The 62,221-nt window shown below is 41.7% G+C and overlaps 6 protein-coding genes across 6 annotated transcripts in view; 3 read left to right on the top strand and 3 right to left on the bottom strand.

The window, feature by feature from the left end:
• Nucleotides 1-4,012: 4,012 nt before the first annotated feature.
• LOC105560520 (probable phenylalanine--tRNA ligase beta subunit) lies at nt 4,013-8,145 on the top strand. The gene is made up of 13 exons (XM_012009695.1): nt 4,013-4,112; nt 4,462-4,616; nt 4,870-4,925; nt 5,008-5,162; nt 5,270-5,339; nt 5,411-5,677; nt 5,778-5,957; nt 6,111-6,301; nt 6,399-6,603; nt 6,673-6,753; nt 6,839-6,931; nt 7,370-7,649; nt 7,791-8,145. The coding sequence occupies exons 2-13, from the start codon at nt 4,559-4,561 to the stop codon at nt 7,940-7,942; spliced, it is 1,788 nt and encodes a 595-aa protein (XP_011865085.1). The 5' UTR covers nt 4,013-4,112; nt 4,462-4,558; the 3' UTR covers nt 7,943-8,145.
• A 202-nt stretch (nt 8,146-8,347) lies between these two features.
• Nucleotides 8,348-40,263, top strand: LOC105560521 (ankyrin repeat domain-containing protein 17). Its single transcript, XM_012009696.1, has 28 exons — nt 8,348-9,273; nt 18,288-18,728; nt 19,911-20,058; nt 20,361-20,641; nt 21,161-21,446; nt 21,546-21,847; nt 22,048-22,263; nt 22,556-23,215; nt 23,566-23,650; nt 23,753-24,342; nt 24,468-24,626; nt 24,733-24,937; nt 25,021-25,464; nt 25,560-25,895; nt 26,006-26,176; nt 26,350-26,715; nt 26,849-27,003; nt 27,691-27,866; nt 27,951-28,083; nt 28,171-28,904; nt 29,367-29,675; nt 29,816-30,010; nt 30,317-30,464; nt 30,622-30,829; nt 34,725-35,629; nt 35,888-37,210; nt 37,445-37,630; nt 37,751-40,263. The coding sequence occupies exons 1-28, from the start codon at nt 8,950-8,952 to the stop codon at nt 37,775-37,777; spliced, it is 9,513 nt and encodes a 3,170-aa protein (XP_011865086.1). The 5' UTR covers nt 8,348-8,949; the 3' UTR covers nt 37,778-40,263.
• A 5,371-nt stretch (nt 40,264-45,634) lies between these two features.
• On the bottom strand, nt 45,635-53,273 carry LOC105560518 (NAD-dependent protein deacetylase sirtuin-1). The gene is made up of 10 exons (XM_012009693.1): nt 52,706-53,273; nt 51,487-51,619; nt 50,070-50,304; nt 49,754-49,969; nt 49,410-49,617; nt 48,439-48,597; nt 47,635-47,911; nt 46,597-47,414; nt 46,336-46,506; nt 45,635-46,188 (listed from the first exon to the last, which is right to left on the bottom strand). The coding sequence occupies exons 1-10, from the start codon at nt 52,746-52,748 to the stop codon at nt 46,106-46,108; spliced, it is 2,343 nt and encodes a 780-aa protein (XP_011865083.1). The 5' UTR covers nt 52,749-53,273; the 3' UTR covers nt 45,635-46,105.
• LOC105560519 lies at nt 53,251-53,627 on the bottom strand. Its single transcript, XM_012009694.1, has one exon. The coding sequence runs from the start codon at nt 53,604-53,606 to the stop codon at nt 53,253-53,255; it is 354 nt and encodes a 117-aa protein (XP_011865084.1). The 5' UTR covers nt 53,607-53,627; the 3' UTR covers nt 53,251-53,252.
• A 1,001-nt stretch (nt 53,628-54,628) lies between these two features.
• Nucleotides 54,629-58,308, top strand: LOC105560517 (NEDD8-activating enzyme E1 catalytic subunit). Its single transcript, XM_012009691.1, has 5 exons — nt 54,629-54,795; nt 54,954-55,231; nt 56,173-56,533; nt 56,630-56,959; nt 57,185-58,308. Exons 2-5 carry the CDS (start codon nt 54,984-54,986, stop codon nt 57,566-57,568), a joined length of 1,323 nt encoding a protein of 440 aa, XP_011865081.1. The 5' UTR covers nt 54,629-54,795; nt 54,954-54,983; the 3' UTR covers nt 57,569-58,308.
• Nucleotides 58,309-59,288: 980 nt separating this feature from the next.
• LOC105560516 (proliferation-associated protein 2G4) overlaps nt 59,289-62,221 on the bottom strand; it is a 4,511-nt gene continuing 1,578 nt past the window's right edge. The window contains exons 2-7 of the mRNA XM_012009690.1: nt 61,770-62,004; nt 61,331-61,493; nt 61,049-61,228; nt 60,556-60,804; nt 60,329-60,475; nt 59,289-60,229 (exon numbers count right to left, since the gene is read on the bottom strand). Of these exons, the coding sequence (XP_011865080.1) occupies nt 60,125-60,229; nt 60,329-60,475; nt 60,556-60,804; nt 61,049-61,228; nt 61,331-61,493; nt 61,770-62,004 (1,079 nt within the window). The 3' untranslated portion in view covers nt 59,289-60,124. The remainder of the gene's footprint in view (nt 60,230-60,328; nt 60,476-60,555; nt 60,805-61,048; nt 61,229-61,330; nt 61,494-61,769; nt 62,005-62,221) is intronic.

The raw sequence follows: 62,221 nt of genomic DNA, 5'->3' as shown, positions 1-62,221 counted from the left end.
ATCGAAGTTTCGAATATTTGAAGTCAACTAATACATTAAGATATAAGCTTTCAAAGACCAACCTAATTTATCACCTGTATTGGTGACTTTTATTTCCTTCGAATTAATTGTATTTTTATGGACAAAAATGTGTCCGACATAAAGTACGTTTGTTTTTTTATACTTGTAATGATATTAATTAGTTGGCATTTAATTAGTTCACAGTTATAGTAAAAACGATTAATTTTGCAAAATGTGTTATTGTCTTTTATCTTGTTAATACATTAGTTGACTTCGAATATTCGAAACTTCGAATCTTCGAAAAATTCGAAAACTTCAATTCTCGAATAATTTCTACGAAGCTAAGAATCTTCGAAGATTCGAAGCTTCGAAATTGAGAATCTTCGAAGAAAAATTTCAGCTCTAGTTCCTACCTATCCACTTTTCTATCTACCCGCATTTCAACTTAATTAATTTACAAGTCTTTCGTTAAAACGCGATTTATAAAAGGTCCGATTTTGGGTTATAGCGCGCGCGCGATTTAAGATTTAATCTGATCAATCTCGCGACATATGCGAGAATATATGTATAGAGAAGAATAACCCACCCGAGTTTTGACAAATAAAAAGAAATCAAGTTATTTCAAGTGGCCAATATTGACCACTTGTCTCGTCGTATCTAGTCTTCTTTCGTTGGGCCAGATTGGACGTACCTTTCGTTGCTCCTGGCCATACAGTCTGGTCATTTTGACCAGAGATCAGGAAGGGAGAAAACTCCTTCCATAGTCGGTTATCGTCACCGACAGATGTTACGTACGATTTGAATTATATGCGAGCGTCGATCGTATCGAAAAACGCGCGACTAAGTACGAGAAGTTAATTGAAAAAGAATTTTAAGTCGAAAAAATTCACTGCATGAAACTAATTAAATATATTTCTGCTTCCGTTATCTACTCGAGAGTATTGACCGTCTCGATCTTTGAATTCAAAATTCAAGTCTATGCAGAGAAAACATTTTACTTCCCGTTATATCAATTTTAATTATTCCGCGATAAATTAACATTTCTTATGTGGATTAAATTAAAAAGTACTAATATCATGGAAATGTTTTTAAAAACCGGATCGCGAAACTCGAACGCGTAAACCGATCGCGGATGTATGAAGATGCGTATAATCCCAGATAGCACACATAGTTCTATGAATATTCTTCTGGAGTGCAAATATTTTTAATTTCAGAATATTTCAATCGAATATTCTATAAATATATATAGATTATTTATACAATTAGAAATTATATATTCATAACGTACATATTGTATATTCAAATTCAGAATAATTTTTTAATATTAATCGAGTTTATGTATTGCACATTGTTTATTGTGTAATACACTTATCTCATGCAAAAGGCAGTGAAACCTGTGATCATATCGTGTATAACCGACACGCTATATTCGATAGATTATGCTGTTCACATTCGAAAAAGATTTATAGTAGTGCCAGTCGAATATTCTACGAACATGAGATAAATATATAAGAATGGCCTATGGAATGTTCCACATATTCTTGAAAATATTCTTAAAATGTTCATAGAAGTGTCTTGTGCTATCTGGGATAGTGCATGTTGTTCATGCGACACGCAACTTGAAAGTGTCGCGAAATATATCGAATAAATGACGTGAGATCCAGAATTAAAGGACTTTCTCGCATGATAGAGTGTGATATTGTAACTGGATATTTTAGGTAATCAATCGACAAAACATTTAGAATCTCACGTCATATATTATTTCACTTTACATGTCGATAGGTTGATTAAAAATGGATAGGTCACAAATGAGTAGCTCGATAAATTATACATCAATAAATCATTCGCGTAATTTCTGCGATGTGGTACAATGATTCCCGACATGGAAAATGAGCTCAATGTACTCTGATTTGTGGAGCTCCATGAAGTCAAACGAATGTGAAAGAAAGTTCAAAAAAACCTGTTGAACGTCAAAGACCCCGACCACACCTCTCTTCGATAGATTAAATGTATCAAATGGACTATAAAATTACACTGTAACCTGTCCACTTTCAGGTAACGATTCTACAGATTGCACCAATCTAGGATCTACGTTCTAGGATCTACGTTCTACGATCTACGAATGTAGATTCGTTACCTTAGTAAAACAACTTCTAACTCACCGAACCGATGCGCAGCAGCGGAGTTGGCTACGTTGATTCTGTAACGAATATAAAATTCACATTAAAGTAACGATCAAGAAAATGAACACTGCAAGAATGTAATTCTTATGCGAATCCAACTTTTTCGGTTAGACGTTTACATGATTATCACGCGAGAGATTTTCCGCAAAAGATCCTCACCCCAGTGAGAAATGATTCGTCGATCGACGCCGAAATGATGTCGAATCGACGTCGATCGACGAATCCTTTCTCACTGGGACGAGAGTAAAATTTGAGGAAGTTTTCTTTTACTTTTCTTTACTTTTCGTTCTCTATAAATTATTATTTCGAAATTACGAAATTGTGAAACAAACGACTCAATAAACCGGGGAAAAAGATTAATTTTACGCAAAATAAGAAATAACATTTACCTTAAAGTTGCTCCGCCGGCGCCTGATGCCTTTTCCAGGCCTCCTCCTCCTCTCAGGCTGTTCTCCAACGCACTCGCGAAAACACAAAGATCGTTCGCGCGATTTTACACTCCCGTTTGCAAGTGCCCATCTCCAACGGAGATTTAAATCCGAAGCCTTAAGAAATTGACCAATCACGGTCAAGCACGAGTGGAATACGCGACTGCGATTAGTTGTGGATGGGCACTTAAGCTCATGTAAACCGTATTCTGTCAAGCTCGCCTCCGCTTCGAGTGGACTGTGTCCATCGACAGGAACGGACACTTGACGAATACATGTTCAAATGGGCTTGGAAAAGTCTTCAATTCGATTGCTTAAACGGCACTCCCGAACGCGACGCGACACGACGAACCGCCGCGCGCGATTGCGATTCGTTTAAATATGCGACTTGTATTACACTTAAAATCACGCGTGATATTCGTCTCGACAAATCACCGTATCGAGACGATCGCGTTGCTCAGAGGAGATGTTCGAGATTCTCACAGGAAATAATCGCGTTTACGAGGAGCGAAAACACGCGGAACGACCGCCTCGGTTCGAGTCGAACCTTCGACTGAGCCGCGCCGACTGGTAGACTGTTTTTCACCGAGCTGTTTACGGCGCTCGGTCTATAGCACTACGTAATTTCTCGGAATTCGACGCTCGGTCGACGGCGCTCGGCGAAAAAAAGTCACGCCGTACGCGGGATTGTTTACGCGGCGACAGTCGAACGTGTTAGCGGCCCGCGTCGCCCCGCATATCGTATTAATTATTCGACTTTCTTAAACAATGTGGCATCACTGAAACTAAGTTTGTAAATCTAATAAAAATTATTAGGGAGCAACACACATACCACATGTACTGTATGTGTGTGTTGCTCACTATTATTTCTTGCAGATAAACTACCAGATCCATGCACGTGATTGGCTAAAACTTGAAATTAACCTCCGGATAATTTTATCGGGAAGTGAAAAAATCGGCCATAAAACTTGAGATTAACCTCCGGATAATTTTATCGGGAAGTGAAAAAATCGGCCATTAGCCAATCACGTGCATGGATCCGGTAGTTTATCTCCTGGTTAACTTTAACCGCAACATAACTGGATGTGAAGAAATCGGGCATAAAGCCCGCTGCAGACGATGCTATTTTTCCTGCTGGATTGCTTGTGATTTAGTAAATTACTATCATTGCACCACTCAGCATTCAGGATTCCTAGTAATTTACTAAATTGCAAGCAATCCAGCAGGAAAAATAGCATCGTCTGCAGCGGGCTTAAGATAATTTTGAAATAAGAATTGACTATGAATACCGGCCTTTACTCGCTATAGTACTTTGCGATGACAGCGACACGCCGGTGACACGATCGTGCACTAAAAATGGTTTAAATTTTGGCGCCCTCCGCCCCTTCCGAAAATTACCTGAATTCAGACCTGGAGTCTCGAGATAGGTTAGGTTCGTTGAGGTTAGAAGTTCCGAGCTAGAGAGATCGGGGATTCCGTATCCATATGATATTGAAAGCTGGTAAAAGAACATTAAAGTGAAACGTCTAAAAGCTATCTAGACCTTTCTAAGAGAAATTAGCATTGTAATATGATAAAAAATAATATAAAAGACACGGTAACAATCGCGACGAAGGAGTCGCACGGGAGCACACGAGGTCAGCCGTCTGGACCTTCCTGAGAGAAATTAGCATTGTAGTAAAGAGTAATATGAAATACACAGTAACAATTGCGAAAGAGAAGTCGCGCGAGAGCACACGAGGTCATTAGTGTCCAGAGAGAAGCAGAGGACTTGAGGAATTTTAAAAACTCGAGCTACACTCGACGGCGCGTTAAATATATTCGTTACAGAAAGATTAATTTCATTATAGGTAAATTAACGAGAAACCTGACATTTCCGCGAGGAGGATAAAACGCTAAGAATATCGAGGATTTACTTGATCCCGTCGAGACTGTTGTGCTAGAAAGATGCCGACTATTGGAGTAAAACGCGACTTGCTGTTTAAAGCGTTGGGCAAAACATATTGTAAGTTACATATATCTTTCACTTATACTGCCATAGTATCAGTAAAAGTGGCTTATGTATCATAAATGTATAAACTATTATGTGTATGTGTGACGTATGGATTGCATCATCCCATGCGAGGTCTGTAATCGGAGCCCCTGCATTGTATTTATTATCTGTTGACATTACGACTACCAGCTTGCTGCTTTGCGGTGCACGAAGTCTATTGGTTTACTGTTAAGCTTGCCTTTCCGACTTTGCAACTCTGTTCTAGCTGACGACGAGTTCCAAGTGTTGTGCTTCAAGTTTGGTTTGGAGCTGGACGAAGTGGTGAGCATTAAGCTCTTAATCGTCCAATAATTCTTGCATTTGCATTAAACTTTACGATAGTTACTTGATCTTTTGCAAATAGACCACGGAGAAGCAGATGATAGCGAAAGAACAAGGTTCTGACCATGGCGTGGACGCCTCTGAGGAAGTTATATACAAGATCGATGTACCCGCCAACAGATATGATCTCTTGTGTCTGGAGGGCCTGAGCACTGGTCTGCTTATATTCTTGAACAAGTAAATACATTTTAGATTTTTATGGTTTAGGTAACAAGTGGTAGAAGTTGTTAAGTATAATATTCAGATCCAACATATAAAATTTATTAACTGGTTTTTCTAAACAGGATACCTACTCCACGTTACAAGGCAATAAGACCAACGGCGGGAATGGAGAGAATTACAATGAGCCCGGAGGTATGCATAATATTTATGAAAAATATATGTTTCATTTGGCACAAGAAATAATTGATCTTGTTGCGCTTCAGTGCTTAAAAGTAAGGGAACACATAGTCGCTGCGATTTTGAGAAACGTTACCTTGACACAAGAGTCTTACAACAACTTCATCGACCTTCAAGACAAGCTGCATCAGAATATAGGAAGAAAACGCAGTCTAGTCTCTATCGGCACTCACGACCTGGACACAGTTAAAGGCCCGTTCCTGTACGACGCCAGACCACCATCGGAGATACGTTTCAAACCGCTTAATCAAGACAAAGAATATACAGGAGCAGAAATCATGCAGCTGTATGCAGTAAGTATACGTATCTCACCATGTTAGTTCTGTAAGTAATTTTGTGCAAAAGAGGAAATTCTTTGTAATCTCTGTAACCGTATGTCTCTAATGCTTGCAGACGCATGCACAGCTCAAACAATATTTACCCATCATTAAAGACAGTCCCGTTTATCCGGTGATATACGATAGTAATGGAGTTGTTCTATCTCTCCCTCCTATCATCAATGGCGATCATTCCAAGATTACACTCGATACAAAAAATATTTTCATCGAATGTACAGCGACTGATCTTACGAAGGTACACATTGGTATAATTCTGATTTAGTTTTATTTGCAGGCGATCTTGTTAAGAATGATTTGAAAGTGTAAGGCGCAAATAATTAATATCACTAATATATAAGGTAAAATATTTTATCACGAATTATTACAAGTTATCACAAATAACCTGCAGGCGAAGATAGTGGTGGACACCATAGTCTGTGCTTTCAGTCAGTATTGCAAGACGAAGTACACCGCCGAAATTGTGGAAGTAATATATCCCACTCTTCAATCCGATGTATCTCAAACTTTCTATTACCCAGAATTGAAATATCGAACGGAAGAAGTCAATTCTAACAAAGCGATTAGTTATATTGGTATTAAGTGCGTAATCAAATATTTTCTACGATGCGTGCAATAATAATTGCAGATGACAAAGTAGTCGGTTAAAAACATTCTCGCGGTATCCTCGTGTATGCAGGCAAACGCCGGGTCAAGTCGCGGAGCTCTTGTCAAAGATGTCTTTAAAATCCAAGGTGAAAGACAAGGATATGTTAATGGTGGAAATACCACCAACGAGGCACGATGTGATACACACTTGTGATATTTATGAGGACATCGCCATCGCCTACGGATATAACGAAATAGAGAAGATAGTACCAAATATATCGACCATCGCGGCAGAGGTAAATGTTCTGCGGCTGAATACGATTTCGTACATTGCTGTACAACTTATGTGCGTGTGTGCATTGCAGTTCCCACTCAACAAGCTTACCGACCATTTACGATCAGAACTAGCCCAAGCGGGATTCACCGAGGCACTGACCTTCTCTCTGGTGTGTTTCGAGTAACTCTTTTTCATCTTTGAGAGTACACTGTCTTTGAAAATCGCGTTCTAATTTACGTCTAATTACTTTACAGTGTTCGCGTGAGGATGTAGCTGACAAATTGGGACACAAGATAGAGGACGTACCGGCAGTTCACATATCCAATCCAAAAACTTTGGAGTTCCAGGTGAATCGAGTGACACGTTAAGTCTACACTGTCTCATTAACGTCGCCGGAAACGTACAATCAGGACTGTCCAGTTCTACTTTTAACTTCTCCTTCACCTCTGCCCATTCATTCAAACGACATATGTTTCACGTGGCACAAAGAATGTTGTTAGGCGCGTAATTAATTTAGCGTAGAGAACAGAAGATACTAAATATTTTATATGCAATTTATATGCAATAAGTAGTCAATATTCTAACTACTTCATACTTGCTACTTGCGAGAGGACAGTGCGTAAAGAGAAATTAAATTTACAGAATTTAAGTGGTTAAGAATTGGAAGATAAAGATTTTAACAGTACGAAAGTTGAAAGACGGAACGAGAATATTGGAATATTTTAGATTGCAGTCGTTTAAATTGAAACGTGTAAATTATTTTAACAAGTGTAAAATTGCCGCAGGTCGCGCGCACCACGCTTTTATCGGGATTACTCAAGACGATAGCTGCGAATAAGAAAATGCCTTTGCCTCACAAGCTGTTCGAAGTTTCCGACGTTGTGCTGCGAGACGACACGGCGGAGGTCGGTGCGCGCAACAATCGCCGTTTATGCGCGGTATACGGTAATAAGTCTGCTGGTTTCGAGGTAATTCACGGCCTGATAGACCGAGTGTTACTACTGCTGGAGGTACCCTGGAGCGTTAACAAAGACGAGGATGGATATTACCTGCGCGCAGCCGATGGTAAGATGCACGGCTGCCAGAGCATATCGATCGAATAACAACGGGATATAAAATTTGCGCGATAAGATCGAAACGATGGGGTACAAAATTTACGAAATAAGATGTCGAACGACGTAAGAATTAACCGCTCGTACTTTGCAGATCCGATGTTTTTCCCCCAACGATGCGCCGAAATTGTCTGCTACGGCAAGGCGATAGGAAAGACGGGGGTTTTACATCCCGACGTACTCGCCAAGTTCGAATTGAACTTCCCGTGTTCCGCGATGGAGATCGACATCGAACCGTTCTTGTAATAGAAGCGAACGGGGGTGTAAATGACGGAGTCAAGCGATGACACATCTGCCGAAGTCAAGGTGTAGCTTCTGCCACGAGTTGAATTCGTGTCCTTTTAGACGGGATTTCCGGCAAGATTTATTTATTAATACTTTTTCAAGTATGTATGTGTATAAACGGTCTTGCGAATAACGCTTGAAATATATTTGTTACACGATCAGTACATCTGGAACATAATGTTTGCCGTATAATAATTAGATTATATATATATACACACACTCTCACTCGCATACCCATGCGCGCACACACGAGGATAAGTATTTCTGAAGAGATTTAGAAAAATAAATATTTTCAAGGGAAAATACACAAAGATAAAGACCCGGTCCAGAAGAAAATTTCCCAGATGTTGTCTGCCATCGCGCCCTCATATCCCTCGATTCGATATCCTTCGTCAATGCTATCGGCTAACAGATAAGCACTAAAAAAAGAAATGTCCCGACCATCTGCTTCTAATCGTACGGACGGTTATTCTCAAGATTTAAGTGCTCAAAAGATCATTTTTCGCTTCTCTGAGAAGCACGAGGATCGACACTCGAATGCGAATACCGGATGCACGAGTGCGTGAAGAATTTAATCGGTCTTCGGTGACGTTTTCCGACGATTATCGCGGTAGATCCCGGGGTGGAATCCACGTCGCGAGAAGGCGTGGCAGATTGAAATTACGCGCTGCGCGCGTCGGCGGTGGCGACGCGGCGCGTCGAGCGTCGGAATCGCCGGGCGACGGATGTGTGCGATCCGCGGCCGTTCGCGAGAGGTGGCAAGGTATCGAGGACTCTCGCCGTCGTCGGCCATAGTGAGAAAATGGCGGGTATTAGCTTACGTGAATGACGACGACGACCGTGCGCTCCCGAGAGCTTATTGTCGTGCAGTCGCGGAGGGTATCCGAGTGCGCGGTGTGTGCTTCGCCCGCGGTACAATTATACCAGCGGGGTAACTGTGTGTCATATGATTTATCTGGGGGGTAAAGATGCAGAATGTAGCACAAGGATCGACCTCGCATAGCAAGAAAAGCCACGAGAAGCAATCAGCGGTAGCAACGGCAACGGCAGCGGCAGCGGCAGCGGCAGCAGCAGCAGCAACGGCAGCGGCAACGGCAGCAGCAGCAGCAGCAGCATCGCCGCCGCCATCGTCCTCGACGACGAACGTTCACCGGGAAGACACTGGGAAAACGTCGTCGACTCCCCAGTCCTCGAATTCAAGCCCTACGAAATCGGAGACTGAGACCTTCTCCGAGCTGCAGCCGCGCTTTATGACAGACTCGTCGGAGAGCGAGGAGGACAGCGTTTCCGAGGTAAAGCTCGCCAGATGCGAGAGAGAGAAAGAGAGCGCGAGTGGGGCTCGCCTAGGCGCAACGTGATAAGATTGTCCCTGTGCACGCCGTGCTCGGGGGACGGAACGCGAGAGTAGAAGAGAGAACGAGTGAGAGAGGGAGAAGGTAGGGGACGGAAAGATGGAACGGGAGAGGAAGCGAGAAAGAGAGCGAGCGAGCGAGAGACAGAAGGGAGGGGAGAAAGAGAGAGAGAGAGCGCGAGAACGTTCGCTCGCGCGTGTATGCGAGCGGTGCCTGTGCCCGTGTACGCGCATACGTGTACGTGCCTTCTCGGAGGGCGAGAGCATCGTCTTCGCCGTAACAAGCGTGTTCCTACTCGGCGGAAAAGAAAGGGAGAGAGGAAAAAAAAAAAGAAAAACACCGCTCGAGTCTGCTCTACCGTCGTCGTGGCTCTTCCCCTCCTCCCCGTCTTCGAAGAAGACGACGACGACGGCGACGCCGACGCCGTCTCGGCCTCGTCATCGTCGTCGCGAGGCGGATACGCGCTATCTCTCCGTTGGATCGCGCTCGCCAGTTCTAGGAACGCGCTGAATCCCGATCTCGAATTAGTGGCGTCGAGCTCACGTTTCTCTCTCTCTCTCTTTCCTTCGCTCGGCCTCTCCACCTCCTTCCACCCGCTGGCGCTTCCTGTGGCATTTCCTATCTCTATTAGCGCGCACTTTCGCGTGTATCGCGCCGAGGATGTCGGCGACATTACGCGTGCACGCGCTCGTTATACCGGATCGATCGTAACGATCTACGTGAACGTGTATGTGTCTCCGTACGTCTCTAGCTCTAGCTCTCTCTCTCTCTTTTTCTCTCTCTCTCTCTCTCTCTCCCCCCCCCCTGTGTCTGTAAGATATACATATCCGTCTACACACGCCCGTTACCCGCACACAGGTAACTACGTGCGATTCCCGTGTACGTGTGTGCCTGTACTCGCGCGTGTGTCACTGGCATATATCTGGTGTGTACGCGCGAAAGAGGACGTTGAAGTCGTGCGAGAACGCGGCGAGGTTATGACTCGCCGTCGCCATGCCGAGGACGGTTCCCTCCGTCGCGGCGGCGGGCTGGCACTCGCGGGAGGTACGACCGGGGAGGTGCGTTCGGGAACGAATCGAACGGCGTCGATTCCCGGCTAGTTCAGCCCGTCGCCGAGGAACGGGAAACAAAAAGAAAAAAAAAAGAAAGAAAGAGGACACTCCGTTCTCCGCGCGCTTCCGAGCTGCGCGGAACGAACCTCCCTTCCGTCTTCACGACGTTTGATCTTGCCTCGATTCATCCCACGTCCCCGTGCGACCGTCGCCTCCGGAGAGAGACGGGAGACGATTTAAACCAAGATCGAGAAGTCGAGCGACGTCGGCGAACGATCTTTTTCCCTTCCAACCGTTGCCTCTGGAAGCAGACGAAAGGTGATTTAAACCAAGATCGAAGTCGAGGACCGCGGCGAGCGATCCTCTTTTTTTTTTCTTTTTCTCAAGTGTAGTTCTCCGAGTGATCGAAAGCGGACGGTGTAATTCGGGAAAGAAAGCTCTCATCCGTCAATTCGTCGTCGTCGTCGTCGTCGCCTGGCAGCGCTGGTCTCGAACTTGAAATAGACTGTGGAAACGGAGGGTTTACACGGAGGAATGCGAGGCTGCGGCGCCCAGATAGGCACCGAGAGGATCCCTCGGGCGCTCCGTAAAATCGCGTCTCCCCCGACCTTTATCCGCTCCCACCCGGCGAGTGATCTTCTTTAACAATCTCGGAAGTTGACCGCGATCGGCGTGTCGTCGCGCGGGTCGATTCCATTCCGCGAGAGCCTCGCGAGAACGCGCGACGTCTAACGTGCGTACGTAGGCAGGAAGGTGGCGGGGGAAGGGGCGAGGGGTTGGGGGGGCGGGAGGGGGACGGAGGGAGACACGCGTGAAGTGGACTGCGAGGCATTCCTCCGCCTGCGTCACGCGGCGAATCTCGAATCTCGGGTCCGCGGCGAGCTTCAGGCGGAATGCAAGCGCGAGCTTGCGAGGATCGGATTTGAAGCCGCCCGGAGGAGCAGGAGCGGCGTTGTGTCCCTAGACCGGTATTCCGCTCGGTACGCACCGCGTTCGCGGGCCGACGGTAGACGGGGAAGGGCCCTCGCGGCGAGTACAAAGCCCCCGTCGTCGACCTCGGCCCGATTCCGCTCGGCCGTAGCCGGGAGCGGGACCGCCGAAATTTTCAGCCCGTCGTTTCTAATCTAATCCCTCCCCTGCCCTCCGCGTCGTTGAACAACGACGGGTTAATTACCTCAGCGAGATGCGATCGGTCGATTGACGTCGATGCGATGTTGATCTTTTTACGAGGGGGGAAACCGCTGAGGGCATTGTGATGTACAGATTTGCGGCATTACTGGGCATTGCTAGGGCATTTTTTGGGCACTATAAGGATTAACTATAAGGATAAAATAAAACACAGTAACGACATATGATTAAGGCCAAGTCTAACAAGGTATTCAAATTATTTTACTGAAGAGTACATGCTTACATTTGGACTCTAGGATTGCGAGATAAGATAAAATAAGATAAAGTGATGCCCAGTGGGCATTGGTGTACAAGATTTTGATCAGCGGTTTCCCCCTCGCCTCGAACCTTCAAGAAAAGTGTCGGACGAGAGGTAAACCGCTGAGGACATTGTGACGTACAGATTTGCGGCATTACTGGGCATCACTAGGCATTTTTTGGGCATTAGGCCTTGCTGGGGAATTATAAAGATAAAATAAGATAAAACAAGATCAATAAGACAAAGTAATGCCAACTGGGCATTGGTGTGCGAGATTTTGGTCAGCGGTTTCCCCCCCTCGTTTTTTTACTTCGACGTCGATTCGGCATAATTTCTACGTCGAGCTTTCCTCGCCGGGTCGACACGATAGTGGAACAAGTCCCCATTCAATAGGTCAGTCGGAGTTTAGTCAGAGTCATCCTTGGGTCCGTTTTCCACGCGGATTAACTTTGATCTCGGTTTAACTCGCTTCCCCCTTTTGCCCCCGAGAACCGGGCCTACTTTTTTCCACCTCTAAGAATTGGAAAGAGATGGGAAATTATCTTAGGTCTCCTCTCCAGTAGCTAGCCAGAGTTATTTGCTTCTAATCGAAGTTACCCTTGCGTCCGTTTCTGTCGCGTTCCTTCCAATTTGCATCGATGGGAATGGACGTTAGACTCGCAGGCACAGCTCTCGCAGCACAATTTGTCTCCGTCAACTTCACGGCTACCGTATCGGGGAAACCAGCCTAATGTTTTGGGTATCGCCGGGCCGTCGCTCGAGGGAGCGACCCCGGCGATATAAATCCGAGTTCAAGAGGAAACGGATTTGAAAAGAATATTCCACGAGGCTAACAGCGTTTCCGACTGGACCAGGATTAATCGCTCCGGGAGCGATTAATGACGCCACGAGTTTTGTTTTAGGTTACTAGACAAATGACCCAAATGCCACCCGTTCGACCCGTACCAATGCGAATTGATCCATCAGCGCCAAGAAGCTTTGTAAGGTTACAATCAGGTTATACGTGCGCGTTTATTGTAGAACAAAGCTTTCTTTGACGATAATAACGCGTAAGTTTACCAATAGATATTTCGATTTTATCGTGAAATTACAAAGAACATTGTAACTAGAACCTAACCCAGATTAATAACACATTTTCGGTCGAACATGTGTTCCTAGTATCTTCAGGTCGAGGGGGAAACAGCTGACCAAAATTATACCAATGCCCAATAATGTCCAGTGGGCATTACTTTATCTTATTTTATCCTATTTTATCTTTATAATGCCGTAAATTTGTACACCACAATGCCCTCAGCGGTTTTCCCCTCGCTTTAAGTTAAACGCTCCAGGAGCGCTAAAACCCATGTCAGTTCCAGTCAGTCGAAACACTATAAGTTTCACCGATCGCGCCAGTCTGGTTCGCCTAACGCAGTTTCTTTCTGGATTACATTCTTGCCTGTGGCGCGGACGGTTGAGGATAATTTAGAGAAATTAGCGCTAATCAACCGAGGTCGAGTAGCGAATCGTGTCGATACGAGAGTTTCGGTGTTGACTCCGAAAGAAACAAAACAAAGGAGATGGTTTTCCTCCGCTGCGTTAAATTATACACTCCAGAAGCGGATGGGAAATTATTAACCGGAAGTCAATTGACTTGTACTACGCGATTGGAATTAAGATCCGGTTGTGCGAGTGTTAACTCTAGCCTCATTTCCTGTTCTATGCATCGCGAGCAAGATCGCAACCCAGAAAGAAGGGGGGGAAAAAAAGTATCCCAGTCTACTCGTTCCAAGTGCAATCCTGGCGCGTTTCGAGCAACGGACTCTCGATTAACGCTTAACCTCGCTTAACTTCTCGCCACTTGCTACTTATAGGATTATAACCTAAAAACCGTATAGTGGCCAATCGGACTTTACTTGACACAGATTATCGCTGTAAACGCTTTCGCAATCGCGCGTAATGTCCGATAATACCAAGATTAATCAAGGCCGATCGTAATTGATGTAATTTCTTCTTCATCTATGGTTGGGGAGGATCGTAATCCACACGTTGCTTATTTGTACAGTGACGGGCAGAATGGTTGCGATACTTTTTTTTTATGAGTTCAGGAACGTACATTTGGATCCAGGGTTACGTTCCAAGATCTTCGTCGGGGAATATTTTACTCGATGGCCATTCTGAGACCATTTTGACCGTTTCCGATCTATTTCTCGAGTAAAATTAGTGAAAATCTTTTAGAACAAACCTGAATCTAACTGCGCGTTCCTAAACCCATTGACAAAAGTGTTGCAACCATTCTATCGCTGTACCAAGTTGAATTTCTCAATTACGGCTTCCTTCAGTATCTCTTCACTATCTCCTCCAGACTAGACTGTAAATATTTTTCCATTTACTGGTAGATCAATCCCTCCGCACTAGATAAATTGAAACATATTGCAAAATCGAGTGCTAATTAATGCCAAAGTCCAAAATTAGACGCTCAGAGCGTTGGCAAAAAATTGGGTACATAACGAGATAACAAGGCTGATTCAATGTTAAACTGATTTTCTCTATCAAAAATATCTAATAGGATGTAAAAATAAACGCGCTAGAAAAATAAACGCGCTCCGAGAAACCGCTATTGAAATGTATCAGAATTTATTGAAAACGTTAAAATTTTTTCACCTGCAATTCAATTTTGCATTGCATTAAAATGTTAAACTCTCCTGTGTTATCTCCGTGATCGAAATATTCGTGGTATTAACATAACGTTAACACGTCGAACTGATGAATTTATTTCAGCTGGCAGAAATTCGTATTTAAATATTCCGTTTAAGATTAAGCTCCTCTACATATTTGATGTTAAAATATTCATTTATTGGCGCTAAGCTGACGTTAAGATTCCCACTCTGCCTAATTCAACGGTTTGAGATCTTAACGGTACATCAACAGAAACTAGTATTCTTAGTCACTGCATTTTTTTGTTGGTATAGAAGAGCAGCTCATAAATCTATTCCTTCCCACTGTTAATCCAATTCCTTGCCAAGCTGAAATTAAGTCAAGGCACTTAGTTTTGCGGTAGGTAGGAATTTCTTTAATAAAGGGATTAATTTAACGAGCAATTTTTGAATACGCAAGAGAGCTCGAAAGCTTGCAGCTTTTTAAACAATATTTCTAATTCCTTTTGATTCATTTTGACTTTTTAAACGAACTAAGATTGATGGTGCACACTGCCATGTTTGCGAAACGTCGGCACCACATTGCAAACGGACGCGGCAACCATCCGGAAGCCATTACGACTGAAGAACTAAGATTATATTTGGATAGTAATTCCAATTAAATTCGTCGGAATTGCATTTCTGATGTTCATTTTTTTTTTAAATTTGTAGGGAATCGTGCAAACGTTAGTTAATCGACGATATCCCGAGCCCAAAACGGACATTCTGCCGATGTCGACATTGAAGTACGCATAGTCGCGAAGCTATTTCTTTCTCGTCTAATATTGTAACATTGGTTTTAGTTTGCTAGACTTTGTTTCGTCCTCCTCTCTCTTGTCAAGGCCTATACGTGCATACGCGCATACGTACATAACACTTGTATTTATGTACGCCGTGTAAAAACGTGTGGCAAAGTCGAGTACGCGCGTTCGGCCCTTTTCGCTTTCTACGTGCGAACAGATATACGTCTGCTACATCAGTAAACGGATCTGTGAAGCCGCGTGACTTCGCACATCCCTTCGCGTAGCCAAGTAAATCCTTTAAATGAAATCCGTAAACAGCAATGAAGGATCGAGGCCAGTGAGGGACATTGGTAGACAGCTCGATTAATTTACGAAGCGATATCTGTTAACTATTTATTTCGTTAGCATGGATGCAATTTTTTTTTTAAGACTTCGAGAAAGGTAGCAAGTTGATCGATTATCGCGCGACACTCTCGGCCAGTCGGCTCGCGAATGAATCGGAGAATCTCGTTTCCCGTGCGAGCCGGGGGGAAATTTTGAAGCGACCCTCGTCGCGACCAGGTCCGGGGGTGCTGCCGAGTTCAATCGGATGCTTGGCTCGAGGTCGCCCCGAAGGGCCCCGCGATCGCACGAAGGCGTCGAAACGTGCCCCTCCCCACGATCCACCTTTCCTACCACCCTATCCACCCACCCGCTCCGAGTTTATCGTTATCCCGACGTGTTCGTTGCCCGACGTTAGGTTTCGTATCAGCCACCAGGTGGTCTCCGCTTCGCTAGATACCGCCGGCTTAGGAGGAGGTGTGCGTGCACGTAGATGGCCAGTCCCGCCGTAGAGGCCGTAGAACCTCGCCGCGGTGGGACGAAGGGACGCGGCGGGGGCCTGGGCGAACGGGAGGGAGGGGGGGGTGGCGGTGGAAGGAAAGAAAGGAGGAACGTCAGCGGGGAATTCGTGCATCGGGAAAGGGTTATATAACCCCCTGGGATATATACGTAATGCGCTAACAGACGTCGTCGTCGTCGCCGTCCGACGACACCGACGACGGTTCCTCGGGCCGTCGACGGCACGTCGCTCTCGCCTCTCCGGCTCCGGTTTTTCCTCTCTCGCGACTCGCTCACGCAATTCCCATCCTCCGCCCTCCCCTCCTTCCCTCTCGCCCGCCCCTTCCACTCCTTTCTCTCGGCTGGTAGTGCAAGCGTGCGCGCACTGCCACGGCAACGACTTCCACCTTCATTCTGATGTCCACGGGGAGAGCATCGCGGCCACCGAGGTGCAGTATTCGAATGCCGTTCCCATCCCACCTCCGGCATCCCCGTGCCCCTCTCTGCGCGCGCGAGAGTAACCGATGGGGGGGGAGGGGGTTGGGGGTTGACGCTAGGGGAGGGAGAGCGAATGAAGGAGAAAGAGCGAAGGAAGAGAAGAATGACTGGCATGTGTACGTGTCTCGTTTGTGTGTCGGGTACATACGTCGCGAGACACGGTAGTGTCTCGCGTCAAGTATAAGCGTAGCGAATACCGCGCGCGCGCGCGCGAGACCGACCGTGTACGCGAGTTACTACATACGCGAGCCTCTCGCCAGCCCGTATGCGCGCGCGCGCACACATGGCATAAGTGTGAATATCGCACGCCGCAGGAAGCCGCGTACGAACACACATACACACATACACACACACACGCATGCGCGCGCGTGTACCCGACGTGTGCGTGCGTGTGCATGCGCGCGCGCGCGCGTAACTGTGTGTGCGCGCCGCGCGTTCGTCGCACCGTCGCGCCGCCGGGCGCGCCACCTGACGGGCCTTGCGCGAGTACGCCGCGTTATCGCCTCGCGAGTTCTCGTCCGCGCACGAGTCCGCGGTGCCGATTAGCCCGTCCGCGGGCCGAGCCAACCTCTCGGCCGCGCCAAGCTCGCTCGCGGGATCGCGTACGCTTCGCACGCCCGCGACCGCTCGGCCCGCTCGCTCGCTCGCTCGGCCCCCCCTCCCTCCGGCCGCCGGTTCGGCCCCCCGTTGGCGTTTGCGCTACGGTGCGAGGCGCGGCGTTGTTGGTCGTCGACACCGCGCTCGTGGCGGTCGCTGGTCGATGCACGCGTGGAGAAGCGACCGCGTACGGCTCGGTAGCCACCATATTATTCTATAGGCAGCGGCAGCGGCAGTTGGCACGGTGCTCGTCTGTCGCGCGTCTCCCACGTCTCCACCTTCGTTGACGACGTGGAAGGGCAAGTGCCATCGGCGTAGATCGCCGTCGTCGTCGTCGTCGTCGCCGTCGCCGTCGCCGTCGCCGTCGCCGTCCTCGTCTGCCCCCTGTTGTGCACGCGAGTGCACTCGCGACGCGGATGCACGTCTCCCGACCGTCCTCGCGCTGCCTCGGCCGATCGTGCCTCGCGGCGGGGTGAGGGGAGGCGGCCAGCGGAAGAACGACGCATGGCTCGCGCGTAGGTATTATTACACGCGAGTTGTGCACGGCGGGATATGCCATAGGTCGTGGTAGTGTCAGTGCCGTCGTCGTCGTCATCGTCGTCATCGTCGTGGGGCCGCTCCTCCTTCGCGCGGCGGGGCGGCGGGGGTGGGGGGGAACGGCCGCGCGCATCGCCGAGCGTTAAGCGCTCTCCGTAACGTCACTTATCGTCGTAGCTGCTGCCGCCACCGCCGCCGCCGCTGCCGCTGCCGCTGCCGCCGCCGTTCGCCTAGAAAACACACAATTATACTTTCACCCGGCGTTCCCGATTTACGTTTATTGTCCCGCGGCCGCGGCTACGCGCGCCGATAACGCGAGCACGTCCGGTCGTCCCCCCCTCCCCTCCTCCCCCTTGACGAGCCCGATCTCTCGATCGATCACCAGGATCTCGGGGTGTCTTTGTTGGATGTCGATGTGCGAGAGATGAAGCGTGGAACGTGTAATCACGACCGGGCGTGAGATCGATTGTAGACAAATGAGGTGTAAAATAGCACAGACCTGACTTTTCAGTCCGATTCTTCCGTTCTTTCCTTTTTTTTTCTTCTTCCGTCCCCCACTTACATGGTTGCATAGACATTGTTCGGCTTACCGACGGATGTTTCGTTGCAGGTGGACGGCTTTCCGATCGATCAGGTCGAATTGGACGAAGATCATCCCGAGTCGTCGAAATACCTATTGACGACTGACGATTCCGAGCGCTCCGTGGACCCCGAGACCCAGGCGCGCCTCGAGGCACTACTTGAAGCGGCCGGCATCGGGAAGCTGTCGTCGGCCGATGGGAAGCAGCTGGCCGACCACGAGGTGCTCCGTCGCTTAACGTCGAGCGTGTCCTGCGCGTTGGACGAGGCCGCGGCAGCATTAACACGTATGCGCAGCGATAATCCGCGTACGCCGAACGAAAAGCGCTCCCTCATCGAGGCATGCACCGACGGTGACGTCGGTACCGTTCGGAAATTGTTAACGGAGGGCCGGAGTGTCCACGAGACTACCGAGGAGGGGGAGAGTCTGCTCTCTCTGGCGTGCTCAGCTGGTTACTACGAACTTGCTCAGGTTTGGATCCAGTTGACAATCGTAGAGCTCCATAGCGTTTCATAGAGTTCCACAGAGATCCTCTCAAATGAGACTTCCAGAACTTCCACTAACACCATTCGATGTCAGACACCATGTATGTCGCTTCACAAGCAGCTTCGTTACTTTAAGGTGCACCGGGGTGCTCGACCTGTTACGCGTGTGGATAAAAAATTTACGGTTCACACGTTTAACAAACTTTGTTACGCGTGTTGTGTATGTCTGTGTGTATGTGCGTGTGTGCGCGACAAGCTTGATCCTGGAATCATTAATTTGCCCATAAGTTTGTCTAATTTTTTTTCCCCCCCAAAGAATCTTCCGTTTTGAAAGATACTTTGTAGTGCCTCTGATAAAATTGTTGCATTGTACGTTTGTGCATGTGTGCGCTTGGTATTAAATGCTGTCTCTTCCCCTTTGTCATTTTGTTAAATCCCCGGTATGCATATTTTACTGCGTATGCGTAACATTGTGTTTGCTGTATTTGTGCAGGTGTTGTCATTGGTGTTAACAGTTCAGTTTGAATGACTGTGATAATACATTGGTACAGTAATTCTCATTATGCGAGAAGATCAGAAAATAATTCCGTATCGAACGCATTATCCGGTGATGTTGCACTTTCACGTGACACGCGCCGTGAAGTAGTAAGAGTTGTAAAAACAGACTTGATCTCTGTGTCGGCATGTGTCGGACAATGTGTCCACGCAATTCAATTTTGTTTGTATTGCGCTGTAATTACAGTCACTCAGAATGATTGTTTAGTGGTAAACGATTGCTGCCTTATCTTGGAAATAAGTTCTGGCTTAGCTTTGCGGCTGGAAGACCTTCTCATTTGCTTCCAATCCTGTACTCTTGTGTAACTGTGTGAACTACGAGATTGAAAATTAATTTTAATTCGCTGAAATTTATTCCGGTCACTTTAACGTCAACGTTGGACGAATCACACGAGACGCTGTACGTGAAATACGCTTTTACACGGAAACATTCTTCGAAACGTCAGTCTTCTATGCTTCAACTTTTTTTTTCTTGTTTATCAAACTCGTGCTAATCAATGGGCATGAAGTTGGCATTGTAATCGTACAATTGTAATGTAAGATGATTTATATTCGAAATTAATTTTGTAGGCTGTTGAAATTTATCTGTTACTGCGTTTTTTCTACAAAACAGGTTCTTTTGGCGATGAATGCTAATGTAGAAGACCGTGGCATCAAGGGGGACTGCACCCCTTTGATGGAAGCTGCTAGTGCGGGGCATGTAGATATCGTAACTTTGCTGATTGCTCACGGGGCTGATGTAAATGCTCAGTCTACATCAGGTAAAGAAATAATTCGTCAGTTTCGTTCAATTCAACACCGTGACGCCCCATAGCTCTAGCAGACCAGCGCGACAACGCGACGCGCGATTATCCAAAGCGTACAGGTTTTATGGGAAAGCACGCAGCTTTCCCACAAAGACCGTACGCCCATTAGATTATCTCGCGTCGCGCTAGTCTGCCAGAGCCATAAAGCTTAACGACGCGCTAAAATTCCTTTCGCCAATGTATAAATATTGTCGGGGTTACCTCGGCGTTGTTTTGGCCCGATGATAATTGAAAATGTACTTTTATTTTGACCAAAGGCAACACACCTCTCATGTACGGATGCGCTGGTGGACACGAAGAGGTCGTGCGTGTCTTGTTAGATGCAGGGGCCAATGTTGAAGATCACAATGAGAATGGTCATACACCTCTAATGGAAGCAGCGAGCGCCGGGCACGTTCAAGTCGCTAAAATCTTGCTTGAACGTGGAGCTGGCATCAATACTCATTCCAATGAATTTAAAGAATCTGCATTGACATTGGCTTGTTACAAGGGACATTTAGAGATGGTTCGCTTCTTGCTAGAAGCTGGCGCAGATCAGGTAACAATCCTCCCTTGAGTATTCTCTGGGGTATATATGTATATAAGGATATTAGGAAAACGCAGGTTAAATATTATCGCGTTACACTAACAACGTAGATAGGAGATTACTGTCTTTCGATCAGTTTCGAGAAAGAAAAGAAAGATTTTCTTATCTACGGAATTCTTGGAATTATTTAAGAACTGCATTATTTTCAACGGGCAAGAAAAGTGAGGCTCTCGTGAACCTGACTAATGATTACACTGTTATCGTTACTCATCAAGTAACGCATCGATTGGTTCGCCGAGTGTCCTATCTTTGCGCGTCTAAAACGCCACGTACTTGATCATGCCCGACTACCGTAGTTTACAATGTACCTTTCAGTCAGAACCATGTGGCAAAGGATCATATGAAAAAAGATGTTTAAAATTATTGAGAGATATCTAACGCGATTAATCATAAGACGTTAAACAGTGGTGTTCGGTAATTTTTTCATATTAATATTTAAAGATTTTACATTGTTCCTGTACATTTTTACAGGAGCATAAAACGGACGAGATGCATACCGCTCTCATGGAGGCATCAATGGACGGTCACGTCGAAGTTGCGCGTTTACTTTTAGATTCCGGTGCCCAAGTAAATATGCCGACGGATAGTTTCGAGTCGCCATTAACATTAGCTGCTTGTGGGGGTCACGTGGATTTAGCGATGCTTCTGATCGAACGTGGAGCAAACATCGAGGAGGTGAACGACGAAGGGTACACGCCGTTGATGGAAGCAGCGCGTGAAGGACATGAAGAAATGGTCGCTTTACTTCTAAGTCAGGGTACGTAACGCGTTTTTCGTTTGAATCGTTAAACAACAATGATTGATTGTAAACGAATACGATATATATGTGTATGTGTGTGTGTGATTATTAAAAAAGGTGCAAACATCAATGCCCAAACTGAGGAAACTCAGGAAACTGCGCTCACCCTGGCTTGTTGCGGCGGTTTCTTGGAGGTTGCCGATTTTTTAATCAAAGCGGGAGCGGATATCGAGCTGGGCGCATCTACTCCCCTAATGGAGGCTGCGCAGGAGGGACACTTAGATCTTGTCCGATATTTGCTGGAATCTGCGGCGGATGTTCATGCTCAGACACAAACGGGAGATACGGCATTGACATATGCGTGCGAAAACGGTCACACTGACGTTGCTGATCTTTTATTGCAATTTGGCGCTGATCTAGTACGTACATTTTGATGATTGACATTTGCAAATACATTTTATTTTTACGTTAGATGAGATTTGACTAGTCTAGAGACTAGACTAGACTAGATTAGTTTAACTTTGTTTTTATATATTTCGAAATAATATTTCTATATTATCCTGTGACTTTGAATTTTATCATTGTCGAGTTACCTATATATCAATCGTTTGTATTTAAGGAACATGAATCGGAAGGCGGTAGAACACCACTAATGAAAGCTTGTCGAGCGGGCCATTTGTGTACTGTCCAATTTCTGATCTCGAAACGCGCCGATGTTAATCGTCAAACAACAAACAATGATCATACACCACTTTCGTTGGCATGCGCTGGAGGTCATCTGGGTGTAGTTGAGCTGCTCCTCGCACAATCTGCGAATCCATTTCATAAACTGAAAGTAAGAGCGTTGAACTTTGTATTGTGTTAGAACATTGATGACTATATATTTTCCATTTGCTTCAGTTCGTTTATATAATACGTGTGCTTTATACGCATACAAATATATATACACAGAAATATTCATTTATACATTCACAAAAGATTTCATATGAATGTAATATCAATAAGATACATGTCGTCATGTGTTTTATATTAATTTCTATACTAAAATCTCTTTATTTTTTATATAAGCTTTCCAGAACATTAATTACATTGGTACTAGTGTATAATTTAAAACAATTCATTTATAGGACAACTCAACAATGCTCATAGAAGCAGCAAAAGGAGGTCACACTCCTGTAGTCCAACTATTGTTGGATTATCCTCACAGCATTATGATGAGTGCTCCTCATACTGCTGCACCTGCGCCCATGTTATTACCGCAGCAGCAGCAACAGCAGCAGCAGCCGCCACCGCAACAACAGCAGCCGTCGCAACAACAACAGCAGCAGCAGCCACAGCAGCATATGAGTCATCAGCAACATATACCTCTTATGCAGCAGGCATCTGCGCAACCACAACAACATCCACAACAGCAGCAGCAGCAGCAGCAGCAACAGCAAACCGCCGAGCAACAACAAGCGCAAAATCTTCAACCTAAACACAATACGCAAAAATCATTATTGAGAAAGAATCGATCAGTAACTATGATGCCCGATATGAGCCTTACTTCTGCCGAAGCGCAACAAGTTCGTTCGCAGCCCGCAGGAGAATCAACCACTACTACCAAGGACGATACCAATATTCTCGATAAAGGCAGTGGGGGTTTTACAAGTTTGTCAGAACCTAATATTAGTCTTAGTCCAACGCCAGCAGCGTCAGCGCAAGTGATACATGTTGGCGAAAGTCGGAAAGCTATATCTAGACACGAGCACCACCTTCAGAAGCAACAAATACTTGAGGACATACATGTACGTCCTTTTTGACATATTCTTAATGTTCTGAAGCGTCCCGATATATGTATATTTAAAATGACATAAAAGTTCTTGACTGGCTGCAGTTACATGCTTTATTAATCTAATAACTCTTATAATCTTTGTATACATATATGTATACATATATATATAATGATAATACATAAACAAAAAAATTGAGATATTTTATGTTTATTTTTTTATTCTGTGTGTGCTGCAGTTTTGTGTAAAGTAGAGTCAAGCGGTATAATTATATCTTCTAGAGGGTAGAACGAGAACTACAAAATAAAAGTGTAGGACAACTATTGTTTTCTCCTCCGTGGACTACAATTCTAAATAAATTTCAGCAACCACAAGATCCTAGCGAGACAGAAGCATTATTACCAGGCATGCTGAATATTGACTTGCCAGCCCAGTCAACTTCTCCTCACGGTATTTTATTCATCTTATTGTATTGAAATATACATTTGCATTAAAACAATTATATATTTATGCTTATATTAATATTTTCAATATGATTTTTATACTTTAAAGGTTTGGTTTGCAATACAACTGGTGCATCTGGTGGTTCATTGGTGTATCAAACAGCTAATGAAATGGTGTGCGGCTCTTACCTCGACGCTAAGCTAGCAGGGTTGCCAGCTGTACAGTACCAGAAAGCAGTTTCCGTGGTTCCAACAGCGACGGAAACGTTCCCCACAAATACATTTCCTTCGTCGCCTCCATTGTCTCTTGCTCCGTTACCTGTCGCGGCCACTACTACTGTCTCGCTCATTAGTGCTACTTCTTCAACAACGCCGAGTCCGCCGAGCATCTGTACCCCTCCAACCGTTATAGCCGTTTCCCAATCACCTATTACTGCGAGCAGTGACGTCAGCCAGAACACCGCTATAAGTGATCGTCCGAAAGCTAAGCCTGTGTCCAAGAAGGAAGGAAAAAACGTGCGAAAAGCTACATCCAGCATGGGGATGGCAAAGTTACAGCAGACACAGGCAAGTATAATGGCTGGACTTCACCAACAATATCAGCAGAAGCAACGCCAGCATCCCTCCTATCAAGTGCAACAAGTTCAGCAGCTGCAGCAGCTCAACCAGCAATTGCAGCTACAGTTGGATCAAGTGCAGGTAGATTTCTATTTTCGTCTTTGTATCTTGTTCCAGTTTTAAAAATCTTACAGCGTGACAATAAGTGGATTTAACACGGGTGTAGACCGCGTTCTTTTTTTCTTAAATGAACTTTTACCATATAGATACAACAACAATCGCAGCAACCGCAATCACAACCGCAACAATCTCACCAACAAGCTCATTCACTGCAGCAAACAAATATAGTTGCTAATAATACGGGTAGCATACTCATGCCCACTCAATTGATGTCGCACTTGCATCCTACGCATCATCATTTGCAGGTAATCGTTGTTTTGCAGTAGCCAGGCAACTATGTAATTAAATAATTAGCTGTTGTCTTTTATAAAGTTTAAACTAAACTTAAAAAGAAACGTACACTTTTAACAGCAAACGGCGCAAGATAATCTTCCCGAGCAAACGGATCCTGAGTTAACGCGAAAGTACAGAGAAAGCGCTTGCGCCGCGTTTTTTACTGGCGCCCAAAAATCTAAAACCTTCTCACCTAACGAAAGAGTGAAATTGGACTCGGATCTTCCTATCGACGATGCGTTTGAAATTTTTCGTTCCTTTAATTTCGACGATGCAGTTGACAGTAAATACCTTTCTTCTTATTACTTAAGAAGAAATCAAAATTAAAAGCCAAAAAATTTAATATCTTATTTCATTTCTCTGTAGCAACAGAAGATCAAGAGAAGCTTGAACTGAAAAGATTGGATGTATCGAATAATAAGGAACAACAACAGCAGCAGCAGCATCAACAACAACAACAACAACAGCAACAACAACAACAACAACATTTGCATGCTACTCAAATAGTTCAAGGCGGAAGTCCTCATGCATCCCAAGAGTATTTTACTCCCGTATTGTCAGTACCTTCGGTGTCTTTACCGGCCTTACCATCATTGCAAGTGACCAGCGCAGGCGTTCAAATAGAGGCAGACATATCAGCGGGCTTACAACTAACAAGTACGCAATCCTTGCAAAATCCGACCCTGAAAAATCGTCTGAGAGCCTTCGAGGAAGGTTTTCGCCAAGGTAGCATACATTTTCGTGAATGTATGCAGCATATTAGCAGCGATTCTTTTCAACCTCAGTTGTTGCTTCAGTCTTCTCAACTAGGTAAGTTACCGAAACGTGTCTTTAGCACGGCTGATGTCGCCGAGTTCTCGCAATAGTGAATAATTTTTCATTTTCTTAAACTTTCTCATCACTAGCATTTCCTGCGCAAACGTTACCAGCTGTGAGTGGCGCAACGGGAATAATAGATAGTATACATCCTCATCAATCGAGCAGTTACGTGCAATCTACAACTTGCAGCACTAATCAAGTTCAAGTTGCTACACAGACTCAATCGCCTGTTACTACAACAACTACGAACGTTGCTACCTCTGATAAGAAACAAGTATATACTGCACCGACCACCGGCAAGGGCAAGAAGGCTAGATATCCTCTTTTATCTCAACAACAGTCTTGCCAGCAACAACAAACTGCCACTACTCAGCAAACTCCGAATTTTCCTTCGCAAAACTATCAGCTAGATCCAGCAACAGGTGAGAATCGTACGATGCTTTGTGATTTCCGCTGTAATCAACACTAATATGATGCTCGTAATAAATTGCTAAGATTGTTCTTCACCGCTCAGTTATTGAATGTATAACAGGTGTTCCGACAGTGGGAGGATATGCATCCAATCAAGTTCCACCCGCTCCTTTCTCTTGTATGGATGTTGATTCAGAAACTGATAGTAATCACGATACTGCGCTAACATTGGCGTGTGCAGGAGGACATGAAGATCTCGTTGAGCTTCTCTTGAGTCGTGGTGCGGATATAGGTAGGTAAAATTTATATTATCCTGTGGTGTTTATTGACGCGCAGTTGAATTTAATATGTCAAGTTTCGTATACCTAATTTAATGTAATACGTAAGAAATATTTGTCGCATTTATTACAAGACAAAGAGAAACTCTTACTGAAGGAGCAAACTGACATGGCAATTTTCTTACAGAACATAGGGATAAGAAAGGATTTACACCGCTTATTTTGGCCGCGACGGCTGGTCATCAGAAGGTAGTTGAGATTCTACTCAATCATGGAGCTGATATAGAAGCGCAATCCGAACGTACCAAGGATACACCACTATCTCTCGCATGTAGCGGAGGTAGATATGAAGTGGTCGAGCTTCTGCTGAATCGTAATGCGAACAAAGAACATCGCAACGTTTCTGATTATACCCCCTTGAGCCTTGCTGCATCCGGTGGTTACGTGAATATAATTAAGCTTTTACTGAGCCATGGAGCCGAAATTAATTCCCGTACTGGTTCCAAATTGGGAATATCACCTCTAATGTTGGCTGCTATGAATGGTCACACCGGTAAGAAATCAAAGTTTGAAATGATTTAATTGTAATTGGTGCTTGACAATGACAAATTCCACTTTGCCATATGTAAAGGACATTTCATTATGACTGAAACACTAAAGAGTAAATGTAACATTTCAATGTGCAGCGGCAGTCAAACTACTTTTGGATATGGGCAGCGACATCAATGCGCAAATTGAGACAAATCGTAACACAGCTTTAACGCTCGCATGTTTTCAAGGAAGACATGAAGTTGTTAGTCTTCTTCTTGATCGGAAAGCCAACGTTGAACATCGTGCTAAGGTAACACCTAATTTTTTTACGCTATCCAAAAGTTCCCGGAGACAATCAAATACAACGAACTAAGGGCTTTAATAATAAGTCCTTTGTTCATAATAAACTTTAGTAATAATTTTTTTTATATTATACAAATAGAAAATTTGTATGTAAATATTACATTAACAGAACCTCCAATTTTTTCGTATTAATAATAGTCTTTTCTGTCCAGGCTACTGCTCATTATTTACTGAATAAACGTAACATTTCTAAATCACTAAAAGTGATATGTTGAGAACAATACTGTTTCAAATATATTCACGCACAAAAAATATACATTTGCTTATTTAGATACCACTTATACATATGTATATTTTAGTACAAAACAATTGCGAGAGACACACTATTAAGAATCTGGTACAAAGGAATCTTTTCTAAGCAGAAGACTTGCACGTCGCGCGCGCGGTCGCAAACACGACTGATTAAACACAATCTCAAATAATTAAACATGTTACAATTGCGCATCTCTTTTACGGAAAAATAAGATTTCAGAAAACAGTAATAACATAAATTATATGACGAGAAACGTTTATAAACTTCTTACGTAACACTTCTCAACGAAGCACGTATCTTGGAATTTTCAGATGGCAGTGTAACTTACGTATGTGAGTTTTCTATTAAAATTTTTTTAATAATCATGTTTTTTTTCTAAAGACTGGTCTCACCCCATTAATGGAGGCTGCTAGTGGAGGCTATGTCGAAGTGGGACGAGTGTTGCTTACCAAAGGTGCCGACGTTAACGCGACTCCAGTCCCGTCATCTCGTGATACTGCCCTTACTATTGCCGCTGATAAAGGACACTGCCGATTCGTAGAACTCTTATTATCGAAGTAATTTGACGCCACGTTATGTCCCGCGTGTCATGAAATAATGGAGATGTTCGATAACAGAGATTTTGTCTTTTCTTTCTTCAGAGGGACGCAAGTTGAGGTAAAAAATAAAAAAGGGAACAGTCCTCTATGGTTAGCTGCAAACGGCGGGCACCTCAATGTTGTAGATTTGCTATACCATGCAGGTGCAGATATAGACTCTCAAGATAACCGTAAGGTACAGATAACAGTTTGTTTGACGAGAGATTTTACTGTAATCATTTTTTTATTTAATCTTTGATAAAATATATTCTGTAACAATTAGGTTTCTTGTTTGATGGCTGCGTTTCGGAAGGGTCATATCAAAGTCGTAAAATGGATGGTAAATCATGTAACGCAATTCCCAAGTGACCAAGAGATGACGAGATACATAGCGACTGTTAGCGATAAGGAACTTTTGGAAAAGTGTCAAGAGTGTGTGAAAGTAATAAGAGCCGCGAAAGAGACACAGGCCGCTAAAGCAAACAAGAATGCGACTATACTATTGGAAGAACTCGATATGGAGAAGACGAGAGAAGAATCGAAGAAGGCGGCCGCCGCGCGAAGACGGGAGAGGAAGAAAAAGAAGAAACTCGAGAAAAAGGAGGAGAAGCGCAAACTTCACGAGGAGTACAAGAAAAGTGAGACAGCTTTCGAGGATAAGGAAGAAAGCGGGAAGAAGTCGGATGAGGAATGTGATCGAGCCGACGACAGCGAGCATGAGGCCGGCGACGAGAGAATGGAGAGCGTGCCGTCTCCTGTGAACAGAAGTCCGGAGGATCCCGACAGAGAAGAGGGTGATAGTGGAATAGATGCGAACAGCCAAGGTAGTTGTAGTAGCAATGACGTTAAAGCAAGAGAGAAAAAGAAGGATAAAAAGAAAAAGAAGAACAACAGTCCTAGTAACAACGATAAGGATACGTCCCCGCAACGTTCGTCCAAGACTCTCCTCTCACAAAACACCAACTTATCTCAAAGCACAGCGACATCAACCAAATCTCAGAATAACACTTCGGAAAAGTAAGTAGATGCATTCTTCTCTGCTTCTCGGCCTGTGAGATTTAAAGATTCAAAGTTGTCAAGTATTTGGATATAGAACATTTTTGCCACTGGAACAATATTTTTCGTACAGATAATGTTAAATGTTGAATAAATATCAAATATACAAAAGTACAATTCTACTGTACTGATCTTTTTAAATTTATATAAATATTAAATTATACATACATATATTAAATTTAATATATTTCGAGATGTATAGGAACAGAAGTTTGAAAAGAATCTTTTGTTTCGTTTTTCATATATCTAATTATATATTTGGAAAGGAAGATTCAATGTTTAATTCTTTGCTTTAAAATATATGAAGTAATTTTTGTGTTTCTGTAATAATGAGATACGTGGTACATTACGTAATCAAATATTGAAATATGGGATCATCCTTTTTAATACTATTTTATTATAAATCTATAATAATTTCTGCAGGCGAATTATGACTAATGTTACCAGTGCAGTATCGGTATCAACATCCTCAGTCACAACCACTAGGTCATCCACTACCGTCAATTCCGACCGAAAATTGAAAGGTCAATTAGTTTTTGAGTCTTCTTTAAGACATCCTGCGGATAGAGAAGATTTTGAAGCAACTGGTAACGAGACTTACGTTCCTGGCAAAGGAAAGAAGTCTTACAACAATCAATACGATGGAGATTTAAATATATCTGCGAAGGCGAGTAACACTAGCCCCAAGCAAAGCGGAAAACGCGAGGAAGGCTGGAGGGAAGTCGTACGAAAGTGAGATACATTCTAGAAGAAATTTTTTAAATCATTCCATCACACACGCACACACACATACACACATACATTCACTTTAGTATTAATATTTTTACTAATAGAGTTATATACAACGTAATTTGATTAATTGCGATTTGCAGAGGACAATCTGATGATTCGGGAAGATTTATGAACTCACCATTTCGTTCAAAAAAAGTATCTGTACCTCCAAATGCTATCAGCCGAGTAATAGGTAGAGGTGGCAGTAATATAAATGCTATTCGTGTTGCAACGGGCGCGCATATTGAAGTAGAAAAGCAAAGTAAATGTCAAGTGGAAAGAATCATTACAATTAAGTGAGTATCTGATAATGTACATCTTTTAATGAAGTTTATATTTTTTTATATACATATAAGAGATATATACCATGGATTTATTGTATAAATAATTTTCTATTCCTATTTTAAAGATGAAAAAAAGAAAATCCTAATATCAAAATATTGACACTTTATTTGTTTCACATAAATAGATATATTTTTTGTTTTACCTGAAAATTAAATATTAATCTCTGAAGAATCCGGAATTTTTCAGAAAATCCTTTACTAGATATTTTGATTACTTAAAAAGTATTAGTGTTTAAATTGTTATTCTGTTGTTTGTAGAGGATCAACCGAAGCAACAAGGCAAGCTCATTCCTTGATAACATTACTTATTAAAGATCCAGAGGCAGATATAACGCTGGTGCTTCCAAAATCCAAACTTAATGTCGTAACAACCTCGTCGTGGGACAAGTCTGTCTCTACTGTTGCTGTAAGTACAAAAAAATTAAATTAATAAATTAAAAATAATTATTTAGACCCCCAACATCCTATCAAGGCTCTTAAACCCTATATTCCTTTGTGTAAATTAATAAGCTTTATGCGTTATATATGTACAACAATTTAATAAACTGATACCGTTTTTTCAGGCAAGTAAAACGAAAATTGGTGGGTCTGTTAATAAACCACCTAATCTGACATCCAGTACAACCAGTAGCCAAGTTAATAAATCAGGATACTCTTCAGGTGCATCTATTAATCCATTGGTTCCTGTTCGTTCATCGTCTAGCGTGAAACTTGCCAGTGCTTTCCCTACTTCTTTGCCACGTGCGACAGCGCCTAGACTCATGGCCGCAGGTAATACACAGTGATTCTTCATATAACCATTAATTATTAACTGTAACATGTTTATTTTTATAATATGTTGTAATTAATTTACAAAAAGTATCATTCAACAATAACACATTAACATCAAATATTAATCTCAAATATATCATTTGCTTTTTATATTTGTTTTTTTTATTATATAAAGCCCACTTTACACGATCTATAATTCGCAACAGAATTCGAGACAGAATTCCATTTTAAAATTTTTATGTATCGTGTAATACAGAAAACATTTAAACAATCAGAATTATAATTATAATGCTCCAATTTTGTAAATAGAAAAGATGCATCAAATATGTGTAGTGCATGAAAATGCGTGATTGATTAATTGTATCTGGTCTAATGAAAAACCTTAAGCATTGATTGCTGTGAGCATTTGTGTCCTATCGGCAGGGAAAACGGACCTCATCCATATGTAAATGTTATAACCTACACTAACCTAATCTACAAACATATGTCAATTTAATATATGAAATTATAAAATAGAATTCTATCTTGAATTCTGTCGCGAATTATAGATCGTGTGAAGTGGGCTTAAGTGTTTAAGAGTGTTAACGAGGATCTACTCGAAAGTTTTTTTTACTCGATGTTTAATAAAGGTGAAATTATTGCGAAACAAAAACGTGATACGGGCAACAAGAGCCAACGCCAAATGTTGGGTGTGAAAAATAATAACATTTAATGTTTGATACATAAAAAATGGTTAAACGTTTCCATCATCTTGTGAGATCCTCTTGAATATATGGAAACAGATCATGTGTCGCAATATAATAATGTAAAATAGAAATAGGTTAGGTTAGGTTAGTCACGGACACTTGAACAAACTCGGTAATCATTAAAATTGACAAGAAAATCTGCTGCTTCTCACAAATAACGGTCTCACCCGGTGGTGGATGTCTGAACGTTATGTAAGTGTTGTAGTACCTAACGCCGAATACCTTGTGTGGTGTTAGGTAGGAAATTCATTAGTCCATGTATTCAAGCGAGTCTAATATGTTGTGGAGCTTGTGAAAAGATAATATTCCTTGCTTGAGAGACAATTTTTAACGTTGTCACCCCAAATATATACAGAACAGAGAAATTATTATCTTCCCAGTCAATGGTGTAAGGACATGTATTTGTTTAGTAACGCGGGGCAAATCCATTTGCTCCAAGGAGGAAGGCGGGATTATGTCGAACTCCGGTTAATTGTAAAACTTCCACGGATGGATTTTTTGGCGTACAAGTGGGAACACTCCGAAAATTACAGAAACATTATTTCCGGAGTGCTCCCTGTGCCCACGATTGCACGCCCTATCTTGTAGACACGTATACATTGAGCGGACTTTGTTCAATAATATATTTATACCTTTATTAATCATCATAAGTGAACATTACAATGATTCAACTTTAGGAAATTAGAACAATGTTTTATTAAGAAATATTGTTATGTATTGAATAATAATATAGAAAATAGGTAAGCAATTTGCTTGACTGATCAAAAATTGTATCAAAAAAATATATGTAAACTAAAAAAAATAAGTAGGTAGTAAGAACCAGAGCAACCGACCATGTAAAGGCCTTCACACATAAAATTCCGTAAGGACGTAAAACGTAAGCATAAGAAAATCGACCAATCACAGTCGAGAACGTAAGGGTGCATTTTCACCTGACGCTATGACGCTAGATTTTTCAGCGTCAAAAGAGCCTGATATCCAAGTTTGAGCGTCAGTGCACTACGTTGCATCGAGTTTAGGTTAACTAATCTTAACTTGGTTTGAAGAAATGTCATTTAATCAAAGATATTACAAGTGGCAAACAAAATGTTTAAAAGTAATAAATTTAAAAAGAAGAGAAAAGAATAAAAAAACGTCTAATGGTATGTGTGGCAGTGATTAATGAGTTGAAAAAAAATGCAGAAAAGATAATATACCAAAAAAACGTTATTGGGTTGCACCGTTATTTGAAAATAGAAAATTGCATGGTTTTTATCATGTGTTACGTTTTATTATTGTCTTAAAGGTTCTTCTTTTTGGGTCAATGCACTTAAGCACTTTACCTGAGTCCTTTAAATTCTTTGAAATTTATGTTTAACACATACGAGCCTTACTAATTTATTTAATATAAAATTTATAACTTCAAAAATTTTTTATTTATTTTGTTATATTTTTCATATTTGTAATCTATTTTTATCTTCTATTTGTCCATATTAACTTATTCCGTTTATTAAAATAAAAATAGAATAACTGTTTTATCTTAGATTGCATTGACATTTTATACAGTAGTTACGATAAGTATTTAAAATTTGCCGCTTTTTGTACGCTGTTTAACGAAAAACGGCGACTTTCGCCAATGTAACACATTGGCATAACTCTGCTTATAGGAACTCTAATTTAAGACTTTCTTTCTCTGTCTCACCATCGTGATAAGGGAGAATCACGCCTGTGTAGTACTTTCGCCCAGCGAGAAATGACTCGTCGATCGATATCGAAATCGATGTCGAATCGACGTCAACTTGACGGTGTCGATGTCGATGTCGATTCGACATCGTTTCGACATCGATCGACGAATCATTTCTCGCTGGGTGTGCAGGCACGATTCTTTTCTTTTACGTTAGTGTGAGACAGAGAAAGAAAATCTTAAATCTTTTTTCGCTCTCTTCACAAGCTTCAGCTTATCCAATGGGACGCTCAATCTATATTTACTACGCCTATGGTAAGGTTTATGGTAACAGGCTCCGCAACAATACATTTTTAAATAGATTTTTAAATGTACATGTATAATTCTTTTTGCCTCATTTAATGCAAATATGAAAAACTTTGCAAAAAGACGTTCTGGTCCATATTGCTTTAAAATACTTGGTCAAATTTATTATCAAATTAATACAGCATTACATGCTACACAAAATGAAAAACCGTCTTATAACATAGTATATCAATGCATTCAACAAGTAATCCATTGAGTGATATTTTTGATGAAAAAAGTATAAATATAAATTTATAAAAATGAAAAAGGCCCCTTTAAAGCACCCATACTAACCGCTCCTACGTGCAGGAGCCACGTTAATGACATTGAGGTAAGTAAATTCTTACAGAGAATTCACAACTGCGTCCGATGTCTGACACCCGATTATTCGATATCCAATAAGGGAGTTTATTTAAATGGTTCTTTTACACGTAAAATTAAAATCCTAATAATGCCTACTGACGACGAATAAACATGTGAACTCCAATCGCAGCGATTTTATCAGCGAATTTGCATTTTTATTGATAAAAAAAGGATTCAGAATATGGGCTAATAATACTATCTGCGGCCGTCACTGCGTAAACTACACTAAATGCGCCTATATGCACTAAATATCTAAATGCACACAGAGTGATGCAGATGCCTGTAGACCATGTTCCTTAATTTATCACGTGTGAGTTAATCTCACGTAATGGAGGAAAACTAGTATCTTAAAGACGTTTTCAATGGCGTCCTCTGCTGACATTAAAATTTTTAGTCCATTATTTTGGGAATAGGAAGAAGAAGCATTGACGTATTTATAAGTTTATATTTGATGTTAAACCTAATTCGAGTACGAGAAAATCTGCGAACATCTTGCGGTCATTGTTTTACAGTGAAAATAAATGCATCCAGTGTAATGTTCTTGTATTTTGCGCTCAGTAAAAATTTATCTATTAACTAAGCTCTCAATTGCGAGAACAGTACTAGAATAAAGAATAAAGAGAGTGATTTAACATCCAGAGAAAACATTGTAAACAGTAGTTTACAAAAGAAAAACGTAAAAGTTGCTACATATATTAACATGTATTATACTTCTATTTTGCATTCTATTAATATTGTGCACTAATACTAATTACACGTCGATACTAATTGTGTGCAGCGGAGAAACGTGCGCAAGCTGTGGCTGCCCAAATGGCGTCCTCGTCGAACACGAAGACGACGATGTCGTATACGAGTGCGATTATGACTGCCGGTAGAGCAGGGACAAAGATTGTCACGACCAGCACGACGCAGACGTTCGCGGCAAAGCTATCCGAGATCACTGCCTCGACCCACAGTTCTACCACCGTCATGCAGTCTACTCACACCGTGCCCGTGAACAAGCAACAGAAGCCCATGGCACAAGCCGCGCAGACTGTGACTATTATGTCGGCCACATCTGCAGCAACCGCCCATACAACCAGCCAGCAACAGTCCGTAGTCAGTACGTCGCCGAAACACTGCCGATCACTGCCCATCTTGTCCGCTCCGTCGGCGATAGCATCCCACTATCCTGGAAAGTCCAGTTTTTCCCCTGGAACGATTGCGATCTCGTCATCGTCGGCCACGAACGCCGTAGTGACGATGAATTGCCCAGAAAGTTCGATCAACTCGACATCAGCAGCTAGTTCCGTACGAGTGACACCCTCGCCACCGATTGTATCGTCGCTGCAGATGCAAACATTGCCGCCGCCGCCACCGACGGGGCAACAGCAGCAGCAACCGATGCAGCAACAGCAATCGCAGCAGGGTATTCGCAGCGCCACACCGGTCGTAACTCAGGAACATCAGCAGCAACCACAGCAGCAGCAGCAGCAACAGCAGCAGCAGCAGCCTAGCAGCACGCCTCTCGAATATTCTCTGTTTAACGATACTTTTACCAAAGTCGCGCAACAGTCCATGTGGGGAGGAAGAGAAAACGAAACCCAAAAGGGCATGAACTTTGCGACCGTTGCAGGCGGTGGTGTATCGTCAAACACGAATTCTGGCTCATCTACGGCTAAGTTTGATAGTTCCCCACCGCAGGTATGTCGTGGACAATGAATCATCTATTTGTTTCTTTAATATTTATTTGTATGACAACACATACGAAACAGTTTTATGTAGAAAAGCTACAAGATTAAAACGAGAAAATTATAATTCTTTGTAGTAATAAGAGTTAACTTCTCCAAGGCATCATCTTTCTTTCTTTCTTTTTGTTTGTACTCTTACGATATACTAACATTTCTTATCAGAGAAAAAAACCAGTGAAATATTATAAGTTTTAAATTTTGTCGAACACAGGTAGATGCATCCAAAGCTCCGGGGTATCGCGGTACAACCATGTGTTCTCCGGTTTCCAGCAAGCCGGGTAGCACGAGCAATGTATCGACCAATGTAATTGGCAACGTGGTAACAGGCTCCGTGCATAGCAATCCGATGCAGTCCGCGCAGTTTCAATCTTCGACAAGTTATAGCGAACACCCGCTGCCGAACAAGCCGCCCGGTAGTCTAGCAGTGGCCAGACCAGTAATACCCCAACAGAACATAGACATGGGGACGAGCATGGCGGCGCAGTTCAACAGGCCAGCGGTGTTTCAGGGTGACCTGACAACGCGCAACACGACGACGCATCAGCCGGCTACGCACGTAATACCGTCCACGTCGCAGCCGGCACTCGACGTCAATCTGTTCAAGGCGGCGAACAGCGGCGGTGGCAGTTACGAGCATCCGAACGTAAACTCTAGCCTGTTGAAAATGATGCCGAACGATAGTCAGAGTGGCGCCGGCCATTCTTTACTACCGTTCCATCCTCACATGCAGAGTTTCGCTCAGACTATCGCACCATCCGTTTCTGTGAGCAACACCCCCGTCAATGAGTCAAGATTGAATCCGCGTGCACCCGACTTTTCGAGTTCGCTTCATTTAAGCAATAAGCCGCAGGTGATGTTCAATGCTGCCGCGGCCGCAGCCGCCGGACCGGCGGGAATGCACCCAGCCAATATGTTTGCCGCCCCTGTGCCAGCGCCGCCGCCGTCCGCGATACAGTCCAACAATCTCGCGATGCTCGGCAACTATCCGCTGGGAAAATACCAGGCGCCGTCGCGGGCAACGCCGGCAGCAAACACCGGGATCTCGACGACGGTTCAGACGACCCGCTGGCCGTTTGCCACGCCGACGCCGCACACCAGCTACCGGCCGCATCAGGATCCTATGATTAGTCAAATGGGTTTCTCCAATCAACTGGCAAACATCGGCGGTCAACCCGGCGGTAGCATTGATTTGATCACGAGCTTGGAGAACGGTGGTTCACCGGCCATATCCCCCTCGTCACCGGCGCAAGTCGCTCAGGAGATGAGCCAATTGAAGATCGAGGACCGTAAGGTGCCACGGCCAATTGGTACCGAAAGGGCGAAGATATGGAAAAATTATTCATCAACTGGATTAGGTCCGGGCGGAGACGCCGATTCAATGGGTTGGATGATCAACGAGAAGCTAGCATGGTCGAATTGCAACCTGGCGCCTGGTCTCGACAGGCACCAGATGTTTCGATCGAATCCCACTTACAACCAACGTATACCTAACGTCGAGCCTGAGCTCCATCAGATGATGGATTCTACCTTCCAGGTAATTAGCCGATTCTCTCGTCTGATTATACTTTTATTATTATTCGCAACTTTTATTCAACTTTTTTATTCAATATCATATTTTGTGTAGTCGCTATGCATGGTGGTAAAAAAAGAGTTCAGGCCTTTAGAATATAGTAATCACTAAAAGCAATGAAAACCTACACAAGTTGAAAAATTCACTTTGTTATTCATCTTGTTTATACACGTTTGTGACTAACTTTATCGTGTTTAGGGCCATGTAAATGCGCAACAACCGTTCCCGACTAACGGAAATACGCCATTGTCACTCATGCCATTGGCGTTAATACCGGGGCAGTATGGTGCGTCCGATATGCAAGAAATCCAGCCGAACGAGCAGAATAAGATCGATCCACCTGCGTGGGGAATGTCTGATACCGTACAAGACAAACAACATCCGGTAAGATCTCTTTCTCCAGTTTAAGATCTCGAATTGGAAACGTTTCTCTTTTTTTTAAACTGTGAAACAACATGGTAATGCTACTGCAAAAAAGCTATAGCTAACTCTGTTTACTTGCAGGCGTGGACCCCTAAATGGACCCATTAAAGGGACAAGAACCGTTTGTGGTGGCATAGCTTCGACCTCTGAATAAAACATATTTTCATGTTTTGATCTGACGATGAGAAATGAAAAAGATAATGGCAAAATAGTCAGGGATCACTGGATTCAATTATTTGTAGGCACATAAATTATATTGCGATCTTATTATATTCATTCAAACCCAGATTCTTAATATTACTTGTCACACTAGGGGATAAGACGACGAATCCTTAATTATTCAATTTATTGTTATCACTAATATATCTCCCGAGTTGATTACAGAATATAAGCAGTGTTCAACAGTGAGAGGGAGGGAGAAAGTCCGTGTCGGTTAAGGAAAGTAATGTAGAATAATGATAACGTGATTACAATTGTATAATTATGTTTACCGGATCTACATGTCATCGCATAACAGAATATTTTCAGTGTCCTGTTGAGGTCTTTTTCTCAGCCGCGCAAACTGTTTTTTGCGCCGTCATCAATTGCCATTCAGCAGGGATATGCCACTCGCCGAGTATACTAATAATGATTATTTCTATCTCAAAAACCGATCTGAATTTGCAATATTCGGCCTGTATCTCGAAATACCATTCGCCAGATCTGCCATAATAATCCAGATACGCAAAAAATTTATGTTTCGTATCGACTTCAACAATGGCTTACATTTTGTTCAAAATTTTGTCAGTGAGCAATCTGTATTATTATGACAGATTTGTGGCGATTCAAATAAACATCGCGATGTGTTTTACATCGCTGCCACTTCAGCCTCTCTGGAGTAGCGATGTTAAACTTGATTGAAAAATTTTGAAACAAATACGAATTATCCGAGTCAAAGTTCTCGCTTCGGATTACGATTGATTTAAATCACGAACTGCTTATGCCGAGGATAGCTGTGCTCCTAGCACCATATCGAACGATAGGCGACGAAAATTACCGTGTTTACTACTTAGAATGCTGTAAAGAAAATGCTGTAATCTTACGAGCAGTGATACAATCGTGTAAATAATTGCTTCGCAAAACGGGTGATTCTGATTACTTCCACGCTGCAAATTGTGAGAACCGGGGGAAGACGGTCCGGATGGAAAACGAGAGGGATGTAAGGGGGGATCTTGGGGGAACCATTGGCTTCTTCGAACCTGGGGATACATATTGCTCTTCTTCCACCTTCTTGCACCTACGCTTAAACTCGTCACTGTCACTCCCGAGTTTGACTGTCGCTTCTAAGCCACCATGTCCCAGAACAGATATGTAGTAATTAGGAAATGAAAAAAAAAGACAAAAGAGGAGAAGCGTTTCTTCTCTTGTAGTTCTCGAGCGTTTCTTATAATTCTCGAACGTCGATTGCGTCTAATCGCACTTCGAAAAGCGTCCGAACTTGGTTCGCATAGACGAACGACTGTATAGACCTTTCTCTTATTGATGATTTTTATGTTGCGTCATCGAAGATACGAACAAAATACGAAAACGTTGAGCGACGTTGTTCCGACCGATTGCCTGATTGAATCGATATTTTCGTTGTCCAGCCGTTCCGGTTTTACATGTTGCGTTTGTTTTGTAGGCGCAATCCTTCACCGGGTAATTAACGATCGTAGCACGAAATCGCGCCCTGTGTCGGGCAGATCTATCGATTGACATGATCTTAGCGAGTTTTTATCGAGCTCACGTACACAAGGACACGCAGAACACGAAAATTCTATTACTGTACCGTACACCGCGCGTAAATGACCAGGTTCTTGGAAAAAAAGAAGTCGAATTTACGTAAGCGTTACAGGAAAAATGTGTTACGAATCGAAATACGCAATGTAACTAATAATATATATACCGAATCCTATTCAGATCAATGAATACAGTTTATTGTAAAAGTGGTAGTGGGCCGCCAAACGCATGAGGATATAGCCGTGCGTCTCTAGTACGACAGTGCTACTATAATATTATTATTGCTGTGGTGGTGTAATAATGTTTATTATTATATTATGGTTATTATTACACGCAAAACGTAACTATAGGAAAGAAAGACAAAAAAGAAAAAAAAACAGGTATATAGAGAGGGAGGGGAGGAGAAAGAGAGAAATGTCACCCTTGCTATCTCGGCTGGACTTAGTAATGATATAATATTATATAGATACACACAACACTCGGATATATGAAATGTTCATTTCGATTGAACATTTGAAAATCTTTCTTGGTGGGGATTTCGGCAAGTGTTCAATACATAGCGACGATATACTATAATTGAAACGGTCCCCACACATGCGCGCGTAAGTTTCAATGAGATGATGAGGATAATGATGATAATGATATGAAGCTCATGGAAATCGTACGAGGGCTTTTTGACCTATATTCCAGGGAGCGCTTCAATTATTCTCTAAGGATATATTGTTATAATTTAAAGCCTATTTTCAAATTTGATTTATGATAACTGCGATATATGATATAAAACTATTATATGACATATAACAATAAAGCAAATAAATGAATATAACGACGACGAATTCATTGCGAGCTCTTCATTACTGTCTTCGCCCGCTCTCTTCTCTTCACGGATACTCTTGTTTTTTTAATTTCAACCCTTTGGTTCTCGCTACTTCGTGCGATGCCTCGAACGACTGAGTCTTGCCAATTATCGATATCTCTTATATTAAATGCAAAAGACTTTATCGGTTGATTTACGGGTAATGTGGGCAAATATATGTAAGAACAATTAAATTGTTTCCTTTAACCAAACTCCAATTTAAATTAAAAAATCTATTTCAGAATTATTCTTATTTCTTTCCAATTTCGTTTTTCGAAATACTAAGTTATTAAATTTCTAAGTTTTTAATTTTCTTTTCCAGATCGAGGAATAGACGGTGAATGAATTTTTGCACAAGGTCGATAGAGACTGCTACGTATAACATCCCTGATAAGATCCCAAAATAATATCTTAGGGTTTATAATGTTATACATGATAAATATTTAACGTCTATAAAGTTAAAATTGTTCGCGTTTCTCATCGCTTTGTCAAGGCACTCTCGTCCAGATTAATCGATGATAATAAACTTTTCCGAATCTTGATCCGCTGGGTGTGTGTCAGGTTTTTAATTGAAGTCTCTCGAGAGGAATATCCACGAGTATCGACTCTCGTCGAGAATCATGGAAAGAAAACCAAGCACAATGGTTTATCATAGAAAAATGTTTAATTTAAGAGATAAGCTTGTATGTTAATAATATAAAAAAAGAGAAGAAAACAAAACTTACAACATCTTTAATAGAGAACATTTTTTTATAACAGTCATTTTTTTACATTACATAACAAATTATAAAAAATCCAGAACGTTACGCTATTTTGTCGCATCAGCTCGACAATATATCTGAGAGAATCTCAAATCGTTGTTATAAATTACGCTTGCGCTTTTAAATTCCACGTGAATCCTTCTCGCCATTGTTTCGGCTGATGCGATAAAATTTGCGATTTATTGTATACAGTAAAAATAATAAATATTTACATGTTACAGCACATTTTATACAGAAAGTCAGTACTGCTCGAAAAAGTTGGTATTGATTGTCAAACATGAGTTGACAGCTTTCTTTCTGTCTCTCTCTGAATCGACTACACATATAATCATGACTACAATCATTATATATAAAAAAATATATTCGTACAAAATAAATATATAATTACATGACGGTCGATTGACATGCCTCGTGATCACACACAATTATTAGACTCCCCTTTAAGTAGCCGGCGCATAAGTAAAACGAGTAAGTAGAAAAACGTGGAAAAGAAATGAAAAAACCGATTTCGCCGCTAGACGGACGACGACCGTAATCGCCGTACACGACTTGTGAAAATCAATTCATCTGACGGACAATCGTACACGCGTATCTAGTCGATCACAGAGAGTCCAAATTCTCCAAGGATTTGTGAAATCGCGCCCGAGCGACATCGGGAGACCGAAAGCGTTCGCTTTAACAGACGACCACGTGGCGCATACGTATATACACTCGCAAATACATGTGTGTATGAAATAAATAAACGACAGGATGATCCACGAAATAATATCTCTAATCTGTCTCCTCTGCATATCCGGCGGAAACCATAACGATAAATAAAGCTGTTTATACAAAGCGGAAGATAATCCTCTCGTAATCTATGATCTTATAAAAAAAAACCTCTTACTGTAAGGAACAAAACGCTTGTTTCGTGGGTGGCAGCCGGGTCCTCCGAGAGCCGAATCGTCTCCACGGCGAGATGGCTCTCCCGCAAGAACCTTGTCTCTTTCTCTTACACAGCGGAATAATGAAAAATAAAATCTCTTACGTGTCGCGTGAGATTAGAAGTGTTATTACATATTTAGTTTACTTATTCTGCGACCTATCAATTTTTCTCTCGCTCGCCTTTCTTTCTCACGCATATATATTATGTATATACAGACATTTCCATACATTCGCATTTGTTTCAAACGTTACTCACACAATGCGATCGCATTGAATCAAAGTAAGTTTACGTCCATATTATAATTATCTATAATAAACTTGCACACAACCGTTTTTCATTTCTTACAGATATATATGTATATATATATATATATATATGTATGTCTGCAATAATGACTTTGACAGAACCGTTCTTCTTTCACATGCATACAAAGCATCCTGGCAAAATCGTCCCCATGATCTGTTCTCACGCGTACTTTCTCCCCCCTATTATTTTTTAAAACATTTTATTACATTTATCTCTCGTACAGCTCACAATCAGTCAGACGCCCGCGGCGGCGCACGACTGTTATTAACGACAGCTCGTCAAAGATTATTGCGTCATTTTTTGTATTATCTTGTAAATTCGCTATTCTATCTTTCCTCTGGCTCATATAAAAATAACACGCAATGCGAAGCTATCCAACATTGCTTTGTACATTCGCCCGTGCTCCAATGAAACAAAGTTGAACTTAACAAATCTAAAGAGTGTTCATTGCCAAACTATCGACGATTATCCGTACTATTGAGAAGCTATTAATGTAACTTAATGTAGACATGTGAATGCGATTACCGATGCGGGACCGGCAAAGTATTTTACAAGACAGAATCATTTTTCTATCGTACCTTAATAATTCTTACAAAACTTAACAGGAAAAAATTCGTTTTACAAAAAAAGGAGAAATATCTTAATAAAAGTACATGATTTGTTTATCGTTCCATTTTCAAATCTGTAACGAAAGACAACTAGCGGTTCTATTTGTAATTACGGAAATAGCGATGCGAGTAACGACAGAAATAATAACACGCGTTGAATCATTAATTAACATTAATTTTTAAATTAGCCCAGCAGTACCAAACGTACGACGTTTGCCCGCGTGCTGCTTAGCCATCAGGCAAAGTGTCATCTCTGTCGGCGTCAATCAGTGTCAAGAACCGCAAAGAAACTATTCGGCGTTTAAGCTATTAACATCTCCGACAACGTTCGCGTTTACGTGTGTTAAAGTGTGTTACCATTCATTCTGATAATAAAATAATGCCGTAATTTTTTTAATAGAACACGCCAATGGATCTCCATCAATTTCAACGACATTTTACAACGCTCTGCATCTCAACCGTGCAACAGTTCTCAGTTTAAACGCAGAGAATGTAAGATCCCACAGCTGAAGAGAGTGGACCCGTATCACTGCTCGAACACTACTTTATTCCACACTAGACGTAACGAGCCGCGAGTATTATCATTTTGCTTTAATTACGTTTACAATTAATCTCGTATTTACACACATCGCTTAGTTAAAACGTAATACAATTTTTTCTAACGTTGCTACACTCTCACTTTGTCATTTGCAATAAGGAGAGACGTGCTGAAAGTCTATTATTTACATTTTACACATACGAAGTAGATTAAATAGATTATCTGTGATAGAGAAGAAATAATTGCGGATAAGCGCGGTAAGCTAAAAGCAATCTCGATCGTTTTCTTATAATCCTCGCGTAAATTGTAAGCATAGTGGACAACTATCAGTTGTGCTATTAAGGTGTGAATCTAGAGGGGAGGGGGGCAAAATACATTTTGCGTGCAAGAGTGACAATATCTTATGTACATTATCGTGAGCGTCGCTAAGTTACCGTACAAAAAAGGAAAAAAAATCACGGAAGTATGTGGAATTGTGTATAAAGCCCGCGACAGACGGTGCAATTTTATCTGCTGGATTGCTTAGCGATTTTGCCGACTCCACTGGTCACGCTGAATTCTCATGATAAGACTACATTTCGATCTCGTATACTCGGAGATGTTGAGATCTCTGTATTTTTTAAACAAATTTCAATAGTGTGGACTATGAATCCCCTGCTAGTACGATGAAGGAGCTGCCCCTCCACTGCCTTTATGGCAAGATATTCTCGGTGGGTTGCCTGTTCCCACTGAGAAGCAATCAAATAAGAATCAATGATGTTTTGGTCAGTTTTGAAATCGGATCTTTTTGTTCACTAAGCAGCGCGCATCTCTCCGTGCCACGATCGCCACTTTGTGATAAGTCGAATGATATTTTTCTTGCGTGCTTTCGCGCTAGCTGATTGTGAGAGCTGATCAGGATGCCTTATGTCGAGGGCATTTTCTTTGTACCAAGTGTCGTTTGTTTGAATTGAACACGTGGAGAAATGTAATGCTCATCACATGTTGCAAAAGTAATAAGAAAATTGGACAAAATTATTTCAATTTTGATAGTCGACGACTCACAAAGAGAAATCGTATCTACATACGGACATGTCCCATTGCCATGTTGAACCATGTTCAAAGTGAGGTACTAAAAAATGTGTATTGATATCAGCCAGCACAAAAATCCGCATTGTCCGAAGCCAAGCTAGCAAACGCGCCAGCAGCACTGCTACATACATAGCAGCAAGCACGCAAATCGAGCAAGCAAAAACGCAGCGCGAGCCGTGGGCTTTACAGACTAAGTATAGATCCCTCGATTTGTGCCGTCTGAAAGTAAAATATTAAAAAAAGTATATTTATAACTAAAAATTGAACGTGTTGCATATACGTGTGCTTTGCGACACGCATACATTGCCACGTTCCCACAAACAAAATATTTGTGTAGCCGTGTAAAGGTTTCTTCACCGAAATCTTGATGTCTCGAAAAAACCGAGTGGATATATCTGTGAAAATGCAGTAACCATCATATCGCACAAAGTAACTTCATGTGCATTAACTTTTCCACTGAATACCTCAGATTTGTAGTCAATGACTCCTGGCCATATATACATGTGAATTAATGCTAACATAGTGCGTATACCTTTTACATTACATGTCGAGGACTTAAACTTACGGTTCTGTTGTCAACAGTTACGAAACAAAACAAAAATAACCGACTCAAATCTCAATCATCGCAGCTGTGTAGCAACCTTAGCAGCTTGAAAACTTTATTTAGTTCAGACTTTATTCACACTATTTTTTTTTAAATAAGTGCTATTTCCCTTTCTCGCTTTTCAAATAATTCATAATTTCAAACTTATCAATTATTGTACATATCTGTTTCAATATTTCGATGTAGAAAATGCTCATTTTAACATTAAAAATATATTTTGGGAACAACTTACAGCTGAAGCAGATATGCGCTCTGCAAGATATAAACCTTACTTAGCACTTAAAATACGTTGCCAGACCGCGTAGGATTATTTATTTCTAGTTGAAGCTAGGGAATGGTATAATATATTTATCTGATAAAATTATTCTCTTTGAGAATCATTATTGGAATGGATTCTTATTAAAACCTATGTAAAATAATAAGATTAAACTGTTATTAGACCGTTACGGAGTGTGAATAAAGTCTTATTTTTTTACAGCTTTCAAACTTACTTTGTTTTAATTTAAAATTGAGAATTAATTCATAATAATTATATATATATATATATATATATATATATATACATATATATCCGTGCGTGCGTGCGTGTGTGTGTGGGGGATGTTCCGTCACAAAATTCTTATATCAATAAGTTAAATAATTATTACATGGAAATCAGTAAGCTTTTATCATGAAGTCTTATACAACAAAGTGCTCATATCTTGGGAACAAAGCTAAATTGATCTATGGTGTACATGAACATTGTTGCTCGGAATAATTATCCGAACACGCTGGCAAAGCTTGTGGCGGTTTTATGACGGAACATACCGCATATATTGCATGCTCTGGTATATATACGCAATATTTGGTAATGTATCATTTTGATTCGTAACTGAGCCATAAAAATTGCACCGTTTACTTATCACTGTACACAGATGATCGCAACAACTCCTGGTAAAGATCGATAGAATAACATCAAATTATTAGCTATGCAGTTCCAGTTTTCCGATGCTGCGTAGTAGTGTAAGATTTATTCGTCCACTTTGCGCTCGTTGCTTTGACCGTTAGCGTCGGCGTCGGCGTTCGCGTCTTCTGACAGATCATCATCCGCGCCTGAAGACAAAAACATAATATAATTAAATAAAGTAAGATGGAAGAATTGAAACGAGAAATAATGGAAGAAGAGGAAGAGTATCCGTTGTTAGGTATAAGGTCAACATGTAAGAATTAAGTTAACTCAATAATAAACTTCAGACTTACACGTCTCTTCCTCCTCATCTTCCTCTTCTTCTCCGGAAGAGGAATCGCTGTCGCTATTTGTGCTCTCGGAGTTTGCCGAGAGGGAACATTGATCGTATTGCTCAGGTTCGGAATAGACCTCCGCGCCAGGGAAAATATATCTGCCCGGTGCCAATTGGTAATAGGAATTTTCTGTAAAAACAATTGCCGTGTTAATACTTGTGCTAATTATAAGAATGCCAGAGTATTTGTGGTATGTAAAACTACACGGTAAATATGTACCTGATAGTCTGGTAGCGAGGCTCTCCCGAATCTTTGGTTGCCAGCAGTGTCTCTCCAATCTTCTGTTCTTCAACTCCGCTATATCGAACTTTTCCTCTGTGCTGTCGATGCTGTTACAACTGTCGCCTATGCCGGAATCCAGTACGGAGTCCACCGATGCTTGTCTCGGTTTCGGTATCGTTTTATCCAACTCTGCAGCGTCTACATTCGCGGCATCGTCATACTTATCCGATTTTCCACGCTTGTTCAGCGATTTGTGAGACTCCAAGGTGTTTTCGCTTATTACAGCTTCCGACGAAAGGGACAATATTGTGGGCACCACCTGACATTCTTCCGAATTGTTCTCAAACGTCGATCTTGCGGACGTGATCTCGCTTTCCGAAGAAATCATTGCGCACTCGGCATTCGCTGGCGACTTGGAACTCACAGCTTCCGTCTCGTGCGTGCTACCGAAATTCATCCTCTTAGGACTATTTTCTATACTAGTGTCACCCGATCGTCTTTTCGGACTTTCTCCCAGAAGATTGAAGCTCTTGTCTGGGTTTTCCACGTACGAAGATGATACGCAGGCATTGATGTCGTCCGTGTGCTGTGGCACCGCGTTCGCAGCGATCGAAAGGCTATCCTGACTTTCGGTCGATGATACATTGTGAGGTTTTAAATCGACTTCCACGCTATCGCGCGACACTTCGGTGTTACTTGTCGTGTCTTGACTCTGTTCCCACGTGTCGTCGGACAGACACCGCAATGGCAAGAGCTGCGAGACCTCTTTCAGAATTTTGTCGTACCAACAGACTTCTTTATAAGTGTCGCCCATTCTGCACAATACCGAATCAACATTTTATAATTGTCGCGATTAAAACAATCATTGTATTGAATTGGTGTTAAGTAAAACAATTTATTATATATGCAGATTTTTAGTGTACATATATGTCAACGTAAAGAAATTAAATGCCAACTCTAAGGGATATTTAAGTACCAATAATTATTATATGTTCAACTCGTAAAGCCTTCGTATAAAAGATTAATCTTACTTACAAATGACATATTTGATTTATAATAATGTCACCATCTCCCAGTAGCTCAACGTCAAACTTGAGATGTGGCAATGGTTCTCGGTTAATAAGGATCTGCGGTACGTGCGACGGAATGGATGAAGGAATTAGGGCTACCGGCCGAACCTTCAAGGACGATCCGATAACGATTAGAAGATCGCAATCGTCCTTGTCTTTGGCCATCGCGTCATGGAAAGCATCTGGGAGCCCTTCGCCGAAGAAGACGATATCTGGCTTCATTATACCTTGCGACACCAGATCTGAGAATTACACGACAGAGCATTCAATTAAATTAAAATTCAATTCAATTAAAATTGATCTAAATCAAACAAAATTAAGTTGAAATGGCATTTTGTACGTTCCGCTCAATCGTAACATGTAACACTGTCGAATTGAGGAAACGGCAAACGACCTAGGACAACAAACGACAAGCCGCTGTTCCGAATAGCCGCGAAACACGGCACTCACACAAGTAAGTGCAATCTTATAAGTTTTACCTTTATGCGCCTATTAACAAGCGAGCTTTATTCGCAGTTACAATTGATGTATCAACTTATGCGTTGAATCAGTAACTTCATTTAGTTCGAGACACGTTCCGAGAAGAGTAGATAACGGTTCTCTCATTGGCCATCGACTCGCGACATTATAGCAAAGGCTAATAACCGGAAAACTATCACTAAAGATAGTTAACCCTCCGTATCATATCGAAATTGATAAGCCATTATGAAAGACTGCAAATAAATACACTATCAGCAAGGATCACGTAGAAATAAGTCGCTCTATTTACCTCTGTAGTTCTCGCTGCAATTCACCTCGGATAGGGAGGGCAACGCGTTGACACGGCATTTCGGACACGTCGGTATCCTCTGTGCGAAGATATCCTCCCTGATGTCGTCCGCTCTGACTTGGTATTTACATCGTGTACACGACGCGGTGGCGAAGGAGCCTTCAACAGAAGACATTCGGTGATTAAGAAACGTAAATGCACACAACTGTGAGTTTGCATAAGCTTGCACGCTACAAGATAAACTACATAATCTTGTTAAGAAAATATAAAATCAAACATTTTTGCAAATGTATTATAAATGATTTAGATTAATTCAAACAACATAAACACCAAAATATCTATACTGTATCACGTCAAAGTTTAATCATGCAAAACGCCTTATTGTAAATAATAATTTTCAAAAATACAACTTTACTGAAATACGTTAGAAGAGTAACGTTAACGTAAAATAATGTAATAGTGGCAGAGAATAGTAGTAAAAAAAAACAAGATAAATTTTGAAGAACTGCAAAATGCGTTTTGTTCCTACAAATCTATCAGGATGTGCGTGCGGCCTGCTTAAAGTTTTATGATTCAGACTCGTCCTGAGTCGAAGTCGAAAATACTGCAATATTATTTATCAAGATTATCTTTACACAAATACATTTAATAAATTGCAATGATCTCAAACATTAACTCCTAAAATATTGAATGTAGTATAATATGTAGTACTTAAAAATATATACTATCCTATGTACTACTACATTATGTTGTTACATATACATATATTATGCAGAAAAAACCAATGATAAGAATTAATTATTTTTAATGTTAATTCAAAAGAGGCTTCCCAATGGTCACAGCATTGAAAATTGTCATAGTATATTCATTAAAAAAAAAAAAAAAAAAACTGACAGACCTTATGCAGCTGTTAATATAGTAAAAAAACCAATATATCATTTATATTCTTTTTATGTGTAACATATACTTACCATGGCATTCAATCACGTTTTCGATACCAGCGACCTGTTCCAAAGTGTCAATATTTTGTGAATAATTTCTCAAGAGCTTCTTCTGCTTGTCTAACATTTTGATGAACCTGTGACAAGGGCTAGGTTTAAATTGCCCTGGATATATCTCGCGCGCAAATTTGTAGAATGGCCTGGGATCTTGACTAAAATAATTAATGTCGAACATTGCCTAAAAGTACAAATTAAGAAACACAAATTAGACAAATACTTTTTGAATTATAACAGCTTGTTAAGAACATTAAAAGGAGTAAACGTGTTATGAGCTGCTAATTCAAATATCATAATTATAAAGCCGAATGAAGTACCTGTGGGTCCGGTAAATCTGGGAAATCCTGTGCTAGTCTTGAATAAATACCATCTCTACTTCTAAAATCAGGAATACCGCAGCTGACGCTAACACCCGCGCCGGTCAATACTATAATTTTCTTGCTATTGCAAATTAATCGTACCACGTCGGATAAGGTATTTACGTGTTTGAGTTTTTGCCGTCTCGGAGGCTCGGACATCATGTTGATTATGATCTGAAAATCAGTACAATCGAGAGTGTTACACTTTGCGCAACAATCTCTTTTGCTTAATCTCAAAAATACTGCAGATGTGAGAGAAGTTATATATCTATACCTTCCATAATGTGAGATCGTCGACCTGCTCAGGGATCTGGGTGGAGTCCATGAGGAGGTGGTGTAGGAGATCCCTGGGATCCGCGCCTGTCAGCATCTGTTTCTGAATCCACGAAGAGGCGTTTCTCCACTGATGACTGATCTCCGCTTCGCCAGAGAGGTCGGACAATCCTGATAAATCCGACAGGTTTGAGACAGTGGAGGATACCTCATCTTTCTCATCTGTGGTGTCAATCCTGAAACGATAACGTGTAATTAGGCAAGACGTAAATTTAAAAAGTTATTGAATATGTTCTGGCGAGCATAAAAATTACGAGTATTACGAAGGGTTGGTCACTAGCGGTTATAGTGTACAAAAATGACCCTTAAATTACCTCAGATTACTCAAGATTACCTAATACTACCTCAAATTACTCCAGTCTTTTTGTAAAACAGTGGTCCATAATACTCGACATAATCTTCTCTATCTATTAACAAATGTAGTTATTCCCTTTTCTATTTCTTCAATGTCTTTTTCCTCAATTGTAAATAAACTCTCACTGCAATATCCAGTTTCTTGTAAGAGTTCGATCAAATAATTTAGCAATTTACTGTTCATCAGTGTCTTTTCCGTGTTGTTTGCAACCAGTAGTTCCCTCGATGATTGTCCAGAATTTTCCATTTTGCTTAATTTCAATAAAATAATAAATCACAAAAAATTGTAATCAAAAACTTTACTAAGCACAGAGTGAATTATATAGAATTATCCCAAATATATTGGATTACCCAAGATTCGGTTGGATTGCCGCTGAATTACCTAGCCCTTGTACAAAGATTACGTCAGTGACCAACCCCTCGGAGTACTACAAACTACTCTTGTGTAAAACTTCTGGAAAAAGTAACTGAATCCTTCACATTTTAAACTATTTTTTTATTCATGTATAACATTTCAGACTTTTATATTTTTTTTAATTCTCCAATTATTTTTGGTAAATATTTTAAGGCTTCTGGGCTCGCCACGGCCATGTTGGAAATCGTGACGTCAGAAGCGAGAAATGACACTAGGCTTGTTTTCTGTTCCCGCACTAGTGAACTAGTACAGTAAGCTAGAATAGAATGAGAAAAAATATACTTGTCTCACTCTAATTTATTGCACTAGTTCAACAGTGCAGGAATTGAAAACAAACCTACTGAGAATTCTTGCGCTTCATAACTACAGAACAAGATTCTCAGTGCCATTTCTCGCTTCTGACGTCATAATCCAACATGGCTGTGAGCACTAAGGAGGCTTAAGATAAAATGAGGATAAATTTAAAGAGAAAGATACTACTAATGTCAGCATCATATCAACATATAGTCTAACACAAAAAATTTACTTTCTAAGAAAATAATGTTTGATACTTTTTATTTCACATATGTACGAAATTGTAGAAACTTACGGGCAGCCGGTATCGTTACTGGTGGAGTCGACTCTCGATGATGGTGATATTAAATTTGTAGCTGCGGGAGATATGGAAGCTGATTTGGATTCATCGCTCAGTTCGTTGAATCCACTGTCCGTACCAAGTGCTTCTGTGTTAATAACAGTCATAATATATTTAATATAGTTTACACTATTAATAAAATAACGTATATTAAGACTACTACTTTTTTAAGGTGACAATAAAATAGATTAAGTTCATGATGGTATTAGACTAACACATAAAAGCTCATTTTTTTATTACCTTGCATTAGTAAAGGCAAGTACAATTCTATTTATACATTTCCAAGATAAATCAACAATTACAACAATTACAAAATTAATTATTACCTAATTCACACAAATTCAATGGAACAAACAAAAGAGTCGTAGATATAAATGAATTAGATTATACTCGGCTACAAAGTAATTATATTAAAATAATAAAAATAGTACTTTTGTGGATGTAAAAATTGATGTATTTGATTACAAGATAATCATACGAGTATAGTATGCGATCCAAAAAGTCAGTCTCTGCACACAGATACATTACTTTTACGCCAAAGCGATACTTAAAACAAACAGCCCGCTGACATTCTAAGATGACGGATAAATAAGAGGTTTGTTCTTTTTTACAGAATTTCTTTTTTTCTCATCACGTTGGAGAAAAAAGGGATAAAAGACCTTGGCTAAACAGAACAGACTTAACAGCAAAATCATCAGGTTTGTTCGTCGTAATATAACTTCCTCATCTCTCTTCTCTTTTCTTCCAAGTGTCTAATCTATCGCATTTCAAGTGCAAAAAGTATGAGCGCAGTTACAGAGCGCCCGTGTACAAAGTGTTCAAATGCAAATGAACACGAACAGACCGAAAGCGAAAGTCGGAAGATTCTCTGCTGACTGCAGAGAACAAGACGCTTACGTCTGCGTAGTCGTAGACGTAAGGCAGAAAAAACATGGGGTCAGAGCACTAAGCGACGTAATAGCTTACAGCAAGACGTAAGTTATAAACGTAGATAGCGCACAAGCTTTGACTATGTCGTATTAACTTCCAATTATATACGACGTTACGTTTACGCCAAAGCTTTGCGCTATCTACGCTTACGACTTACGTCTTGCCGTAAGCTACTGCGTCGCTTCGGGCTGACCCGTATGTGCGCTCCGTCACTTCACGTTTACACAATAACCTCACGACTTACGTTTTCTCTGCTTCGCCTTACGCCTACGACTGGCGACAGACATAGGCGCTTACGTCTCGTTTTCAGCCATCAGCAGAAGCAAAGCACAACGCAATGTAATCGCCTACGACAAAGACGTAAGCGTGAACGTAGATCACGCACAAGCTTTTACGTAAACGTAACGTCGTATGTAATTGGCGGTAAATACGACATACGCCAAAGCTTGTGCATTATCTACGTTTACGCTTACGTCTTTGTCGTAAGCTATTACGTCGCTTTGTGCTCCGACCCGAAGTAGGAGCCAGGAGACCGTGCATAACGAGCGAATCGAACAAACTTGTGCGAATGCCATCTGCGAACGCAAACGGGAAGCGCTAGCGCGCCCAGCAATCTCCCGATACGATCGATCGATCGACGCCCACCGTGGGAACCGAGGGATCCGTCGTATCTCGGGCGAAAATCGGAAGAGGAGAGAAAAAAAGGGCTGAGAATAAAAATGTATCCCGCGACGTTGATCGAGGCGACGGCACTCGGTGCCGATCGATCGATCACGGCGCGGGAAGCGCGGCTACGTAAATCGCCAACGTGATCGGTCGCGACTGTCATGGCCGCCGTTGGACGGCCGCGCGACCGAAACGGAAGAGACGCGGAAGGCAGACGGGCGAGAAAGGCGGCCGAGCGCCGCCATCTTGCGCGCGACGCACCCGCGAATTTTCGTGGCGTTAGGCGCGATCGCGCGTCCGCCCAGCCGGATTTCGATACCTTCGAGATCGTCGTGCGGGCTGTCGCGCGATGTCTCGCCGGGCCGCGGGTCCGTCGACGACGCGCTGTTGCTCCCGTGGCCATCGCCGCCGCCGCCGCCGTCGACCTTACGACGCTTCACCGGGGACGAATATTCCAGCAGCTCCGAGCTCGACGCCATTTTCGACAGCAATGCAACGCATAGTGCGATGCACTTCGGCCCACGGCCTGCCGCGCCAGAGGTCGCCCCGGCCGTCCTGTCTTCCCCCACCCCGTCGTCCGCCCCCACCCACGCCGACCGCGTCCCGCCCTGCACGCCACATCCCGCTGATTCCATCACTTCGCGCCGTTCGGCACGGTTCGGCGCGTCTCTCTTCCGTATGTTGATTTTTGCGTGCGTCGATGCCGTGTATCCTGGACGAACGATGCACTGCAATGCACGACGATGATGGACGATGATCAGCGATGATCGCCAAGACCAGAGGGTCAATTCTGTATCTTACGCTATAGTGAAAATGCTAAAAGGGAGTAGCTTTGTCCCTTTCTAACTGTCCCCTTAGAAAGAGACAAAGCCGCTCACTTTTAGCATTTTCACTATATCGTAAGCTACAGAATCGACCCTCGGGCGACGCGGCTCGCGGCGTGTACTTAAGTGAAAATTTGATTTTGAATTTATTTCAGGATACTTCGAAAATCTTCATTTCTATAAAGAATATTATATCGGCGGTACATACAAATGTTTTTTTTTTTGCGGAAATTGCAGGTTGAAGAAAGTAGATTGTACACGCGCATTTAATTACTGATGTTACGTAATGTTTTTTTTCTTCAATCACATCTCGATGTTCAGAGACATACGTATGCGTGATGCCAATCAATTAGGTGCAACGCGGTCAGTCGCGATTTCGAGTAAGCGGGATAAAAATTTTTTATTACAATCAAAATTCACACAAAAATAACACCGGTGAATATGCACGTGCAGTTATTAATATTTCACGAGGTTGTTTCCAATTCTCCTCCTCGCGAATAACGCAAAGTCAGAACGATTAATTAAATAACCGTTCGGTGCATCCGTTTATCTAATTTGAGTAGTTGGGCCACGAAGCCATGTACCGTTACCGAGCGAAACTACGCGCGTAGTTGACGTCTACTTTCTCAGGGGGCGCATTTGTTCTCCTGCACTCATTGGCCACCGTCGGCTTTCTTTCTGCTGCCAGGATCGAAATCAGCCATTACCTGTCATCGATAAACTGTCAACGGTGTCGGCGAGGAAACCGAAAACACACTCAAACGTACAATTGCTAAACAAAGTGTTAAAGGAGACAGGAGGAAATCTCTGTTTGAGAGAAGGAACAAACGCCGAAGAGGAGAAGGTAGAAAGGAACGAAGGCAGGAAGAAAGTAGATTCAAATAGATCGAAGACGCGAGGAGACCGTCTTTCGCGCCGCGCGAGTCAAGCCCACGTTCGCTCGCTCGTCCGTCCGTCCGTCCGTCCGTCCGTTCGTCAAGATTCAGTTCAGTCTGATTCTAGGCCGAAACTCGTGCCAGTCGCTCGGCAATTATGAGCTCCGATTACACGCAGAGGCGATGGAGCAATTTGCGGAAGGTGCTGGAGAGATCGGGCCCGTTTTGCCGGCCGGACTTCGAGCCGTCCACCGACAATCTGCATATGCTCCTGGACCACTGCAAGGTGCTCGTCGTGGGCGCCGGCGGTCTGGGATGCGAGCTGCTCAAGAATCTCGCCCTGATGGGCTTCAGGCACCTCCACGTAATCGACATGGACACGATCGAGCTGTCTAACCTCAATCGGTAGGTTCAAGTTGCACGGCGCGAGATTTCATTTTAATTTTCATATTACGGTGTATTTTTTCTACACTACGATGTTATAAAATTAGTAATTTTAATACTATATAATATTGGAATATATAAAAATTTTTGTATATTTATTTTTACAGTTTTTATATATTCCAATATAATAAGCTAATTTCCAAGCATAAAGATTCGAGCACTGATAATATTTAGAGGTGCGACATTTTGATGTTATTTTTGTGCTTTGTTTTTGCAGATTTTACATTATTTTGATAATGCCGTAGTCAGAGGTGGGCAGGGCTTCAATAAGACGACTTAGGCCCGGTTTCACCAACGTCGTTTAACTTTAAACTTATTTTAATTCGTTCTTTGCCTCTTTCTAAGGTAACAGTTGGAAAGAGACAAAGAACGAATTAAGCTACCGGGCCTTAATGTTTTGATAGAACAATACGATGTTTATTAAGACTAAACACATGTTAAAAATGTAACATATAACATATTAAAATAGCATGGAACAAATTACTGAAATTACATATCATTTTCAGGCTGTAAAAGCAGTAACATGTCTAGTAAAAGTAAACGAGAACTAGTGTTAGGCATAAATCTCTTTGGTTCAGGATACAACATTGACATTAGAAATGTTTACTAAGGAAAATTGCGATCTTTGACGTTATTTGGATACTATTTTGCGTTTTAAAAACTTATTAAAACACAGTTGGGGACTCCAAAATGTAAAGAAATGACATTAAAATCGTTCCTAGGGCATTTTACAATAGTTTGCGTATAAAGATAACATCAAAATGTCACACCTCTAATATTACATGATTCTGTTTTTATCTTCGAGCCTGTATTGAAGACGTTGACACGGTTTGCGCAAAAGATTATTTCAACACATGTCCAAAGTCTGAAGAAAGTAATTTGTATCGCTATGAACAATGCAGACAGTTCCTGTTCCGACATAAAGACATTGGATCCTACAAGGCGGAGACAGCTGCAAAGTTTATCAGGGCCAGGGTTCCCGGTTGCAATATAGTCGCGCACAACTGCGAGATACAGGCTAAAAGCGAGGCGTTCTTCCAAAAGTTCCACATGGTGATCTGCGGCTTGGACTCGATCGTCGCGAGAAGGTGGATCAACGGTATGCTACTGTCTTTGCTCGGCTACGACAATGGCGAGTTGAATCAATCCACAGTGATACCCCTGATCGACGGCGGGACCGAGGGTTTCAAGGGAAACGTTCGAGTTATATTACCCGGTATGAACCCCTGCATCGAGTGCACCTTGGACCTCTACCCGCCACAAGTGAGTCCAATCTCCAAAATTCATATTCCCGAGATTCGACATTATCAACTGGCTAGTGCGCATCGTATGTTAGAAACTTATTTGTACCTCACATAGGTCACATATCCTTTATGTACGATAGCCAATACGCCACGTTTGCCCGAGCATTGTGTAGAGTATGTGAAGGTAATGCAGTGGCCGAAGGAGAATCCATTTGACTGTGCCATCGACGGGGACGATCCTCAGCACATAAACTGGATTTACGAGAAGTCGAATGAAAGGGCGAGTCAATTTGGCATACAGGGCTTGACGTACAGATTGGTGCAGGGTGTCGTCAAGAATATCATACCAGCAGTGGCGTCTACGAACGCCGCTATCGCCGCTGTCTGCGCGACAGAAGCGTTCAAACTCGCAACCAGTTGTAGCGCGTCTTTAACTAATTACATGGTAATTACACGACAAGTCAGTAATGCACTTTGTGTCGTGGACAAAATATAAGTCAGATTACGCGTTGAAGATTGAGTATTGAAGATTAGAATTTGATCAGAGCACTTCAATCTTCGTCTGTTTTTCCCTGTAATTGAATTCTAATCTCCAATTGCAGTCCAACAATCTCATTATGTCAATAGGATTTCAATGAACAATTAAACAAGGATGCGATTTCATTTTTAGGTGCTCAATGACCTGGACGGAATTTACACGTACACTTATGAAGCAGAAAGAAGAAAAGATTGCGTGGCGTGTAGTCAAATACCGCGAGAGATCGAGATCAAAGATTCCAAATATAAACTGCAGAATTTGATAGACCTTCTCTGCGAACGGCCGGATATGCAAATGAAAAATCCCGGTCTTACGGCTATTATAGACGGTAAAAGTAAAACTCTGTACATGCAAATGGTAGCGAGCATCGAAGAGAAGACTCGCGAGAATTTGTCCAAGACTTTGATCGAGTTAGGTCTAAAAGATGGTACTGAAATAAACGTTGCCGATGTCACGACTCCAAGTACAATTACTCTGAAATTGAGATTTGTGCAGGGCGATAGCGCGAGTCAATAATTGTTCCGAGAAACTTACTTTTCAGGCATTTCTCGTATAATATAGCTACGCTGTTCGAATTTGTGAGAAAAGTGGACCGAAAATTAAGACGAAATATAACAAATCCAAAAGTTGCTCGTACAAGATTGCATGTTACGTATATTCTACGTTTCTATCAGATGTCACTTTATCGCATGCAGGATATATCGAAATTAGCAGAGCTGCGATTATTTCAATGCAGTTGCATTGTTAACATTATTGGCATTTGTTAATTAATATTAGTGACCTTTTAGTGATAGTCAAACATGAATACACAAGGCGTCTCAAAATCATCGAAGACATCCCTTTGATGTTAAATTTTGTGATTAATCTAAAGTTGAGTTTTCTTTACTGTTCAGGCGTTGATAATTTTTGAATAGTACATATTTGAACGAGAACTTTTTGCAAATTAAATTTTAAGGAACCAAAGTTATATCCTGCATTTAATTTTAAACAATGTTAAAAAATATTAAGTACTTGAGACGCAATTACGAAGAATGTATAATGTAAAATATTAGAATGTTGTAATAAAAACGACAATTTGCGTCGATATTTTCATTTGAGGAAAAATCCAAGTTGAAAACAATCCATCGTTAAAAGAACATTCAACGTACGTGAGCATTTGTGATTTTGAGACGTAACATAATAAGAAAGATCAATCTGTAAGTCAATAAAAAAATACATTTACAATTAGTATCTGAACAACGAAGACACGACTTAAATACTGCTGTATATTTCTGTACTTACATCCTCTCTCACTTTGATCAGAGGTCTTATACGTCGTAGTAAAATTAATCTCAACAAGGGGGAAAATCTATAAAATTCGGTTTTGTATAATTATAAATCCAAATTGATGAAATCGTTTTTTTATCTTTTGTTTTTCTACAAATACGTAGTACTTTGCAAATTACACACATCTAACTGCATTGAAATGGAATAATATAATAATTCGTGGAATATATGCACGTGTCAAAATTTATACTTGTCAACTTATCGTCAAGCATTTTCATAACAATTTCTTCGTTTTTCTTTCACATCACTGAGTTAAATTTTATACTGCGTACGAATTTTGTGCACAGTCCTCGTTTGCAAAAAATTTCGCACATTCGTTCCGTTACACCGTATGTGTGTCTGTATGTGCATGCATGTGTATATATAATTTAATCTTCAAATGGAGTTAACTCACCAACATGTTACAAATAATTTAAAAATCTCGGAAGAAAATTGTGTAAAGTTTTTTCTAGGTATTATCAATGATTAATCATGTTCCAAATAGAAATTGCAATTATAAAAAGATATACAGGCAAATGACGGACAGTGCACAATGATTTTTTGTTATACAAGCACACTTTGTAACATTCGACGTATGCACAACTTGAGTAGAAAAAATATCTATAACAGATACATTTCATCTATCCCTCTTATATAAAACTATTACATAATATTAATTTTTATAATTTACGGCTTGTAGCAAGTCGGCAAGTCAATATTACTTCCCAAGAATATGTTTTCTTGCGAAAGTCTATCTTTCGTCTCGCTCAAATAAACTTTCATTCAATATTAAAGATGCATTTCCAGCGGCTACTAACAATTCGTACTCCGCACACAACTCGTAATTTGCGCAGAGTAGAAAAGACTTATATAATAATTTTATCTTTTTTTTGTCGGTCGGGGGTATTTTCGCAACGAAATACTCGAGGAGTCATTGGCATTTCATTGTTTATGCAGCGTCCAAGAACGGACATTCCTCCAATTGTACAATTTGAAGTTGAACGTTATATATAGTTTTCATAGCTGGATACAAAATTGCGCAGAACCAGCATGAAAGAGAATCATATTTTACAGAAACATTCGAAAGTAATAATATACAACTCGCCTGTCCATAACATCAAATTTTTTGATGCTGTTCAAAATAATTTGTACATAAATCGAATAAATGTACTTTATGTAATTTTCCCATTTCAGTTATGGACGTATGTAAATAATTAATATATTTTGGATCCATACGATTCACTTCTCTTAGCTCGGCCAATTCTAAATGTTTCACAGAAAACAAAATCACACAAGATTTGTTATGTACGAAATGTTAGTTCGAAGATTGAAACGCAATATACAATTGCAAGTAATATAGTCATATGAATTAATCATCAATCTGCATAATAGTAATAATACCATAGTCTATTAAAAGATAGTCTGGTATAAAAACTTAAGCGCTGTTAAAGTTGTGGCGTAATGTGTGATACAGTTTAATTTTCTCGGTAGAGCAGCAAAACTCGACACTTTCCTTGAATGAACGAAGTATAGAGATGCATGGCCAGACAATTGCCGTTAAATCAGACAGGGGCACAGCGATGCGAAGCATAGCATTTGTAATTTGTGCAATGTCCGGATGAAGATATCAGTATAGTTATACCGACTTTTTTTCACGTGATCTAATGTTTGAAAGTGTCTAGCCTTGGTTCTCTTAGATCATTAAATAAAAAGTATCGGAGTAGTGCACGATGCCGGTAAGTCATAGTGTGTGTTCAAATGACAATGTTAGGCCTTGGCATCGACTTCCATGGCGACATCTCCCACAGCTTTCTCGGCCTTCTTTTTCTTCTTCTTCGCCGATTTCGGATTTGCCGAAGAATATAAAAGGTTCTGCAATTTTCAATTGTGGATAAGATAACAGATTACAGCTCGACAGATAATAGCAATTGCAGTTAGCCATTGTTTTTCGCAATTTGACGCTCTACGAACCTTCAACTCAGGATCATGCACGACACAGTCAGATTGATACAATTCGAGGTCAAAGGGAATTCCCGTAATTTTATGAGGTCCGTTTGGCATCAAGAGTACCGTAAATTTGAATTGCGCCGCGTACTCGTTTGGTTTTTCATACAGCACCTGCGCAAAGAGACGCAATGAGAATTTTTGTCGCACCACGGGAAAGCTAATGGATAAATACGCGCAAGTGATAATCTTACTTGGAATGGCTCGATCAACCTATGATTTACACATTCAACAACAGCCATTTTTGCCTTCTTCTCGTCTTCGAAGGTACGTAGATTGAAAGGCATGAGACCATGCTTATGGGACACTTCTGAATAAAACATGCGAGACGCCTTCAGTTTCAACTGATATGTCTCCTCCGTCTTCTTGTATATCGTGACCCGGGTGTCCTGTTCCCTTCCTACTCCCTCGCCCGTGCTAACTAGTACATCCATTGCGTACACCTGAAATTAAACATGTACAATAAATTAAGGTTTTTAAACTCGGGTAACGTCCACGTCACCAATTTACAAACGACTATGTTCGAAAGTACGTTCGAAAGCTGACTATCGGCACCACTTAGCGCTGAAAACGTTATTCTATTTTTGTTGCTCATTATGCATTGAAGATAGAACGACGCTTTCAGCGCTAAGTAGCGCTGATAGTGAGCTCCCGTACGCACCCTATGTGATACCAATTTAAATGTACCTCGTGAGTCTCGAGGGTGTATTTTTCATGCTCCTTCTTTTGCGCATCGTTCGGATTCTGGATTATCGTTTTCTCCCCATCGATCTTAAACTGTTTTAACTGGTGACTTAGCATACCTTCGATCGGTTTACATTTATAGGCGTCACAGATCTTCTCTACGGTGCCAGTTATCGTGTAAGTCTGAAATGCACAGTTAAGCGTCAGGATGGAATTGCAAAATTTTACTTTCACAACTTAGGAAAAGGGGTGGAAATAGGTGCGCAAAAGTGTTTTCGATCTTACCTCTGTACCTGGTTTTAAAAGCCTTAGTGCAGCTTGAGAAGCGTAGTGTGCAGCTAAAACTACATCCGCTTTCCTGCCTGTCACTTTCTTCTCCGATGAAGATCCTATGATGATGGTGTGTGCTACTACAGCTATGAAACCATCGACATGTGCTCCAAGATCACTGTAATTATACAATTTCGTTAATTGCCAAAATTGTAATCGACGAGTAAAATATCCGATTTATTTGAATTAGTATCATTGTGCGTGCGTATTATTTGAAATATTAAATCTTTATTAAAGTGTTTATCAAATTTACAAAATATTTGAAATTAACGTTAACGTAACATTAGTTTTCCAGAAGAACTCATCGTAGGTGTGGCATTATTACTAGACACGTAAAACAGTGAAAGTAAATCTTGCAAAAAGGTCATAGACCAACTTCCACGGAGAAACTTACACTTTAACCATGTCTTCATCTTTGAGAATGAGATCAGGTTCACTGGCGATAGGAGAGAAATGGCAAATGCAATTGTTAACTGATATGCACGTTGGAAAAGCGATGCCCTTTTTAAGATCCTTCTCCTTTTTGAAGACCTTGCTAGTTTCTTCCGTGAGCGTTTTGTCGCCAAACTCGCATATTTCCCTTACGGAGGTCCCGACGACACATTTGTCTAGAACTTGCTTCAGTGCCCCTGCAAAATACACAGATGCATATCAACGTACTTCAATTACGAGAAGAATCAGGTGTCAGCGAGTTTTGATATCGACAGAAAACGCGAGAGAGCTAACTCGTGTACATTGAAGCGACGCAGCAGCGGTTTGCTCCAACTCTAAAGTATCTTCAGCGAGCAACAGTGTTAAACAACTGATCGAAGGTGGGTGATCTTCCAAGCTCCGACTAACTCGATC

The sequence above is a fragment of the Vollenhovia emeryi genome, unplaced genomic scaffold, assembly GCF_000949405.1.
Source record: "Vollenhovia emeryi isolate VEMERY1.0 unplaced genomic scaffold, V.emery_V1.0 DF939228.1, whole genome shotgun sequence".
Taxonomy (NCBI): domain Eukaryota; kingdom Metazoa; phylum Arthropoda; class Insecta; order Hymenoptera; family Formicidae; genus Vollenhovia; species Vollenhovia emeryi.
The sequence above is the reverse complement of the archived record's forward strand: the minus strand, read 5'-3'. Positions and strand labels throughout refer to the sequence as shown.

Excerpts from the sequence above, each read along its gene's own strand:
- LOC105560520 (XM_012009695.1), top strand. The coding sequence starts at position 4,559 with ATGCCGACTATTGGAGTAAAACGCGACTTGCTGTTTAAAGCGTTGGGC. Across the intron at positions 5,958-6,110 it reads CAGCGACTGATCTTACGAAG|GCGAAGATAGTGGTGGACAC; the intron begins GTACACATTGGT and ends AATAACCTGCAG. Across the intron at positions 6,932-7,369 it reads CAAAAACTTTGGAGTTCCAG|GTCGCGCGCACCACGCTTTT; the intron begins GTGAATCGAGTG and ends AAATTGCCGCAG.
- LOC105560517 (XM_012009691.1), top strand. The coding sequence starts at position 54,984 with ATGAGCTCCGATTACACGCAGAGGCGATGGAGCAATTTGCGGAAGGTG. Across the intron at positions 55,232-56,172 it reads GAGCTGTCTAACCTCAATCG|ACAGTTCCTGTTCCGACATA; the intron begins GTAGGTTCAAGT and ends TGAACAATGCAG. Across the intron at positions 56,960-57,184 it reads CGTCTTTAACTAATTACATG|GTGCTCAATGACCTGGACGG; the intron begins GTAATTACACGA and ends TTTCATTTTTAG.
- LOC105560519 (XM_012009694.1), bottom strand. The coding sequence starts at position 53,606 with ATGGCGTCGAGCTCGGAGCTGCTGGAATATTCGTCCCCGGTGAAGCGT.
- LOC105560521 (XM_012009696.1), top strand. The coding sequence starts at position 8,950 with ATGCAGAATGTAGCACAAGGATCGACCTCGCATAGCAAGAAAAGCCAC. Across the intron at positions 24,627-24,732 it reads CTACGCATCATCATTTGCAG|CAAACGGCGCAAGATAATCT; the intron begins GTAATCGTTGTT and ends CACTTTTAACAG. Across the intron at positions 30,830-34,724 it reads GCCTAGACTCATGGCCGCAG|CGGAGAAACGTGCGCAAGCT; the intron begins GTAATACACAGT and ends AATTGTGTGCAG.
- LOC105560518 (XM_012009693.1), bottom strand. The coding sequence starts at position 52,748 with ATGTCTGTCGCCAGTCGTAGGCGTAAGGCGAAGCAGAGAAAAC. Across the intron at positions 49,618-49,753 it reads CAGATTTACCGGACCCACAG|GCAATGTTCGACATTAATTA; the intron begins GTACTTCATTCG and ends TTGTACTTTTAG. Across the intron at positions 46,189-46,335 it reads AGATGAGGAGGAAGAGACGT|GCGCGGATGATGATCTGTCA; the intron begins GTAAGTCTGAAG and ends TTTTGTCTTCAG.